Source organism: Nicotiana tomentosiformis, chromosome 12 (genome assembly GCF_000390325.3).
Source record: "Nicotiana tomentosiformis chromosome 12, ASM39032v3, whole genome shotgun sequence".
Lineage (NCBI taxonomy): Eukaryota > Viridiplantae > Streptophyta > Magnoliopsida > Solanales > Solanaceae > Nicotiana > Nicotiana tomentosiformis.
The window spans coordinates 96111094-96183182 of NC_090823.1; the positions used below are offsets into that span (position 1 = coordinate 96111094).

Sequence of the window (72089 nt, forward strand, 5' to 3'; positions counted from 1 at the left end):
CACTCATCATGCTCAATCACTCGACATGCTCGGTCACTCAGTACTGTATATGGCCAACCCAGCTCAGGGAAGATCCATCTCAAATATATATGTATCAACTCACAAGATCCATCCCCAAATATAAATGATTCGGGCAAGATACATCCCTCAATATAAATCAACTGCGCTCACTGGGGTGTGTACAGACTCCGGAGGGGCTCCTTCAGCCCAAGCGCTATAATAAGCCAGATCCAGGCATAAATCAATAAAAATATAGTACAGTGTACAACCCGATCCCATAATATCACTCATAAACAGTCCCTCGGCCTCACTCAGTCATCAAACTCTTCAGTCTCTCGGGCTCACAATGTCATGAAACTAGCCCAAAAATGATGATATGATGTATCAATAAATAGCAACAAAGATTGAGATATGATATGCAATGAACAAATATGATTGAGTACGAAACTTCAATTTAAACATATAATTCAACAACAGAAATGACCTCAATGGGTCCCAATAATACCAACATATGCCTAAGTATGGTTTCTAGCATAAATTACAGCTCAGGTATTCTAGAACATAGAGTACAGTGAAAATATCCAGAGAAGATAGCTACACAGTTCAATGGAATCGACTAAATCACAATTCACACGGTGCACGCCCAAACGCCCGTCACCTAAACATCATCACATAACACGCAATTCGGGGTTTCATACCCTCAGCACTAAGTTTAGAAGTGTTACTTACGTCGAACAAGCTAATACCAATACCAAGCAAGCTAAACGATGCTCCAAACATGCCATCTCGCGCATACCGACCTATGAACGGCTCGAAACTAGCCAAAAGTAACTCAAATACATCAAATACTGCCAAAGGAAACAAACTCAATCGATAAAGGTCGAATCTTTAATCAAAGCCCAAAAATCATCCCAAAAGTCCAACCCGGGCCTGCACCTCGAAACCAGACAAAACTCACAAAATCCGACAACCCATTCAATTACGAGTCCAACCATACTAATTTCACTCAAATCCGACTTCGAATCGGTGTTCAAAATCCAAAAATTCACTTTATGAAACTTTAGTCAAAAACCCCCAATTTCTCTTTAAAATTCATCAACCAATTGCCAAAAATGAAGATAGATTCATATGAAATAAAATCAAAACCAAGTGTAGAATACTTATCTCAATCATTGTGATGAAAATTACTTCAAAAGTCGCCGCAATCCGAGTCCCACATCTCAAAATATGAATAAAATTACCAAACCCTCGATAGTATAGTTTCTGCCCAGCACTGTTCGCAAATGCGAACCAATAGTCGCACCTGCGACCTCTGCTTCTGCGGTAAATGCCTCGCACATGCGAGAAATCACTCAAGACCAGCCGATCGCACCTGCGGAAGTTCTTCGCTTCTGCGCACACGCAGGTGCGACAACCACGTACGCTTATGCGCCACACGCCGCTTCTGCGGCTCAAAATCTCGCATTTGCGCGCACGCATATGCGTTATTAAAATCCGCCTTTGCGGTCTTCCACACCCAGCTTTCACCTCGCTTCTACGACCAATTGTCCGCTACTGCGAACTCGCTTCCGCATATGCGGAAGTACCAGAACCAGCATACCTTCAGCAATGCAACATGAAACGAAAATGACCCGAACCTCGTCCGAAACTCACTCGGGCCACTTGGGATCCCGTCCAAATATGCCAACAAGTCCAATAACATAAATACGAACCTACTCGAGGCCTCAAATCACGCATAACAACATCGAAATGACGAATCGCACCTCGAACAAAAAATTAATGAACTTTGAGCTTTCAACTTCTAAAACTTGCGCCGAAACATATCGAATCAACTCGGAATGAACTCAAATTTTACACACAAGTCACAAATGACATAATGAAACTATTCAAATTTCCGGAACCACAATCAGAATCCGATATTCACAAAGTCAACTCTCGGTCAAACTTATGAATTTTTCAAACCTTTAAATTTCCAATGTTTTTGCCAATTTGTGGCGAAACCTTCTAGAAACATCCAAATGCAAATCCGGGCATACGCCTGAGTCCTAAATCACCATCTAGACCTAACGAAACCATCAAAACTCCTATTCGAGGTCAAATGCTAAAATGTCAAACTTTGTCAACTCTTCCAACTTAAAGATTAAATCATGAAATTCATTCTTCCGAACCGACTCTGAATAACCTGAAAAATTAAAACCGACGACTCACACAAGTCATAATACATCATACGATGCTGCTCAAGACTTTCAAATAGCTGAACGAAATGCAAATGGTCAAAACGATCGGGCGGGTCGTTACACATTTTCAAGATGAATTTTTTATTTAATTTTATCACATAGTTAGACCTTAGATATGGCAATTTCCTTGTCTTAATTTTCTCTTTCTGCACGCAAATGACTTGGAAAAAGGTGCTTTATCATATTCCCTCTGTTAGACTAGGTAGCAGATATTCTCTTCTGTCACTAGCAAAGTTAACCCACTTCATTTAATACTTTATGTATGTACAAATAGAGTATTTAACAACACAATTAACAAAGAAATTATTGTTTCTAGTAAGAAGTTTACCAACTCTTTTCGTTTTTTTCAATTCAAGATGTACTTAACTTTACTCGACGTAGTCTAATAATTAATTTTCTTAACCACCAATTTTGAACTTGAATATAATTGGATATACCAAACTCCTCTTTCCGATAAGTTACAACTTACAAACTTGACTTTTTCGAATTCTCTCAATAGTAATTGACCGTTCAAGCATGCCGAAAATATATTCATCCCAACACTTAATATTCAATTACTACTATAATTTTTCAATGTTAAACGTACTCCCTCCGGTTTTTATTTTGGTCTAAAATAAATGTCCATTTATATAATCAAGAAGGAATTAATTTTATTTTTTCAAAATTTGCCCTTATTTACATATTTCAATGTATTAATGTAACAATTAATTAAGGTTAATTTAGTGAAATACATCTTTTTTCTCTAGGAATTAGTATTTTCTTAATTAATGAGTGTGACAAAGATAAAATGATCACTTATTATGGACATAAGGGAATAATTGTTTGGGAGAAAAACAAGTCAGAAGCCACAAGCGTGAAATGATTCATTGCAATGGTTATAGGTTAGGTAAATATAAGAGCAAACTTCATTTATAACCATCCTCTATAAACTAATATCAGCCGCTAGCCACAAATTACAATATGTATTTTATAGCCTAAAATCAATTATAACGGTTAACCAATTAAGTAGCTAGTCCATTTAATATCAATTATGACCAAGCTACCGGCCCAATTCCAAGCCCAAACAATCAAAGACCAAACATGCAATCCCAAATATCTCACCATAGAGACAAAAATCAGATTTTTAATCTCCTTCTCTTCCTACCACCCCCTTATCAACCCTCCTCTTCTATGCTAAAGTTCAGCTTGTTTTTTACCATGGGTCTCCTCCAATTTTGAGTAAGTCTTTTGTCTCTCTCGATTTCCCCTTCAAACTCCATGACTTTTTCTTCTCTCTCGTCTACAACGAGATTTGGTCAACACAATAAGCCAAATAATTCGGATATTTTCTGAAACGGATCATGTGAAGCCCCCTCTCTAATCTTTTTCTAGAGATATGCCTATACAAACATCCAATTTCTCTGCTGCATTTTAAAACGGCTCTTTGATCGTTTGGAATTTGAAATCCCGTTCTATCTATAAATACCAGCGTTTAGGAGTTTTGGGGAGTATTTTTTACTTCCATAAAATCTCATTGTTTCTTTTCTGATCATTGCCATTTCCTCTTTGTAATATGTTTCAGAGGGTTGGCTCCCAAGTATCAATTACTCTCCCTATCCTCAGTTGCAACTCGTGCATATCAAACATGAACTGGAGAGTATTTCTTTTGAATATTGGTATATTATATATATATATATATACAAAATAGACTGTCACTATACAATTTATGTACAATAGACTGTCACTATACAAAATATATATAAAAATAGGCTATCATTATACAAAAAAGATACTAAATAGACTGTCACTATACAAAATAACTGTCACTATACAAAAATATAATAAATAGACTGTCACTATACAATTTATATACAATAAACTATCACTATACAAAATATATACAAAATAGACTGTCACTATACAAAATACATACTAAATAGATTGTCACTATACAAAATAATATACAAAATAGACTGTCACTATACAACAAATATACAAAATAGACTATAACTATACAAAAAAAATACAAAATAGACATTTCAGGCTATTAGATGTAATATGTTTGGGTCGGAGGGCCATTTTGTGTCAATGGGCAAAAACATGGACAATTAAAATTTTGATGGGTTATAGAGGGTAGTTTTCTCTAAATATAATGTTAAGACCCGCTTTGTCATATAAATGAAAGATAGGTACTCCCTCCGGTCCATAATAAATGACACTTTGACTTTTTATTTTGGTCCAAAATAAGTGTCCCTTTACATAATCAAGAAGAAATTAATTTTATTTTTCCAAAGTTTGTCCTTATTTACATCATCTACCGGAATCGTCTAAACACTGATCTAAAGTCGTTTACTAAAAAGGTTGATCGTGGTCAACTCTAGCCTCTTTTAAACTAAAAAATTATATTTTCTTCAAAATTGTATGTAAAGACTTTTCGAAAAATGACACGGACCAAGCACGCAAATCAATAAATATCAAATAAAGTTATAGGAGGTTTCGGAACACTGAAATTAAAGCTAGTATTCAAAACGACTGGTCAGGTTGTTATATACGTATACCCCTAGTATAAACCATATGTTATATAATAGTATAGTTTATGGTATGACGAATACTTTACTCTCCTAAAGAAAGAAGAAGACCAATACATATAATAAATCACCTTGCAATTAAGCTGACATTTTGTTGGAAAAATTGATTATGGAGAATAAGAATTAGCTTGAGGTGTGTCAAGGACACTGTCATTAAGGATATTTCGTCCACACAGTGATAAATAAAATTAGGCGTATCCCCTAGGATTCAACAAGTTTTTCTAGTTATTAAACTGGGAACAGAACTAGTAGACAACTCAAGAAAGAAACCCATCATATAAGAGGAAAAGATGATTCAAAAAGTTGTGTCAGAAAATTGTGTCTTTAGCTCTCCAAAGACCATATTTATACAGGTATTGCTCCAGCGTCTAGTTTGACTCTATTAATTATAAAATAACTTACTAAATAATAAGTAGATATAATTAATATTTCAAAATGAAAAGATTTTTCAAAGCAGACATTACTTTTTGAGATATCACTAATTTTCCAATACATTTTACGTGCTTTTCCATTTGCTTAAGACGGAAAATTTCTTCTTTGTGGCTGCAGGCAGTGGCTGAGTCACCTTTATCCCAAGGGTGTTAATTAACACTCCTCGATTAAACAATTCTATTGTATAGTTAAGTAATTTTTTAATATATATATATATATATATATATATATATATATATATATATATATATATTATATTTAAACTTATTTGATTTATATTTATTTTTTTATATTTTGACTTCACTTAATAAAAATGCGTGTTTAGCTAACAACGGTAGAGGTGAAAAGTATGGTGGGTGCGAGGGTGGGGCACATAAAGAGAGAAAAAGGGGAAACAAACATAGTATAAAACAAAGAGTTCACAGTCAAAGCACAAAGATCCTTTGTGGGGAGAACCTTTCCTCCTTTTTCTACTTCCCCCACTAAGCCACTTGAAAACTTCATGCAACATTTTTCTTATAAAGATACAAAACAAAAGAGTCTAAAGAAAGCAAAACAGTAAGCAAGAAACATAGTATAAGACAAAATTTTATTGTTACAAATCTCCTTTCTTTCTTTCCACCCCCTAACTTTTTTTTCATCTCTTATCCTTAGATTTATATATATATTTTGTATGAATGAATTAAATGTGGTTCTAGTGGAGAAGAAGATGATATATCCATCCAAATAACGCCTATATGATTGAGATATATATACTTGACCTTAACCAAGCAGCCAAAATTATTCTGTTCTTTTAACATGGTCTTAACAAGGACCACTTATTAGTACACGTGTGTGGTCCTATTGCCTAAGTCCTAACCCCAAACCGAAAGCAGTAGCAAACGAACAGAGAAAATAGATCAATTTTTATTATTTTACTGGTCCAAAGAACTTATTTATTGCAGAGAATTGATCTAATTTAGAGCTATTAATATTTATATCTGTTCGATCATATTTCTTTAACTCGGTGTTGTTGCTCTAGATTATTTTTGGTCTTTGTTTATACCAACAATTAATTCACACTTAACTGTTTTACTTTTAAAACTGTACATAATACGTGTTGTGTTCCACAACCTTTTGGAAAACAAAATCACGTGTTTAAAAGCATAAATGTTTGAACCCAACAAACCTTTAAGGAGTACGAGAATCAAATTGACTAATTTTCGGTATCAATTCAAACATAAATTCTTTATAAACCGAATAATCTAAACCGAACATTTTGAAGTAATATAAACCTACCAAGTTCCTTCCATCAATTAACAAGTTCATTTTCTTACGTCTTTCTGTTTGTTATGCAATTTTCATCTGAATTGTAAAGCAAGAGTCGTAAGGAAAGAACTTTGAACAGAGAAAGAGCAGATTTTTATGATATCAATGTAATGAAAACGATCTAGGGTTATGGGCTATCTAACAATCCTATTGTATTCTTCAATTGAATTGACCGACTAATTTATCTAGCTTATTGGTTGACAGGGTTAATATTGCTCATAAGAATCTGTCGAGTTCTTACTCGCCTATTCAAGCTAACCTAACGCCTATATGTCTATGGAGTTAGAATCAACAAGAACGCATTTATAATTCCTGTAAATCAACCAAGCAAGGCAATTAGGTATATGTCTATCCTAACTACGAATCCGTCCCCCGATGCCCGAGTTCAAGAACTTGCCCTACTCAATCCTATATGCAATATAGAATTCCCACTTTCGAGTTCAATTCTAGATTCGTAGATAATATTCAATTGGTGATCAAGCAATTAAATAATTAAGTGCAAGATTGAATAAATAAACTAATATGATAAATCAAGAAGTCAAAATCAATATCCGAATAACAATAGTCATAAAAGAACCACAACCCTAGAACGTGAAGTTTAGCTCCATATAGACATGGTAGCCAAACAACAAATCATATAAAGAAACATAAAAATTACTAAGTTTGGTGGGAGAAAGATGGAACTTGATGAATTCCGGCCTCCACAGCTTTGTCGTGGCCTTTTTTTTCCCTTCCCAATATGTTAGATAACCTAAAAGAGGCGTTTTTAGCTTATATATTGCGTACAAAATTCGTGGCCCAAAGCTCTCCTATTCCTAGTCCAAATCGGCTTCAGAGATTGATGCTAAGGTGGATGCGACGCATCCACCTTGTCCTCCATTTCAATTTTTGCCTGCGAAGGTAGCCTTCTCTTCTACTTCCCAGTTTCGCACGCGATGGCGAACGCTATGGCCCAACTTCACTGCTAAGGTTGCATGCAGGATGATGTTTTCCTAGGTTGGATGCGACGCATCCAACCCTTCTTCCTCTGGCTAAACCACCTTTTCTTCATATTTTGCACTCCGAACACCTTAAATCATCACACATAACTTAATTAGTCATCAAACCAATAATTACACCATGTTGGGCGTTTTAAAGATTAAATAACATCAAGAAGTGGTTAAAACATGGGTAAAGTAACATCAACACATATCGAAATATGCCAAACATCAAGGATTATCTCTCTCTTGGTGTCAACGAAGTTCCATCTGCTGTCCAGGCTAGTGGAACTCGCCAATTATCTGAAGCCGCTGGCTTCAGAGCAAGATATGAAGAAAATACACTCTCTTTCGGGGGAGTGTATGATAAATAATACCATGCACAATGCAGCAGCGATATTGTACTTGTTCGTTTTATTGCGTGTTTCTTTTTGTCAATTAAAATAGGATTTCTGACTTAGATTTTTTGTTTTATAGGCCAACTTCCTCCCTTACGAGGGCCTTCAGAGATTGATCCTTGACAAAGAAGGACTTGCGTTAGATCAGGATCATTTGTTAGCAGAGAGGAACCAATTCACCGCGTGCCTACCAGTATTAGAAGTGAAAGCTGTTGAGGCGAGTGATCTTAAGGCCCGGCTACAGCTTAGCGAGCAGGAGGTATTGGCACTTATTCAAAAAGCTTCTCAATTAAGTGTTCAATTCCAAGAAGCTAAGGCTAAGTGGTCTGAAGTTCAAGATGTCGTGCTTGCTGCTGCCGAGCGCAAGTTTGCCTCCATTGAGTGAGTAAATAATTTGGAGGCAAATTTGAACTCCAAAGCTGAAGAGGCTGCTACTGCTGAGGAAAAGCGGACATGGAGGGAGAATAGATATAAGAAGATCATGGATCAAAATAAGGTTCATATAAACACGATCCACGATCTCGATCTTAGCCTTAGCCCCATGAGATTCGAGCGAGATAGCCTTTTGACCGAGGTTGATCGTCTTAAATCAACACTTCAGCACCATGAGGACTCCCTCATCATCGAAAAACACACTCTATGTATCATATTAGTATGTCATTTGTGTCATTACATGTCTCTATTTGTCCTTCATGGCTACATACCTGCCCACACTGACTTGAAACCTCACTAATCTTCTTTAAATAAATTAGACTTAACTTGTTAACTTTAAGGAGACCCTTTGTTGCTACTACTTAATGTAACAAACTATTTTGTTCTCAGTGGGATTAGTTTGAAGTTAAAACTCTTAAAAGAAGTTAATATGTCATTAATTTTAATGTTACGAAAGGATGATGGTGTCAGATTATACTAAGTACTTTTAGGAGCCATAATTGGGTTTATGAACCTGTTAATATCCTTAAAAGTTCTAATTGCAGTTGGTTAATTTGTGATCATGTTAATCTTCCTAGAAGTACTATTCTAGGATAAAATCTGTGATCCCGTTAATGCTTCAGAAATTCTGATTGTAGTTTGGTATATGTGATAGTACCAGTGGAAGTTCTAATTGTGGTTACTAGTTTAAACCTCTGTCGATACTTCTTGAATGTTCTATTTGAAGTTATCAATTTGTGCCTCTTAATTAAGGGTTATTAATCTGTATTTTTGAAGCTGCTAACTTGAATTTGTATTGCCACTCCTTAAAGAATATCAGTTGTAGTAATTAACCTATAGTGTTGTTAACATTCCTCAAGAATCTTAATTATAATTGTTAATCTGTCTTCTCCTGATTTCCTTTAGTAGCTAATTGAAGTTGTTGGTCTATATCTTTGTTGACCCCTTTTTAAGAGTTTCAATTGGAGCTGTTAACCTATGTGTGTACTAGAGAACAAGGACTAAGTTAAAACTTATCCTTGATTAGTTTAAACTTGTACGCACTTTTGGTTGGGGTCCGGGGTGACCCGAGCGCATTTCGGTTTGTTGTGTGCAAAATTATGAAAGTAAGTTTTAACTTGAAAATCTTGAGTTTTGATGATAAATTCTTGTTGTTTGATGTTATTTTGGTGATTTAAGTGAGCGAGCAAGTTTGTAGGATGTTATTACGCTTGTGTGTATATTTGGTTTGGAACCCGAGGGGCTTGAGTGAGTTTTGAAAGTGTTTCAGAAGAGTTTGGGACAGTTGATGCATAGTTGTTGCTAGTGTCAACTTGCAGATCTCGCAAATATGAGAATACTGCACGCAAATAAATTGCGGGCCTCGCTTTTGCGAGTGGCTGCTCGCATCTGCGAAGGGAGCTGGGGAATGAGCACTTCGTAAATGCGAAGTTTTATTCGCAAATGCGGACTGTGGGAGCTCCGCAAATGCGATGTATCTCTCGCATTTGCAACAACTAGGAAGGTTGGCCAACTTTGAAAATGCGAAGCTTTATTTGCAAAAGCGCATGAGAGGGCTATCGCAAATGCGAATATTTTGTCGCAAATGCGACTTTTTGGAGGCCTGATGCACTGTCGCTTTTGCGATCAGTGTATCGCAAATGCGGACTTCTCAATTGCGAATAAGTGCGATACATGCAGCTGGATAAAAGAGGAAAAAGTCGGGACTTAGCTCATTTTACATCATTTTTCAACCCTAAACTCCATAAAGGCAATTTTTGAAGAGGATTTTCTTCTCAAATTTATTGGTAAACATCTTTAACTAGTTTTGAATCAATTTCAACTACTTTTCATGAGTTTTTAACATCAAATCTATGAATTTTAAAATAGAAATTGGGGGTTTTGGGTAGAATTTAGAAATTTTGAAAAATAGAGATTTAGACCTCAAATTGAGGTTGAATTTCGAAATAAATTGCATACCGGGTCTCAGGGATGATTGAGTAATCAGATTTTGGCCTGAGTCTCGGGTTTGGACCAAGCAAGCTCAGGGTTGACTTTTATTGACTATTGAGATTTTGGCTAAGATTGAACCTTTATTGATTGGGGATGTTTTCTTTAGCATTATTTGACTTCGTTAGATGATAATTTAATAGGTTTTGATCGTTTTAAGGATTGTTTCTATGGAAGACGGTATTGGATTGTGGAAATTATCCCGAAATAAGGTAAGTGTCTTGCCTAACTTTGATGGGGGAATTTTTTCTATTAATTGATATTGTTCTACATGCGGGGATGATGCATATATGAGATGACGAGCGTGTATTCATGTGCTAGGGTTAATCATGTTTGGGGGTAGATTAACGATTATTTATGCCTCGTTAGAATATGTGGTATTCTTGCTTCATGTTTCTAAATTAATATGAATATGAAGTTTAATGCTAGAAATCATGATTTACTTTACTAAAACTTGATTAAAATTTGACAAACTTTTGTGAAACTATTGATGTGCTGAATTCGGTCATCACTATACCTAATCATAAATACATCGCTACGACCGTTATTCTTGAGATACTTGGATTCCATACTTGAGTTGAAGATCACTTCTGAGATTCGTTAAGATACTTGAACTATAAGGTTCTTGAGGTTTATTGAATTGTTATTGGCTTGAAACCTGTGATTGATGTTCATTTGGAGTATTTGCTTAATCACTCTCATTGATGTTATTCATGCTTCCTACCTTGCTCGTTATTGATATACATATACTTGGTGAGGAAGAGTATAAATCACGAACGATGATGTCGTGCCATTTCATATACATTATCATGAGATGAAAAGAGTAAAGCACGAAGGGTGATACCGTGCCATTTTATATACATTATCATGTGAGGGCGAGAAAAAAAAATATGAATGGTGATGCCGTGCTATTATTTTTATATTATCATGTGTTCATGGCACGAAGGGTGTTTCCATGCAGGCGAGGACGAGAGACATGCATTATATTGTGATATCTTTTCCTTGCGTATACATTTATGCCTTTCTCTTAAGTTGTTAGTATTGTTGCACCTATATTTTCTATATGACGTATCGTTGTTGTTCTATCTTTGTCCTCTACCTCAATTGTTGTGATATTATCCATGCCTTCTAATTGTATAGTTTATAAAAATCATATTTTCTTCTTGTTTGTTATATCTACATCTATGCCATTTTTTATTTATTGCACTTTCGTATAAGCCTTGGTTATTTATCCATGCCTCATATTCGTCTAGCTTACAAAGATCATGCTTTCCTTCTTGGTTGTTATATTTACTTCTATGCTATTTCTCATTTGTTACATTTTCGTATAAGCCTTCTATCATATTAGTTAGTGAAATTTATGTTCTCCTATCTTAATTGCTATTATTACTTCTATGCTTCCCACCTAGTATGTTACTGTTATCCATATGCACTTCCTTGTTCGTTACTGCTACCTGTGCACTTTTCACTTTGTCGTAATTGTTATTGGCATTTCTTTCACTTGGTTGTATTGTTATACTTATGCTTGGTAAGGATAAGATGAATGCACGAAGGGTGTTGTTGTGCCATTTGATTTGACATACATTCACGTATCTGGTGAGGATGGGATAAATGCACGGAGGGTGTTGCCGTTCCATTTGATTTGATATACATTCACGTATCTGGTGAGGATGGGATAAATACACGAAGGGTGTTGCCATGCCATTTGATTTGATATCTTGAGTACATTCCTCATACTATAAAAGTTCGCGAATTTACTATTTTTTTTTGAGGTTTATCGCTTTAAGAAAAGGATTTGGTTGTGACATTGATGAAACTGACCATAATTTCTTCTAGTAATCATTTACTACTTCACATATTTGTTCTTGTACTTTTTGTTGTTATGTTCTAGTATTGTTTCTATTGCATTCAACTGCACATGTTATATCAATGAGTATCTTTTACTAAAAAACCTCGTCACTACTTCACCGAGGTTAGTTAAGATACTTACTGGGTACATGGGGTCGATTGTACTCATACTACACTTTTGCACCTTGCGTGCAGATCTCGAAGTTACATAGCCGTGAAAGTTGGAGCCTGGCATTGGAGGCATATCAACATTCCAAACAAAGTTTGTTTGCGGTAGTTTAGAATTTATATTTTTGTTTATGTAAATTTCAAACAGATGATGTATCTTTTCTCAAACCGAATTTGTAATCTTATTCATAGTCGTTCGTGACTTGTACTACCGGTCCTTGAAAAGTTATATAGAATTCAGTTATTTATTTCTTGTTATGAATAATCTATCATTTTTGCTTACCTTGTTGTATGTTTAGCTAACCTAACATTAGGGTTAGGTGCCATCACGACTAGGCAGATTTAGGATGGTGACAAATAGGTCAGGTTGGTTCGGAGTTTTCAATTACCAAATAAAAATAATAGTGTCGGATTTTTAAATCTATAAACCAAACTAACAAAAGTCAGATTTTTCAATCTCGGGTTTTTTGATTTTTTTGGGGTTTGATGGTAGATTAGAAACCTGTATTTTAGCCATATTTTGTACTCTAACTACTGCACTTTACGTGTGTTTGAGCTTAACTGATAGTGAATTGTACTTATTATGTGTTTTATGCCTTGCAGGAAGTGATTCCGAGTTAAAACAATAATTTGGAGCTAAATCGAACAATTTGGAGCTTTGAAGTATGAGTAAAATCCCAAAGAATTAAATCGGGATCGCGTTCGGAGGTCGAGGACCAAGTTGAGATATCAAAAGTGCACAAAAAATTTACTCTAAGAAAATTACACTACCGCGTCGCATGGGGCGCGATGCGGCAGTGCAAATCTGCCTGATAGACGATTGGCAAGGCCTCTGAAAATCCTCAAACGTGCCGCATGGTGTGACGCGAGGCGCGCCGCACCTATACAAAATTATTAGAGTTATTTTTTGTTTCGGTATGGAAAGGGTAGTTACGTCCGGACCCGCTTATACACGGTATAAATACATCAAAAATACGATTTTGAAGGGACTTTTGACCTGCGAAAGATCTGAGAAGCAACTAAGGCAAGGAGACACAAGAATTCATCAAGATTTTAACCAACAATTGGTGCAATACCGGAGTTTGTATCGAATCATTAGCATTGATGTTTTCTATGTTTTAAACCCTAATTGAGACGATTTTTTTTATTGCTATGGAGTAATTTTCCTTAGGGTGTTGATGGATATGATGTACAGATAAATTGATAGGGATTCGATTCTTGACAATTGTTTGAATTAATTGATGGAGTTTTAAATTATATTGTGAAGTTATTTATTATTTTGCTTAATCGAAAGAAGAGTTTTATAGTGAATTTTTTTACATCTTATGCGCTAGTTTAAATTCGTGATTCAACTAGGTAATCGAAAGAGCCATTTGAATAATTTATCGAACTAGAAAATAGAAAAATATTCATGAGAAGTTACCTTTTAAATTATAACCATTATTTTATTCGTTACAATTGTTCACCGTGGTTCAATTGGATTAATTACTGAAATTAATGTTTAATCGAAAGAGGAACATTAACTTCAAGTATAATCTGATTATATATTGAATTCGTAAGAATCAATAGTATTATAGAGTAAACTAATTCATGAATTGGATCCAGAGTCAGTTGTCTTGCACTTGTCTAGTCAATTACCCTTATTTCTCTCACTGATATCTCTTTATTGCTCAATTGTTGTCTTTCGTGATTAATTGGTAATTGCTTAATTTTAGTAGTTAATCGTAGTTGATAATCATTCAATAAAGTGTTAATTTTCCTCGATAGTAATTAAGGAAAGATTATTCGAATACTGTTTAAATTCAATCTCTGTGGAGATGATAATTTAACTATATTATATTTGACTAGCTAGCAATAATTTTGTATTGTGTTTTGCGCTCGTCAAATTTTGGCGTCGTTGCCGGGGATAGGCAATCAATAGTGTTCAAAATAATTTTTGGTACTAATTCAGGAACTAATTTTACTTTGTTGTATTCACGTTTTCTCACTTGTGTGCAGGATACAGGCCTAACTTCCTTGCTGTATGACTCGATCTTCTTCAAAGGAAGTAATACCTTATGAATCGGAGTTGGAGAAACACATGCGATAACTGAGAAAAGAAAGAGGATCCACCGAAAAACTCTTGGGGCAACCTTCAACCCAAGAATACATGGCAAAGAACGGTGATGATGGAGTGGACTTAGCTGCAAGAGAGGCAGCACAACATAGAGAACAAGCTGTGCGGTTAGCAACTGAAGTAGCCCTTAGAGCTGTTGATGAGATTGTCGAAGAGGATGAGGGTCGAAGATTCAATCTAAATCGACCCCTAGTTGAAGATTTTTGTGTTGTGTTTTGCGCTCGTCAAATTTTGGTGCCGTTGCCGGGGATTGACAATCAATAGTGTTCAAAATAATTTTTGGTACTAATTCAGGAACTAATTTTACTTGGTTGTATTCACGGTTTCTTACTTGTGTGCAGGATACAGGCCTAACTTCCTTGGTGTATGACTCGATCTTCTTCAAAGGAAGTAATACCCTACGAATCGGAGTTGGAGAAACACATGTGACAACTGAGAAAAGAAAGAGGGTTCACCGAAAAACTTTTAGGGCAACCTTCAATCCAAGAATATATGGCAAAGAACGGTGATGATGGAGTGGACTTACTGCAAGAGATGCACCACAACATAGAGAATAAGCTGCATGGTTAGCAATTGAAGCAACCCTTAGAGCTGTTGATGAGACTGTCGAAGAGGACGGGGGTCAAAGATTTAATCTAAATCGACCCCTGGTTAAATACCACTTTGAAACTATGGCCCCCAAGCCTAGGAGATCATTAGGTGATTATGTCAGACCAGTCTACAATCAGGGACAGTCAGGTATCAGACCTCCACCCATAGCAACAAATAATTTTGAGTTGAAGAAAGGCTTGCTTCAAACCATCCAGAACAACTATGTCTTTTGAGGGAAGGCGAATAAAGATCTGAACACTAACTTGATGGACTTTGAAAAAATCATGAACACCTTTCAGTACAATGGAGTGTCCAAAGATGCAGTCTACTTAAGGGCATTTCTCTTTTCACTAAAGCATGACGCGAAGCACATGCTTCGAAGCTTACCAACTGGATCGATCAGGACATAAGAAGATATGAAGAAAACGTTTCTTGACAAGTACTTCTCAGCTGCAAAAATAGGAAAATTCAGAAGGGAAATCCACAACTTATGCTAGAAGGACACTGAATTGATGATTTGATAGATTAGTTTTGTCAAATATTTACATAATTTTATGACATTATATTTATAAATATTAATTTATTTTATCAAACATACATTCCATGATATTCTTACAAAAGGTATGTTTTAGTTTTTATAGTTAATTAAACTAAAAATTATTAATTTGAAAACTATATATCAATTATTTTTTCATTATTAATTATAAATGTCATGACCCAAATCGAAGGGCCGCGACGGGCACTCGGTGCTTTACTCAATCGAGTACCAACGTAACATATATTTTTTTATCACACCATCATAGGTAAATGGGCCAGAAGGGCCATCATGGGATAACTGGAATAAAACATATGGGAATACTAGACATAGGGCGACCCAACATGATATAATAACTTATACATGTGACATACGAGCCTATGTTTTGAGTGTACAAATGATCATGTGTCGCGATTGACGTGTGTTAGAAGAATTATCACAAGAATCTGCTCAGGTATGCTAAGGCTATCCCTTCTTTCTTTTTGGCATGATCCATATAATACAAACAAAACAAGTAAACGCACAACTTTCATAAATGGCTCTATTGATAGAAGTACTACGAGTACCTATGTTCTTGATTCCCCATATGTTATATTATTATATTATTTATTTATGGGTCTTAGAAAAATACGTAAGTTGATAAAGTTTATCCGAGAGATCTTATTGACTTACTTCATTATGTGTTGCATTCATTTATACATGTACATTGACCCATGACCTGATGGAGTTATATACACATATATTATATGTATATGGGATATGAAAAAAGGTTATAACGTTATATACGTACCACCACCTGATTAGTTGGTATACGTTGATGATTTCTCCCACTGAGGCCGAGATGATATGATGGGATGCCCTCGGAGGCTTGATGATGTTATGTACGCATATACCCATGCATGATATGACATTTATACGCACATGCATGACATTATAAATATTTCAGGATTCACAAAGTTATTTAGGCTTACAAGCGAATTCCTTTACTCCATATTTCTTTTATGTTTTCTATGTATTGATTTTCATGCCTTACATACTCGGTACATTATTCATACTGACGCCCCTATTTCTTGGGGCCTGCGTTTCATGCCCGTAGGTGCAGGTAGACAGGTTGAAGGTTCCCCTTCTTAGGATCCTTACTTAGCGAGAGTGGTTTGCTCCATTTGATCCAGAGCTGGTTTCGGATTTTGGTACGATATGTTTGTATACATATATGGATATGACGGGCCCCAGTCCCGTCCTTTATACAGTTGTACACTCTATTAGAGGTCTGTAGACAGTCATGTATAGTCGAATAGTATGTGGCCTTGTCGGCTCGCCCTATCGTATTCCGTATATATGTACATATGTCTTTTGGGCACATTTTCTCGCGTATGTTATTCACACAATTCAGTAGTTTACTACCAGACGTTATGCATTTTCTACAGTTATTTCATGTTTTATCTTAGACGTATGCTTAGGGGTGTTCGACAGGTAGGCTCGGGCACTCGTCATGGCTCATCGGTTTAGGTCGTGATAAAAGTCAGGTGCCCGTCACGGCCCTTCGATTTGGGTCGTGACAATAAATATATGATTACTAATTAGTGTATATCAAAGAAAAAATATGCATCTTAAATACTAAATCTAATATTATTTATACTTATAAAAAAAGTATTTATAGTCATATACTTACTATATTAACTTTTAAGTTTTGATAATTACTTTATTTAAAATTTAGTCTAACTGTGTAATTACACTCGTGCAACCAAACCGTATGCTTGTAATTACTTTATGATAAACAAACATGTCCTCGTAATTTCTATCCTAGTAATTACATCAATTCCCATTACCGGGTGACTTTCCAAATAGACCCTTAGTATTGAATGAAATTTATTTTTTTGTTAGTATTAGTATTGATTTTATTTTATTTGGACTTTATTTAAGTTACTAATACTTATGGGCTATAAAACGTATTGGACCATTCAAAAATTTGAAGTCCAAACTTGAAATAATACGTTAAAAGAGAAAATATGAATTTTTTTTAAAATTATTTATAAATTATATTACGATAAATATTTTTATGTATAAAATATTTTAAAATTTGTATACATTTAATATCGGGTTGGTTTGGTTTCGGTTTAACTTTTTTTAGTTAGAATCAAACCAAACCAATTATGACTATGATATTTTTTCACCAAAGTCATATAACTTTGTTTTCTCACACAAAAATCATAAAACTTTCACTAACTCATACAAAAATCATAGTGGTCAAAAAATAAATTTTTCGGTAGTATTTTCTTATTTTACGTTTTTTTATTTTTTATTTTCAATCTAATAAATAATTATCCAATTAAAATAGGAGAAATATGAGTATATTTTTAGTTGTTCCCAAAAATAATAGCCTATAAAATATATTTTTATATATATATATGTATATTATATACATATAATACACACATTATATATATATATATATATATATATATATATATATATATATATATATATATATTGGCTAGCAAATATAATTAGTTTCGGCCGGTCGATTAATTTTATACTTTTCTCTTAAAATAGGAATGACCCAACTCAGCCTGACCCAATACCCATATACGTAAGTTAAAATAATACTAAAAGTGAATTCTTCCCCCATAAGAAACTTAGTTCGGAATGAAAAATAAGGAAATAAAAGGTATAATTAGAGAGCACTTGAAATAAAAATGCTATCGATTTGAATAAAAATCTTGAAAATAAAAATAAAAGATAGAAGTATCATGTTTTGAAGGATTTACTATTCATCCCTATTTTAATTGGATTATTATTTATTGGACTGAAAATAAGAAAATAAATAACCACAAAATTAAAAACTACTACTGAAAAATTATATTTTCCAATCACTATAATTTTTGTGTGAGTTAGTAAAAGTTTTATGATTTTTGTGTGAGAAAATATAGTTATATGACTTTGGTGAAAAAAAATCATAGTTATATGATTTTTATGTGAGAAAACAAAGTTATATGACTTTAGTAAAAAAAAGTCATAGTTATATGACCATTTGTGAAATTTACCTGTCTTTTTTTCAACACCAAACCAAATCAAACCAAACCATAATCGGATTTTGTTTTCCGATTTAACTCGAATTATCGATTTGGTACGATTTATCGGTTTTCCTGTACACTCCTAGTTTATACTACTATAGTTTTTGCCGTTTATTCTACTATATCTATGTTACATGCATCTTCTGTTTACCTTGACGTATCTATTTGGTGTGTACTTCGTACAAATTTTTCAAAATAGACTAGAAAATAACAAAGATTGACATATTCATAGTGGTACATCTTCTACTTATGTCATAGAGGAAAATAAACTAGTTTAGATATACCATTTCAATTTTCATAGGCATAATATTCTGGGAGCAATCTCAGAGATTGTGATTGTACAAAAGAAAAGCAATTCAAGATCCTTAGCGAATATAATATAATGTGTCAATCTTCCAGGGGCCAAACCCCCAGCTTCATTAATGGATGGCTGGCACCACAAATTAAAGACTTTTCATAGTGTGCTATTAAATTCTTAAAGGTATTCCAAACTAAAAGACGAAAGGGTGAGACCAAAAACAAAACAGCTGTTCATTGATACTTCCACATTAAGATCTTGACACAATCAGATAAATAGAGACTTTGTAGTCTTTGGCTCTAATGGATTAAACCAAACAAATTCAAGAAAACTCTCGTTTGGAATATTTTCATTTCAGCCCAGCACCCACAAGATGAAAATCTGGTCCCGATATTGACCAATTGAAAGAGAAGTATCATGTCACCTTAGTAGCAAGGTGATTCATTATAAGTATTGGTTTATCCTACTATTAACTACAGTTTCTTTTCTATTTTTTCTTTTTTCTTAATGATGGTAGTGTCTTATGCACACTTTGATTATTCCACCGAGCACTATATTGTTGCATCACTGCAATTTAAATGAATTTATTATTTATATATATTTTGCACCGACAATATGTAGGTTAAGTTCGCTTACAATAACAGAGAGTTCTCCATATCAAATATGATACGGTAACCCCGCAAAATAAAGCAGTAACATGCCATAACCGGTTAAACTGCATTGACAATATAAAAGATTCTTTACACTCTCCTTAAACTCTTTAAATTTATGCACCTGTCCTTATATTATTTTTGATGAAGTAAGATAATATCATTGAAATGGCATCAGGAGGATGCCAAATTACAAGAACAGAAATTATATTAGCTCCGGTACAAAAGACAAGAAACACTGTAAGCTCCAGTACAAGAGTACCTATGCTATAACTAGGGAGCTAACAAAATCCAAAAAAATGTCTACGCTATTAACAAGGGAAAGAAAGTTCCAACTGAACAAACTAACTAAACATCTAGCTTTTAGGGAATGTGTTGGAGTTGATATTTCATCAAAACATCTGCCATTTCTTTCCTTCCAAACAATCCAAAATATGACTGCTGAGATCATTCTCCATATTCTTTTGATGACTTTGTCAACTCTCCAAAAAATCTAGCCAATATAGGCTTCCTTGATGGTGTGAGGCATGATCCAAGTTATACCGAAAATAGATAGGAAGAAGTTCCAAATATCAGCAGTGACTAGGCAATGAAAAAACATATGATTAACACTTTCTGATTTCTGTTGGCACATATAACATCTGTTGACTAAAGTAATGCTTCTTCTACTAAGATTGTCCTGTGTTAAAACAACTCCATTGAGGGCAGTCCATGTGAGGCATGCTACTTTGAGTGGCATTCTGGTCCTCCAGACATGTTTCCAGGGCCAATCCTCTAGTATTCTTTTCTGTGAGCAGATAAGGCTATAACCCTCTTTGATTGTGTACTTTTCTTCTTTTGAATTCCCTCAGATGATTCTGTCATGTTGTTGATCTTCCGTGATGAAATCTCCTAATGTGGCTAGGAGAGCAAGTAAGTCATTGATTTCCCAAGCCTGAAGATTTCTTCTAAACACTGGATTCCAAATGTTGTTCTCTCTGTTTTGAGCAATATTTGAGTCCTGATTGCAGGCTATTAGGTATAGACCTGGGTATAAATCCTTTAGTGTTGTATTACCAAGCCATATGTCTTTCCAGAATTTTACATGAACACCACTACCAACTTTGAATGATGTATTTTGAAAGAAATCATTTTGAAAGCTGCTGATGTGTTTCCATAAACCCACTCCATGAGGTGCTGAACTTTTCTTGGGGCTCCAATGATTCTGAATTCCATATTTGGCGTCAATGATCTCCTTAGTAACCTGCTTCAGTTTGTCCATACCTCCATAGTCATTTCATTAGCATACATTTGTTGTGAAGCCTAAGATTCCTGATACCCAATCCCCCATAAGACTTTGGTTGAGTTATTTTGGGCCACCTAACAAGTGAAAATTTGTGAGCCTCACTGTTTCCTTCCCATAAAAACCTTCTTCTTAGACGGTCTAGTTGTTTCAGGACTGAGCTTGGCATAGGAAACAGAGACATGTAATAAGATGGTATGTTGTCAAGGACACTATTGATCAGTGTGAGTCTGCCCCCCATCGAGAGATATTGCATTTGCCAGGTTGCTAGTCTTCTTTTAACTTTTTCAATGACTTCATTCCAAATTCTAGTGGATTTGAATTTGGCTCCCAAGGGGAGTCCTAGATAAGTTGTGGGGAAGGAGCCAGTTTTGCAGCTAAATTTTTCAGCTAAATTCTCCAAATTTTGAACCTCATTCACTGGATAAATAATGCTTTTAAGCATATTGATGTGTATCCCGGACAATACTTCAAAAATAAGTAAGATGGGGTTGAGATTGATTACTTGTGACCTTTTGCACCACAGAAGATCAATGTGTCATCTGCATATAGCAGGTGGGATACAGTGACTGAATTTGCAGGATTTCTCCCCACCTGAAAACCTTGTATCCATTGAAGCTCCTTTGCCCTTCCTAGACTATGTGAGAGACCCTCCATTGTCAATAAAAAGAGAAAATGAGAGAGTGGATCTCCTTGTCTGAGGCCTTTTTGAGGAGAAAAGAAACCTATAGGACTTCTGTTAACAAACACAGAATACTTCACAGTTGATATGCAGAATTTTATCCACCTTATCCACCTATCTCTAAATCCCATCTTCTTTAAGATGTTGGTGAGATATTCCCAACTCAGTTGATCAAAAGCTTTTTCAATTTCTAATTTGCACAGCAAACATGTTTCACCACTTTTGATTCTCCAATCCAAGACCTCATTGGAAATCAGGGAGGTATCTGTGATCTGCCTATTTTTTATAAATGCACTTTGTTGGCTAGAGATCAACTTGGCAATGACCTTTTTTAATATTTCAGCCAAAAATTTTGCAGCTATCTTGTAAACACTCCCTATTAAACTGATAGGTATATAGTCCCTTAGTTCTATTGCTCCTTTCTTTTTGGGGATAAGAGCAATAAATGTAGTATTGCAGGATTTGACCATATGACAACTATGATAGAAGTGATTGAGAGCCTCCATGATATATGTTTTAATAAAGTCCCATGCCTTTTGAAAGAAGGCCATAGTGAACCCATCGGGGCATGGTGCTTTATCAGGAGCACAAGACTTTAAGGCTGCTAAGACTTCTGATTCCTCAAAAGATGATTCTAGATCAACACATTCATCTGCAGATAATGAGGGTAACCCCTCAAACTCTGTTGTAGGTCTCCACGGTTCCCTTTCCCTGTACAAAACCTGATAATAATCTAGTATTTCCTGTTTGATCTACTCCTTATCTTCAACTTAATTTTCTCCCACTTTGATCCTATCAATGCAATTGTTCCTCCTTTGAGAATTAGCAATTTTTTGAAATTACTTCGTGTTTCTGTCTCCCTCTTTTAGCCATAAGAATCTGGATTTTTGTCTCCAAGAGACTTCTTCAGCTAGTGCAATCTGTTGAAGTTCCAATTTGAGATTGAAGGTCCTCAACTTTTCCTCTGGAGAATGTATCCTATGTTCAGCCACTTGATCTAAGAGTCTTAACTCATCAATTGCCTTCTTTCTTTTGTCTTCCAACTTGCCATGCACCTTTCTATTCTAGGTTGTTATGTCCTTCTTTAAGGATCTCAAATTTTGGATGAGAATATAGTTTGGGGAGCTAATTATTGTATAGGATTGCCACCATTCCTTTATCATGTCCATAAATCCTTCAGTTTGTAGCCACATATTTTCAAACTTGAAGTAGGATGGTGTCGGTTCCCAGTCTCCACTTTCCAGGAGGATTGGTTTGTGGTCTAAAATTACCTTGGGCATTGCTAGCTATTTCACTGCTTTAAATGAATCACCCGATTCTGTTGAATGCAAAAATCTGTCAATTCTGGACGCTTGTGTAAAGTTCTCCCCTCTTGACCATGTGTATTGTGCTCCATTAAGAGGAGGATCAATCAAGCCCAGCTCCAATATAAAATTTGAGAAGTCGATCATTGCTTTAGATCTTCTGGAGAAATTAAGTATTTCACTTTCATATCTGCGTGTATTGAAATCTCCGCTGATTACCCATTGGTCTGACCATAAACCACTGATTGCTGCCAATTTATGCCAAAATTCCTTCCTTTCTGGGTTGGTATGAGGGCCATAGACTCCTCTGTAAGCCCATTTGAAATCTTCAGTTAAACTCTCAAATCTGCAGGTTATTGAGAAATCTCCTGATTGAGTATCAACACAATGCCACAACCTTCTATCCCACATAATAATGACCCCCATTTATTTCCCCAAGCCTTGAGTTCAACCCATGATACCCATTTGTTGCCCCTTATTTGCATGGACAGAGAATTGTTCCAATCCTTAATTTTAGTTTCCTAAATACAAAGGATGTCTACTCTCCATTTACGAATCAGAGACTCCAAAGTACTTCTTTTATTCTTATCATTTAGTCCCTGCACATTCCAACTTAGGATTTTGACCTTCATGCAGAATGAGATTGGTGAGACCTTCCCCTAACCTTTCTGTCACTGCCTTCTTGAAAACCCCAAGCCAGTTTCTTAAGTTCTGCTTCCCCTTTATTCTTCCCATTTCTAGGGCTTGCTACTGCCTTAGCCTGTTGTTGTTGAAGCAGTAGTTGAGCCTTTCTTATCTCCTTCATCCTTAAAATGATATCCAAAATGTCATGTTCGAACCCTGCCGCATTTACACCAAAAGCTTTGCAAGCTTTTACCAATGCAATTTTGGAACACCTTGATGTTTCGACCTCTGTTGGTTTGTCCATCACTTGCATGGTAAGATCTAGTCGATCATGTCATGGGAGAGAGAGAAAGTCATTGAAAGACTGAATAGAGAAGTCTGATTCCGAGTCACTTACCTTAGCTGATTATGAGAGTAAAAATAATTGCGAAGTGGGTGGCTCAACTTCATCTTCTGATCGAATTGGGTGTGAGATGTTTCACCTATTTCTTCTTTGTTCATGTGAGTGAAAGCTTAGATCTCCTAAGACAGAGGGTCGAAATAATTTTTAATCTCTGTCATATGACCTTTTAGAAGACATGGGTCATTATTATTCCTTAGCACCTTCCATGTATTACAGTTGTTGGGCCTTTTAAAATGTTTCTTCAGCTTTGGCACACTTGAATAGTACCCATTATAAAAGCCCAATGTTTTGGCTTTATGGGTCTTAATATTTGTAGTAGTTGTAACTGAACCTTTTAATTTTGCAACTGGCCCCTTCACATGTAAAATCCCAGGCTGATTTTTAAAGTTGGAGTTGGTCCCTACATTAGACATATCCTTGCTGACCTGCACAAGATTCGAGACCTCAGAGCCCACATGGTTCTCTGTTACCTTTTTTGTTGGCCTCACTGTTACAGAGGGTAATGTGTTTGGACTGCTGGGTATTGGAGTTGGTTGGTTCTCCGCTATTATCGAGATTTCAAATCTCAAACCTCCCCAATCTGTTCTAACATTCTCCGGAAGTAGCTTGCCGGAGTTCCTGATGCAAATTCGAGCCCAGAAAAAATGCTTTATGCTCTTTGTATCTGCATCTACTCCAACATAGCCGCCGCACTGATCTCCAATTTGTTTGAAGATTTTGGATGTCCAAGCATGGATGGGGATTCCGAAAGTTTTCACCCATATAACTTCTGGGAGGCTATCAACAGAAATAGTTTCATAACACGGCGTCCACCATTGTAAATGTAGATGTCGACCTCTCCAGAACCAATTCCCTGCACTGATTATAACAACCTCTTGTCTTGATGGGAACTCGAATAGGAAACGATTGTGGTCTATGGGGGTAACTTTAAGTCCTGCACTGATTTTCCATCTGCCAAGGAACTAATTCTGAATGGTTTCTATGCTTGGGCTATTGCTGAATGGGTCGTTGAAAGTTCCAATGAGACATCTAGAGAGTAGGTGTGTAACTTCTTCAACCTTCGAAGATGGTGGGATCAGAATGTCTGGCCAGCTCTCAATCTTTGCAGCTTCGAAATAGATGCTAAGTAATGGAGATGGTGGTCGTATAGGTCCATTACTGTTGTGGCTTCCTACAAATTGGAGGATTTTTTCAGCAATATCAACCTAACCACTATTATAATCTGCTTCTGGAATAATCACCGCTGATTTTCTTCTTCCTTGCCACACTTCTATTCTTATAAATCTGCCATAGATATTGTAATTCTGATAGACTCTGTGAAGATATTGTTGTTGTTTCCTCCCCTATTTTCTGTAAAGATCTCCTCTCCCCCTTGATGCTTGCTTCAAAGCGTCACATACCCATCGTAAATTATTCTCGTCGATGCTAATTTTGCTTGTGAAATGACTGCTTCTTTCGATGAGTGAATACCACCTAATCTGAGCATCCCCGATGTTGATGAGTTCAAAAGCTTTTTCCCCTGAAATGAAAAAAGTTTGTTCCCCCATAGAAAAATCCAATATTGCCTGAAGCAGGCCTTACCAGAAAAATTTTCAAAAGGAGAGAAAGAAAGGGCACATTTCCCAAACCAGCTATGATAGGTGGTAGGCAACATAAAGCTGAGACTTGAATATATTGCCATTAGAGGTATTCCAAACTAGAAGAGACAAATAGGGCGAAACAAAGGCAAATTAAAAGGCTGTACATTGATACTTATACATTAAGAGGATGAGACAATGAGAAATAGAGACTTTCTATCATCAGCTCAAAAGGTCAGAAACAAAGAACTTCAAAGAAAACTATGTTTTTGATAATATAGTTTAGTTAATTAACGATACAAGAATGAATTGAATAATATGGTGATCAACAAAGTTTCTCCTGGTGGAGAGTACATAAAAACATGAACCTAAACAATCCTAATAGAACTTCCTAACTAGTAATGTTACAGAGGAAAATGGTTCACTCGCCTGTTATTTTTATACCCGAGGAAGATATCAGTATACAATTGATTTGATCAGAGAGTAATCAATTTTCTCTAATATGCTATTCTATACTCTCATATTACCATAAGCCCTCACACTTCTAAAAGGGAGTAACAACAACAACAATAACTCAGTATAATCCCACTAGTGAGGACTGAGGAGGTACGCGGACCTTACCCCAACCCTGGGATAGAGAGGTAGTTTCCGATAGACCCTCGGCTCCCTCCCTCCAAGAACTCCCCACCTTGCTCTTGAGGTGACTCGAACTCACAACCTCTTAGTTGAAAGTGGAGGGTGCTCACCACTAGAGCAACCCACTCTTGTCAAGAATACCATAAACTATGTTTTTGAAACATACTCCAAATGTGAACATTTTTAGACATTGGTCCAACCATGTACTAAGCAGTTCTCACTCGTCTTTTGTCCTAAAGGGAGGCAAACCAGAAACATAGATGCTTGTTTCCAAATTTCACTGAAGCAATATGCTTCTTTTTTTACAACTGAAAAGAAGGAATATTGGGTCAGTGACGCGGTACCTCCATCTTTTGAAGCGATTGTTAGTAATTGCACTTTTAGTTAACTAGTCGCTTGCACTACTATATCTTCCATATGCAAAAAGTTAAAAAAGAGGCTCAAAATATGTCATGGAGAAAGAGTGTTTAGAATGTATATAAAAAGCGAGGCACTGGCTTTCTGAAGGTCTCTTTCCTTCCATGGCTTCTTTCTTCTCTTGACAGCTAGAGCAAATGAAAGGACCGCAAATTAAATTTCTTGTTTTCTAGGAACTAGCATGTATTGAAAAGCCTTCTCCGGGTTTATCTCCGCTTGACAGACGACACATGTGGTTAACTTAAACATATTACAGACTGGATGTTCCGTGTTTAACATGCGATCATCGGGAAAAAGAAGTATCAATCCATAATTGTGCCGCCATATTACCTGAAATAGATATTCTGCTTGCAATGAATGTAAGGGAATCGCGTCACAAGTTTTATAATGTGAAGTACTACTTAGCATGACACATGTCTGTCTGAAAAAGATGCATATCCTTCCTCAAATAGTTCTTCCACCATATCTGCTTCACAATAATCTTTCTCGATATTAGAAGATGAATCAGAAGTTTTTTTTGCGAAACATAGACTTACCCTGACTTTTTGGGTGGTGGGGGAGGAATTGGTTTTTCTGGGGGCTGTATGTCAATCACAATATAAGTCGTATCATCTCGAATGCCTTTTGGCTGAATGGCTTCCTGCATATTGGAAAGCAAAGGTAAAACTAGATAATAAGCAATTAAGTTAAGGAAATAACTTCATAACAACCAACTTAGACATCGACTAATGTCATACTTTTAACAATTTTAGAAGCTGCAGTATCAGCAGGCATTCCGCAACAACATTCAACAACCATTTCTGCAGACAAAGCATCCCAGACACCATCACTTGCTATTACAAGTCCTCCTCCAGCTGATGATAACTGTTGGAACAAAAATAATATTTGTATACGGTCGAAATAGATTTCGGCTTTTGTACGATTGATCGAATATTGGAGTGTGTGATAAGCATCTTATTCGAATTACCAAAAGATACGAGAGAGGTGCTCACCATGATTTTTGGCCTCCCATCGGCCCTTTGACAAGTCACGCCATGAGCGCTCGGCATATAAGTAGGTCGAAACCAGATCACATACCCAGCTCTTGAGACCGGGCACTGCGCCGGGCATCCAGGGAACCGCTGCATCACAAAAGGGGAATATTGGTGAGAAAATAAATGAAGGAACAAAATAATAGGAGATAACAATAAAATTACACTCACGCTTCAAGTTCCATTCCTCGGGAAAATGCATCTTTTCGGTGGGGATCAGGTCCGAAATCCTCACTCGAACGAACCGGCCCATCCAGTCTCGATCCTTATCCTCGTCTATACTCGAGAACAAAGCCTTGGTAGCTCGACGTTGGAGTTTTATTAACCCTCCTCGAAAAAGACGAGGACGGTATAATCGAACAAGATGATCGAGGGTGAAAGGCATCCCCTTGATTTTACTCACAAAATATTGGATCAAAATAACGATCCGCCAAAAGGAAGGATATATCTGGCCTAGGATTATTAGGTATTTACGACAAAAATCTATGATAACAGGATCGAGGGGACCTAATGTGAAAGGGTAAGTATACACCCTTAAAAACCCTTTCACGTGAGTAGTAATATCCTCTTCGGGATACGACACTACCACCTCTTTGTTCTCCCAGTTACAATCTTTTTTTATCCGCTCGATGTGCTCCCAAGTTATCGAACAAATATATCTTGATACGGGCTCACATCGGCCAGGAAGCGGTGAACCTTTATCGAGTTTGAAATCAGAGGTAAGAACACATGCCGCCGGAACACACTCCTCAGGACGAGGATCCACCGGTGTTTTATCGGTGGCGGATTGGGAAGAAAAAGCTTGTTCTTTTGGGGGGACGGTTTTGGATGTCTTCACCATTTTGGATTTAAAGAAGGTGAGGAAGATTTGGTAATTTGGAAGAAAACTTTTACAAAGAGAAATCACTAATTTGTGAATAAACTCAGAAAATACGAAAAAGAAATTGGAAAATTTGGAAGACTGAAGATGTAAAAGTGATAAATGATAAAAGGAAGGGTTAGTTATAGGTTTATGCAATGGCGGTTCAGTATCAGCGGTGGCCGACCACTGTCTGACATGCATTAAATACCTTGAAAGACTAAATCGATGGGACAACTATCACATGCGTCATGGTCGAGCCCGATGTAAACGTTAGCTTATAGTCCGATCGAGCCGTTGAAAAATTATATCGTTTCGTACCACATTCTTCCTAAGAAACGAGGGGACTATCTGTATACAATCGAAATAGATTTCATCCTTCGTACAATTGATCGAGTTCGAAACATAATCGATCAAAGCGAGACTTTGAGACGGGTTCCGAAGATGGCACAAACAAGCTTCGAGTCTGAGGGGTCGATCAATGTCGAACTCGATATTGTTATCGAGCCCGAATCCAAATCGAACTATGATACAAAGTAAAGTTATGGAGCTTTTGATCCAGAGACCGACTAACATTGACCCCGAATCAATTCAAGGGTCCGAGTCAGAATCGAACTCAAGCCAAGATCGAGAGCTCGAGTTAAGACCGAAAACTCGAGTTAATATCGAGCTCATAGACAAGAACCGTTGCAATCCTACTAGAGGAAAAATATTTGGCAGGAATTATGGAAAAACTGATTTATCATGGGTCTCCCACTATGTATTTTTAATTATATCTAAAGTAATATCCCTCTACTATAAAGGGCATGGTTATCATTTCTGTAAAGGAGAGTTTTTTGCTTACATTGTCATTCGAGCACCATATTCTCTTATAGTGAAAAGTTGTTCTTCCAAGCTTCTAAAATTGATTCCACTTGTTTAGTCCTAAAATTCATCTTCTTGGCAACACCACGTATCCTTAGAACTACGTACAAATTCAACTCTATCCGTTTTTCAGGTAAACAGTTTGGCATCCACCGTGGGGCTAAGGATAACAGTGGTTATTTGATACGAATCTGCAAAAATTCACCGTTGTGTTTTGCGCTTGTTTTCAAAAATATCTTGGATTTCAGATTAGCAACAACTAACTACCAGTCAAATGGCCATACCAATCGACAACGAAGTCGGTCTTCAAGATGAGAACAATAATTTGACACCTAGTACCGAAAGACCACTTGTCAATGCCGTTGGATCTCGAATCAGAGCACCAATAGATATCAATTCGCATGTGGCCATTGAGGCGAACCTACATTCTGAACCCGAAAATAACATTCATGGTGACACTCGATTTGCAGCTCGAGATGCCCCTAACGTCGAGGAAAACTGCGTCATCTTGCGTATGATTTTCGAAATGTTGCAAGCTCAATAGACAGCAATAGCTCAGTTGCAGAGCCAAACCCAGCTACAAAGCAGGCCAAAGACCAATCTGCATCGAGAAATCACCCACAGAACGGAGCCAACCATAGTGAAGTCAAATGAGCAAGAATCGAGGACTACTCCTGAAATTGCTAAATTGCTCGAGGAACTCACAAAGCGAGTCGAAGCCAACGATAAAAAAGTAGAAACATATAACTCCCCCAAAAACCAATACCCAAAAAATTCCGTATGCCCGAATTTCCCAAATATAATGGAACGATCGATCCCAACGAGCACGCCACTTCTTACACATGTGCCATCAAGGGCAATGATTTAGAAGACGATAAAATCGAATCTTTGTTGTTAAAAACATTCGGAGAGACCCTCTCGAAGGGAGCAATGATTTGGTATCACAACCTACCACCAAATTTCATCGACTTATTCGCCATGTTAGTAGATTCTTTTGTGAAAGCACGTGCCGGCGCCATAAAATTCGCAACAAGGAAATCGGACCTCTTCAAGGTAAGACAAAAGGATAATGAGATGCTGAGGGAGTTCGTATCTCGTTTTCAAATGGAACGAATGGATCTGCCACCAGTCATAGACGATTGGGCTGTTCAGGCTTTCACCCAAGGTTTGAACGAACGAAGTTCGACGGCTTCATGGCAGTTAAAGCATAACCTGATCGAATACCCAGCCATCACATGGGCCGATGTGCACAATCAGTACCAATTAAAAATTAGGGTCGAAGATGATCAATTGGGGCCTAAACCCGATGTTCGAAGTGATATTAATCGAGAACAAGGTACGATCGGGGCTCGATACCGACCGTACAACGGAAACCGCAGAATCAGTGAATCGAGACATAACCCCGGGCAAAATAACAAAAGAATTAATCAAGGTCAAGGGTCCCGGGGGATGATGAACAGAACTAGGTTCGATAGGCTTGCCGGATCTAAGGAAGCGCCTCGATTATCGGAATATAACTTCAGCATTGATGCATCCGCCATCGTATCGGCTATCGAACGCATCAAAGACACTAAATAGGGTAGACCCATGCAGACCGATCCTGCCCAGAGGAATCCCAATCAAATGTGCGAATATCACGGCTCCCATGGCCACAGAACGGAAGATTGCAGGCAACTAAGAGAGAAAGTAGCCCGGTTATTCAACAAAGGGCACCTTCGAGAATTTTTAAGCGATAGGGTGAAGAACCATTTTAAAAACAGTAATTTCGGCAAGCAAAACGAACAAGAAGAACCATAGTACGTCATTCACATGATCATCGGTGGCGCCTATACCCCTCAGGGACCGGTGCTTAAATGCACTAAGACATCGATTATGAGAGAAAACGACCTCGAACTCAAGATTACACACCCATAGGAACTTTGTCCTTCAATGATGAAGATGCAGAAGGAGTCATACAACCCCATAACAATGCACTGGTAATATCCGTACTCATGAATAAAACTAAAGTTAAGCGTGTGTTGATTGATCTAGGTAGCTCGGCCAACATCATCAGATTGAAGGTCGTAGAACAACTCGGCCTGCAGGACCAGATTGTACCCGAAACGCTGGTTCTAAACGGATTCAATATGGCATGTGAAACCACCAAAGGCAAGATAATTCTACCGATAAATGTGACCGGGACCATCCAGGAAATGAAGTTCCTCGTGATCGAAGGCGACATGAGATACAACGCCCTTTTCGGAAGGCCATGGATCCACAACATGAGAGCTGTACCTTCGACCCTACACCAGGTCTTTAAATTCCCAACATCAAGAGGAGTCAAAGCAGTGTACGGGGAACAACCAGCTGCAAGAGAAATGTTCGCCGTCAAGGAAGTGAAACCAATATCCTCGCCTTCGCTAGTAAAGGGGTCGGGTCAGAAGGGGAACGAGATACCAAATAGCAATCACAAACATCGTCTTTGACCCAACGAGATAACCGTAAGATCGAAGAAGATGATGATCAGATGATCCCCCGATCCTTTGCGGTTCCCGATGATTCTGATGCTACCAAATCAACGATTGAGGAATTGAAGCAAACCACACTAATCGAGCATTGGCCTGAACGGAAGGTATACCTAGGTTTATCTATCTGGAGCATTGGACCGTACGGCCATCAAGTCTCAAATTTTAGCACACTTCGTGGCCGATTTCACACCAACCCTCGTACCCGAAGTCGAAAAAGAACTCTTATTGAAATCGGGGACGTCATCGGGGGTATGGACCCTTTTTACGGACGAGGCTTCGAACGTGAAGGGGTCCGGGATAGACATAGTTTTAAAGCCACCCACAGGTAACACTATTAGGCAATCTATCAAAACTACCAGGTTGACTAACAACGAGGCGGAGTATGAGGCCATGATTGCAGGTCTCTAGCTAGCTAAAAGCCTGGGAGCAGAAGTCATTGAAGCCAAGTGTGACTCTTTGCTAGTGGTAAATCAAGTAAACAAAACCTTCGAAGTTCGAGAAGATAGAATGCAAAGGTATTTGGACAAAATAGATGTCAATTTACACCATTTCAAATAATGGACTTTACAACATATTCCACGAGAGCAAACAGTGAGGCTGATGCACTTGCGAATTTGGGATCATCGGTCGAGGAAGGTAAGTTGAGCTCGGGGAATGTCGTTCAAATCTCGAGATCTGTGATCGAAGATGGTCATGCCGAGATATATTCTACAAGCTTAACCTGGGATTGGAGAAATAAGTATATTGAATACTTAAAGAATGAAAAACTCCCATCAGACCCTATAGGTTCAAGGGCCCTACGAACCAAAGCTGCTCGATTCACTTTAGCTTCAGATGGAACGCTATATCGAAGGGCATACTAATTACATCCTACGTGAGGTGCACTAGGGCACTTGTGGGAATCACTCCGGTGCCTATTCATTAGTCTGAAAAATAATCAAGGTAGTATATTATTGGATCGATATGGGCAAAGATGCAAAAGAGTTGTTCGAAAATGTGACAAATGTAAAAGGTTTGCACCAATGATCCATCAACCCGGAGAGCAACTTCACTCAGTCCTATCCCCATGGCCATTCATGAAATGGGGAATGGATATCGTCGGCCCTCTACCATCGACACCGGGTAAAGCTAAATTCATTTTATTTATGACTGACTATTTTTCTAAATTGGTTGAAGCATAGGCGTTCGAGAAAGTAAGAGAGAAATAGGTCATAGACTTTATCTGGGATCATATCGTATGTCGATTCGGGTATACCCGCCGAAATAGTGTGTGACAATGGGAAACAATTTATCGGCAGCAAAGTGATGAAATTCTTCAAAGACCACAAAATAATAAGGATATTATCAACACCGTATCACCCCAGTAGGAACGGACAAACTGAATCAACGAACAAAACTATCATTCAAAACCTAAAGAAGAGGCTGAACTACGCTAAAGGAAAATAGAGAGAAATCCTACCCGAAGTCCTTTGGGCATATCGAACAATATCAAAATCTAGTACGGGGGCAACTCCGTTCTTATTAGTATATGGCTCCGAAGCCTTGATACTAATCGAAGTCGGCGAAACCAGTGCCAGATCTCGGTATTCGATAGAAGAATCAAATAACGAGGCTATGAACAGTAGCCTCGAATTATCAGACGAAAAACGAGAAGCTGCTCTCGTCCAATTGGCCGCCCAAAAGCAACGAATAGAAAGATACTATAATCGAAGAACCAAGCTTCGCCATTTTAAACTCGGGAACTTAGTGCTAAGGAAAGTCACCCTCAATACCCGAAATCCAAACAAAGGAAAACTAGAATCGAACTGGGAAGGACCATATAAGGTACTCGAAAACATCGAAAAGGGATCATACAAGCTAGACATTATAAACGTCAAACAACTATCAAGCAATTGGAATGTGTCGCATCTAAAACGATACTACTGATAAGGTACGACCCTCCCATATTCGTTTACATTTCAAAACTAACCCTTACAGAAGTCCGATCAAGAGCTAAGATGGTTCCTTCAATACGAAGCCATAGGTCTGAAAGCACGCGTTGCACTCTTTTTCCCTTAGACCGGTTTTATCCCAAATAGGTTTTTCGGCAAGGGTTTTAATGAGGCAACCAATGATCGTGTTGTACTTGGAAATAATTCGACAGTATCTGAGGCCTCTTTACAATCGACCTCGAATACTGGGGGGCATTAACCCTCAAATATATCAAGTTCTGATGCAAGAAGGTTATTTCGCAACAACGGGGTTCCAATAGGAAAAGTTGTAAGAGCCAAATGGTCAAAACAAACCATGCTCATGTAGTTGGCCCGAGACCTGACGCAAAACATGAATGCATGTATAATGACTTGCAAAGAAAGTTCTCCTCTTTACCGATATCTTATATCCAAGAAATATTCCTCTATTTTGAGATTTATTATGCAAACAAAATTAAGATAAATCTCCGAGTCCGAGTAAGCACTCGCTTGACTCTTACGCCTACGGGCTACATTATTTCGAGTTCGAATCATTCACTCGACTACTAAGCCTACGGGCTACTTTTATTTTGAGTCCGAGCAAGCACTCACTCGACTCTTATGCCTACGGGCTACATTATTTCGAGTTTGAATCATTCACTTGACTACTAAGCCTACGGCCTACTTTTATTTCGAGTCCGAGCAAGCACTCATTCGACCATTACGCCTATGGGCTATATTATTTTGAGTTCAAATCATTCACTCGACTACTAAGCCTACAGCCTACGTTTATTTCGAGTCCGAGCAAGCACTCACTCGACCATTACGCCTACGGGCTACATTATTTCGAGTTTGAATCATTCACTCGACTACTAAGCCTACGTGTTACTTTTATTTCGAGTCCGAGCAAGAACTCACTCGACCATTACGCCTACAAGCTACATTATTTCGAGTTATCATTCACTCGACTACTAAGCCTATGGGTTACTTTTATTTCGAGTCTGAGCAAGCACTCACTCAACCATTATGCCTACGGGCTACATTATTTCGAGTTCGAATCATTCACTCGACTACTAAGCCTACAGGCTACTTGTATTTCGAGTCCGAGCAAGCACTCACTCGACCATTACGCCTACGGGCTACATTATTTTGAGTTCGAATCATTCACTCGACTACTAAGCCTACGAGATACTTTTATTTCGAGTTCGAGCAAGCACTCACTTGACCATTACGCCTATGGGTTGCATTATTTCGAGTTCGAATCATTCACTCGACTGCTAAGCCTACGGGCCACTCTTATTTCGAGTTCGAGCAAGCACTCACTAGACCATTACGCCTATAGGCCGTATTACTTCGAGTTCGAAACATTCACCCGACTACTAAGCCTACGGGCCACTTTTATTTCGAGTTCGATCAAGCACTCACTCGACCATTACGCCTACGAGCTATATTTCCTCGAGCTCAAATCACTGACTCAACTAATAAGCCTAAGGGCTACATCACTTCAAGTTTGAGTAAGCCAGTGTTCGGACAATCACTCAACTCGACCACTAAGTATATGAGCTACCTTATACCAAAGTTTGAGTAAGCGCTCTCTCGGTATAGAGGCTACGAAGTCCAAATTTGATTAAATTGCTTAAGTCCTTGTGAAAATATTCATAAGGTGTGAATAAAATCTTCACAAGACAAGAAACAAAATAGAAGCTAGTCGGCAAAAAAGGGATATTTTTATATAAAATTATTTACATGATTGATTACAACGTAAAAATTAAGGACTAAGCTTCCTGGTTATCCCCAGGAGAGGTCTCTTCTCTATCGGGCTCCCCCCATTCTCGGATCTACTCTTACTCCCATCGTCATCATCATTGTCATCATCATCATCATCGGAAATCAAGGTTTCAGCATCAGCTTCGAGTTCTTTGGACCTTTTTATCTCTTCAGCGAGGTCAAAACCTCGAGCATGGATCTCCTCGACGGTCTCCCTCTGAGATCGGAACTTAGCAAGTTCAGCGGCCCAATGTGCTCGAGTATCGGCGGTCTTGGCTGCCTCTCTTGCTTGGACCTGGGCAACATCAGCATCGGCCCGATAGACGGCCATGAGTGCATCCACATCGACCTTTGCCTTTTTGGCGTTAGATTCGGCCCTGGAAAGTACAGAGGCCAACCGAGCCTCGAGCTCCTCTATTCTTCTTGCTTGAACCGAGCTTTTCTCCTTTATTTTTTGAAGTTGGTTTTCGGCCGATGATAATTGGGCTCGAGCAATTTCTTTATCTGCAGCAAAGCGGTCCATTCCTTCTTTCCACTTCAAAGACTGCTATTATCACATCGACTTCTTCACGAAGTTTTCCGATCATCTCGATTTTCTGCTGCAGCAGTGAGACCGAAACATTAGCCATCGTTCCGGTATTAAGCCTATAGGCTTTTAAAAGCATTATTACCTGCTCGGATAGATCGATCTGATCTTGGTGAGCCCTGGCCAAATCAGCTTGGAGGTCTTTTATTTCCTCTCCCCTTTGGCCCAAAAGGAGTTTTAAGGAGTTCCTCTCTTTCGTAACCCGTTGAAGCTCGGCCACGTATCAACGCAGCATGGTTCGGGATCGAGAACACGATTCTCGATGAACTGCCGCGGCCTACAAAGAAAGAAGAAACGAAGTCAGAAAAAGCAAACTTAAAGGTAACGCCATATGATTTAAGGCCTACCTGATTCAAAGCTTGCTGCACTCCGTGAAAAAGATCCGATGCGTCACTTGTACCGGCAGTGTCTTCGACACCGATAAATAAGTCACGAAAAGGATCCTCTCCATAATGAGGCCTATCTAATTCGAGGGCCCCCAAATCTTGGGCTTCCTTAATTGCACCTGCGGAAAAAGCAGGGAAGGTGGGCGAGCCTTCGATTTCTACTGCCCCAAATGAGTCATATGGGGAATTCTCTTCTGTTCGAAAAGATTCGGGAAGAGTCCCTTCAGACATATCCCCCACCCATTGGCTTCGATGAGAAATATCTTTGATCTCCAGTAGCTCGGGACTCTGCCCGAATCTCTCTCCGATATATCCTCAGTTCGAGGCAGAGCCTTGTGAACCACCATCGATACAACTGCCTGTGGAACGTCGATAGTCTTCTTTGTTCGGGCCGCCAGTGCAGACCCATCGTTCTCTTCTTCTTCTTCATCCCTCAGACACAGAACTGATTCTACGGTCAAAAGAGTGGCATTCTTGTTCGGCTTACGAGCCGTCCTCTTCTTCGGTTTTTGATCTTTAAGGACGGGGGCTTTTTTCCTCTTATTATCTTTCACCGGCTTTGGGACAGAGGCCGAAGCCTCTTCTTCGACGGATGAGGGCCTCAATTCCACATCTTTGCCCACACCTGCATACGGAAAATTTTATTGGAGTGTGTGATAAGCATCTTATTCGAATTACCAAAAGATACGAGAGAGGTGCTCACCGTGATTTTTGGCCTCCCATCGACCCTTTGACAAGTCACGCCATGAGCGCTCGGCATATAAGTAGGTCAAAACTAGATCGCGTACCCAGCTCTTGAGACCGGGCACTGCGCCGGGCATCTAGGGAACCGCTGCATCACAAAAGGGGAATATTGGTGAGAAAATAAATGAAGGAACAAAATAATAGGAGATAACAATAGAATTACACTCACGCTTCAAGTTCCATTACTCGGGAAAATGCATCTTTTTGGTGGGGACCAGGTCCAAAATCCTCACTCGAACAAACCGGCCCATCCAGTCTCGATCCTTATCCTCGTCTATACTCGAGAACAAAGCCTTGGTAGCTCGACGTTGGAGTTTTATTAACCCTCCTCGAAAAAGACGAGGACGGTATAATCGAACAAGATGATCGAGGGTGAAAGGCATCCCCTTGATTTTACTCACAAAATATCGGATCAAAATAACGATCCGCCAAAAGGAAGGATGTATCTGGCCTAGGGTTATTAGGTATTTACGACAAAAATCTATGATAACAGGGTCGAGGGGACCTAATGTGAAAGGGTAAGTATACACCCTTAAAAACCCTTTCACGTGAGTAGTAATATCCTCTTCGGGAGACGACACTACCACCTCTTTGTTCTCCCAGTTACAATCTTTTTTTATCCGCTCGATGTGCTCCCGAGTTATCGAACAAATATATCTCGATACGGGCTCACATCGGCCAGGAACCGGTGAACCTTTATCGAGTTTGAAATCAGAGGTAAGAACACACGCCGCCGGAACACACTCCTCAGGACGAGGATCCACCGGTGTTTTATCGGTGGCGGATTGGGAAGAAAAAGCTTTTTCTTTTAGGGGGACGGTTTTGGATGTCTTCACCATTTTGGATTTAAAGAAGGTGAGGAAGATTTGGTAATTTGGAAGAAAACTTTTACAAAGAGAAATCACTAATTTGTGAATAAACTCAGAGAATATGAAAAAGAAATTGGGAAATTTGGAAGACTGAAGATGTAAAAGTGATAAATGATAAAAGGAAGGGTTAGTTATAGGTTTATGCAATGGCGGTTCAGTATCAGCGGTGGCCGACCACTGTCTGACATGCATTAAATACCTTGAAAGACTAAATCGATGAGACAACTATCACGTGCGTCATGGTCGAGCCCGATGTAAACGTTAGCTTATAATCCGATCGAGCCGTTGAAAAATCATATCGTTTCTTACCACATTCTTCCTAAGAAACGAGGGGACTATCTGTATACAATCGAAATAGATTTCGTCCTTCGTACAATTGATCGAGTTCAAAAGATAATCGATCGAAGGAGACTTCGAGACGGGTCCCGAAGATGGCACAAACAAGCTTCGAGTCCGAGGGGCCGATCAATGTCGAGCTCGATATTGTTTTCAAGTCCGAATCCAAATCGAACTATGATACAAAGTAAAGTTATCGAGCTTGTGATCTAGAGACCGACCAACATTGACCCCGAATCAATTCAAGGGTCCGAGTCAGAATCAAGCTCAAGTCAAGATCGAGAGCTTGAGTCAAGACCGAAAACTCGAGTCAATATCGAGCTCATAGACAAGACCGTTGCAATCCCACTAAAGGAAAGAATCTTGGTAGGAATTGTGGAAAAGATGATTTATCATGGGTCTCCCACTATGTATTTTTAATTATATCTAAAGTAAGATCTACTATAAAGGGCATGGTTATCATTTCTGTAAGGGAGAGTTTTTTGCTTACATTGTAATTCGAGCACCATATTCTCCTATAGTGAAAAGTTGTTCTTCCAAGCTTCTAAAATTGATTCCACTTGTTTAGTGCTAAAATTCATCTTCTTGGCAACCTTATCTATTTTGCATTCTTTGTAATCCCTACTTGATATTTCTATTTATCCTTACCTTTTGTATTAAGTTGCACCACGTATCCTTAGAACTACGTACAAATTCAAGTCTATCCGTTTTTCGGATAAACAATATTAAAAGAAAGCTTGTGTTGCATTGAAACATTGAAAAATTCAGAGCCATTTAGAGGCTTTCATTCAAAGAAAAGAATTTCTTCACAATATTAGGAGATTTCAGAGGCTCTGGGAAGCCAGTAAGTCATTCTTTTAATTAAATATGTTTACAAATATTACCTAAAATTTTACTTGGTTGGTATTCAGCAATCATTAGATGAACAATTCCAGCTCCCTCTTCTCTCACTGTGAGTAATTGAAAATGAAAAGCATGACTAGACTATCACTCTAATGAAAAGCATGACATGACTAGACCCAATTTATGTGTCATATTAATTTTTTTTTTATCCTAAAAAAAAAATGTTATACTTCCTTATTTAGAAACAATTTAATTTTGAATTTTTCCTTTTACCTTTAATGACATAATTTATAACCACATAAATTTCTATGACTTGTTTTACACCACAAACATTAAAAATCTTTTTTTCTTCTTAAACTCCACTGTCATAAATTGGGGCGGATGGATGGAGTATAACTTCAATACAGAGGTTCAAAAAGATTTAGGGATAAATTGGATTTAGGAACTAGTATCCTTCCTAGCAACATCTGCACCTGTCATGACTAGATGGAATGCCTTTATTATTATTGCATTTCGTCCAATAGGAATTAAAAGCTAAGGATTGCCAAAATCAATAAGTCAAGGAAAAGAGTAGAGGAATCATGACAAGACTCCACCTCAACATGAAAGCAGAATCAACAAGGAGCCAAGATTTCTAACTTTCACTTGATTTAGAGTAAAAGTTCAAGCTTAAAATTGTACTTTCATCTTATAAAGTTTGATGTTGCCATAACTATAAAATAGCGGGTGAGAAGTGGAACCTCCCTAACTGAATGCCTGAAGTTCCCAAGCTGCATATCAATTGTTGCAGATACACAAAACATATGAACATAGGTAGTGGAATCACCAACCGATGCAACTGTTACAACCCATCCTTCAATTATGACAAATGTGACTGTTGTCCCAGAAGTTTGTGCTGCAAGATTAACACAAATATATGTAAGAATATTACAGTATGCTAGACAAGATTCCACTACCTATGAAACATGAAGATTGTACCAATAAAAGTGCGACTAAATGAAAGAAAGAAGTGTCATAAGCTATCAAACAGCTGAATGAAGGCGTATATAACATGCTTCGGAGCATTATGAATGCATAGAAAACAGATGCCAAAGAAACAGAACAAGTACACAATGCCCGACCTAATCATTGAACTATACAATGTACTCTATCGTTAAATCATATACATTATCGAGGAAATTTTGTTAGGACTTTTGACGGCATACTAATATTAGCTTCCTTTGATGGGACAATGTTCCATGTTAACAAAGTTCAAGCAATTTTGCAACACAACAAGGACATCAAAATTGCTATTGCACTCTGGATAGTGCAGTTATTGACCCATTTTTCTACATTTCCAATTGCCATATCATGTTTGAAGATAAGAACATAGAAACATAGAAACTACAAATACCTCTTTCTTGAAAATCTTTATCTGTTTTGACCAATCCTGCAACCAAAGCCCTGGGCAATGCTGCAACCCATTCATCTCTGTTAAGCTCTGGGGGAATAACACTCAAGACATTCTGCAAGAGATTCTCTTTAGCATATATAACGGCAGCTGTCCCATTGGGCCCATCAAATAACTGCAAAAGATGTGAAAACACCACTTACATCAGCAATTACATAAGCAAGAAAAAGGGTAAGTGGGAATGTGGATTCAACAGTTTGTCATGAAAGTAATTTCCAGATTAAACATACAAAGTTTTCTGAAGAGTTGGTCAAATAAAAATTGTTTCTCTAATACTCACAAAAGTGTTCCTCAAATGATTTAACCAAACGTAAACGATGTCTTCTTATCTCCTCTCATCGCATAAAGAATATAAGCAAAAAGGTTGTTACACTGACATCAACAGCCAAAGAAGTCACTCTATCCTTGCCGATAATCCAAAAATAAAAATAAAATACACAGAAACAACAGAAAAAAGAGAAAAAGGACTTCTCCCTCTTGAGGTGACTAGTTTTCTCTAGCTTATCCATCAAAGAAGAGAGAGTAAAAGAAAATTAAAGGGAAAATACATTAGATGCACCAATTACTTGTCCGGAAAAATAAGTTTCCACTTAACCTTTACGGACGTCATAATAACTCCCTATCCTTGTCCAAAGTGAATTTAATAGCACCCTAAAAATACATCACCAAGCTTGTAGAGGGTTGTGTTCTACACGCTTCGCCATGTGTCAATTTATAATTTTTTTAGTTTTTCAATTATTTTTCATTTTCTAATTCTTTTTTAGTCCCATCCCACGTGTCGCTGTCTTTTTTGAATATATGGTGGTCTCTGGCGGAGCTATCACCATTTTCGTCTCCAAACCCAACTTAAAGACTATTTTACCACTTAAAGACCACCAAACCCAACTTTAAAAAATTCGTAACATAATAGATTTCAATTATCTTAACATTTTCTTCTTGCAGAAGCTTTATGAGCAATTAAGATAAATAATTTCCGTCATGATCCTTCAAGCTCCATTGTGTAAATGAAAGAATTAGTTATACCGGAATCACAAATACCCAAATGAAGGGCCCGAATTAGAAGTAGTTTAATGAGCAACGACGACCTAGATCAGTTCAATTGAGGATATAAGCTAGCTAGGATAGAGAGAAAGGGCATAACATAATTCAGATAAATTTCTCTTTCTTCCTTCTCGATTCATCTGAACCTCGTGTTCCCTTCTCTCTTCTTCTTCTAAATTCTGATCCAACCCTCTCTTTTCTGTAGGTTTCCAGTCCCATGGAAAGTTACTAGTTTCTATTTCCTTTTTAGTAGAATTAGTTTGTAATTCAATTATTAATTTTCCATTTATATAAATAGAAAATCATCCCAAAATAATTGTTCTTCAATTAGTTTATTAAAATTCTTAACTCGATAATCAGAACTTGAAAATTAGTATCAGAGCCTCGATTCTGCGACCACAATATTGAGCAATGGCAGAGGGTACTAGATTGAAACTTATGGATGACAGGCTAGCTAAGCATGATGAAATATTAGAGGGCTTAACTAATGGACAACAAGCTCTGGGTGAAACTCAACTGGGTATTCAAGGAACACTGGAGCTGATACTCGAACGACTGGATAACATGGAGAGAAGGCTTGATCGAGAACAGGAGGCAGGTCGAGGTGATGAGATCTTACCCATGCCAGAAACGAGAAAAATCAGACCACAAGATGGAAACTTTCGAGTTTCGAAGGTTAGGATCCAAATGTATGGATTAGAAAATATGAAAGGTATTTTAATTTGTATAGAGTACCTGATAATCAAAAGGTGGAAGGAGCTGCACTTTATTTGAATAGTGGTGCTGAGATTTGTATAACTCCTTAGTATTGAGTAAATGAGTAGTTACTTGGGCCAAATTTAAACTTGAAATATACAATAGATTTGGGGATTTAGACATGGATGATGTAGTGGAGGAATTTAACAAGCTCTCACAACTGGGAAGTGTGGATGAGTTTTTGAGTAGGTTCGAAGATTTGAAAGCTCAAATGATAATGAGAAATCCTGCTCTAAATGAAGACCACTTCCTATCGAGTTTTGTTGGTGCTCTCAAGGAGGAAATCAGATTCTCTGTTAAACTGTTTAAGCCATGAACTCTTAGCTTTGCTATTCAACAAGCAAGGATACAAGAGAAAGCCATTGAGGCAGCCCAGAAGAAGCAGAAACAGTTGTACAAGAGCAGTGCAATTTCTGGCAGTTTAGGAGTAACTAGAAATGCAGCAGCAACCAGTTTCAAGCCAACTACCTTCAAACTCAGTCCTGAAGTGTATGAATATAGGAAGAATGATAACTAATGCTCTAAATATGGCCTTGGGCATGAATGCAAAACCAAGCAACTCTAATGCATAATAGGTGAAAGTGAATCAACATCCTTAGAGTTAGCATCTGAACATGAGTTTATTGAAGGTGATATCGAGGCTAATGTTTTATACATCAATGCCACATAGGGGGGAGGGGGAGATAATTTGTGTGGTATCTAATTTTCGCGTGTACTGACTACAGAAGGACCTGGTTCTTCTAAGTGTTCCTTAACCTACTATTGCTAAAATAGTAAATGCGAAAAGTAAAGAACACAAGTATTTTTACGTGAAAAATACCCAACTCAAAAGGTAAAAAAATTACGACCTACTACTCAGTAGGATTTTTCCCCAATACTTCACTAAATCAATGAGCCAAAACAGCATTTACAAAACTTTTTATAAACCTAAGGATTAACTCTAATCCCGTTGTGGAAACCAGCCTCTAAATGTTACGACAACTTCAAGTTAACTCTAACTTGAATACCCAGAGTACCTATTACAATTGCCTCTAGATAAAGCTGAAAGGTACGAATTAACAACCACCTACTACAATTGAACTAGAATAAAAGACAGCCACTTGGAACTGGTTCTTCTATCTGGTTCATGTAGCTTCAGGTTCGCACACTTGAATTACAAGAATTATTTGTAAAATGCCTTGCTATTTTGTCTCAACTCATGTTTAACTTCTGCTTTTGTGCGTAACCGTAAAATGAGAACATCTTGCAATATATAGAGTTAGTAGAATGGGAAATAACTAGAGTTCTAATGCTACTCTTCCTTGGTGGAAGAGTTCTAGTTATCCTCAACTTCTAACTCCTCCCTTATCTTGGATAGTGTTCTCTTTGAGTAAGGAGTCCTTCTCCTTATCAATTATGCAACCTTTTTGATCAGGAGATATCAGATATAATAAGTTAAGCTTATCTCCTTCACGTGCATTCCTCATGCTCAAATCTGCCAGTGTTTGTGTACACAGGAGATGGACATGGTTCATGCCTGAGCTTCCTTTGTCAATCTTCAAAACAAAACTTCACTTGGGCCAACAAATTTCCCCTTTTTGATGATGACAAACTCTGTGCTTTTCATAAGTTTAGGCCCTGTTTTGACTCAGCTCAACATCAACACAATGTTAGAACATTTTACCTTTTTATCACTTATCATCAAGGACCAAGTTCATTAGGTTATAAACATCACTTTTCAAAGTATAAGCACAACCTTTTTTCCCCTTTGGCATCATCGAAAAGTTGCATAAATATGGAAGATAACCATATTTTAAAAAATTACTCATGGCCACTGGGGCTACTTCAAATGGAATCATGGATTAATCATCATATATCAATCTAAGGATATTATCCATCTAAGAAATAGAAACAAACATTTAGAGCAAAAAACAATGAATTTAAGTGATTGATAAGATCCTACCACAAAATATAAGAAGAAATAAAAATATTTGATAATGAGCAAAAGAAGCAAAAAATCCCAAACTGGGTGACTGGTTGATCTACACTAGGCTAGGAGGCTTAAGGTTAGGAAGGACCAGGTTCTTGGTTTTTGGCTTGGAGTAGTTGCAGCATATCCTAAAGAATGACATCATTCTTCTCTTTTTCCTTTGCCAGCTCAATTCTGAGAGCATTTCTCTTAGTCTCCACTTCTGCCAACCTCTTCTTCAGCCTATTAATCTCAGCATCCTTAGCCCCACTTTCTTGCACCAAGGCTCGCACTTTGCATTCACTGGTACCTTTTTGGATGAACCAGGTTCTTTAGGAGTGGTTTGGACTTCATAGTCACAAGCAGTCAGAGTATTTCCCCCAAAATAATCCTTGTTTGTACCAACCTCTCATTTCCTGATGGGTAACTTTAAGTGCACAAGTACAACCGTGAGAAGTATGCCATAGGGTATGTCATGAGTCTTGGTACCATTTAGAACCCTGTCAAGAAGCTAGATTATAAACCTAGGCCAGTTGATTTGCCTCCCACTATCCAAACATTCCATAAGGTCCAGGTCCATGAATGTGGCAATGTGCCTCCTTTACTGCCTAGGCAACACATATTTGTTTACAAATTCGAACAACACTTTGTGGGGTGGCTTCATCTCACTTTTGTAAATAGTATCGGGCTCAAGTTCCTTTTCATTGTCACCAAATTTCCTAGTAATGGCAAGGGCAGTAGGGAGATTCTCTAGACTTGGTCTATCTCATCAATTTCAACAGCCTCAACAGGCTCACTCACCTTCTTCTTTCCCTTAGCAACAACTTTTCTTTTACTTTCTTCGAAGGCTTTCTCCAGTTCAGCCTCACTTAGCTTCTTCTAACTTATTGTGGCTCTTCCTCTTGTGGGAGGAATTTTAACATGGATAGAAGAGGCAGTCTTCCTTTTCATGTTTGCCCTAGCAGTGCCAGGGGTGTTAGCTCCTGAACTTCTTTTCTTCTTTGGATTATAACTTGCAGTCATCCTTTTCAGTAGGTCTGCGAGAGTTTCCTGTTCAGATGGAACAGGTTCATCTATATTTTTCCCAAGCTGAACCAGCCCCTCAGTAGCTTCTCCAGACCTACTTCCCCTAGTTTTTCTCACACCCTCCTCTATTGTAGCACATTCCTCACCCCAAACAACCATTGCACCTGATTCTTTAGTTAGACTAATAGGAATGGGTGAAGAACCAACCACTCATTTTCCCTTTCCCCTCACAGTACTCCGAGCACCCTCACTCTCTTTTTCTTTTCCTTTTTTATTTTTACTACCAACCCTTCCAGACTCAGTAGTTTTAACACCTGCCATAGATCCTACCAGCACAAACATATTCTACAAATTCTTAGCAACCTCAGAAATAGTTTCAGGAGTAACTTTAGGGCCATATGATACCTATTCAGTCTAAGAAGAAACCGTTTATTCCCCCTCAGTAGAAGATTTAAATGAGTCTTCAGATTTTTAAGGTTCCTGGACCTGGCTATCCTTCAATTATTTATCTAATTTCTTAGATAATGCGCTCCCAGCCACAGTCTTGCGAGCAAGCATCTTAGTTCTTCCTTTCTTAGACATAGGTATGGTTGAATGTGTGATAGATGGTGTGGGTGTGATTTCCTTGGGTGGGGATGAAGGCTTTTCAAAAGGGTTTGTCATTTCTGAGTTTGGGAACTTTAAAAAACGAGTTTGTGTGATAGTAGAAGAGGGGAGAAGTTTGAGAGAATTTGGACGACTTGAAAGTTTAGAAGTGGAGAAATAAATTACTCCTAATCAATATAAAGTGGAGGAGTTCACTTGACTAACAATAGCTTTTGCATAAGTCTAATCAAACTGCAAGTCAGTTTGAAAAGACGTTCAAGACTATCCCTAGAATCAAGGCACTTAATGCGGTTAGGACTCCTCTTGAACGGAACTGGTTTATTTGTAACAGATAAGTCCAAAAAGGATTTTGGATTAGATGGGACTCTTCTTTCAATCATGATCCAAATATAGTTATTTCAAATTATGTTGAGTGTAGAATATATACCAAGTAATCTTGATGAACCAGGTTCTTCACTAAAAAATCTCTTGTGTAAGTCTAAATTTTCCAAGAAAATAGAGATAATATCATTAGAGATTAATGAGTCATTTTAGCACATGGCACAAGAGTATACTATTGAAAGTATGAGACTGAGCAAAATCTAATCTAACTATATATAAAATTTACAGATTTTCTAACCAAATTGTTTTTCCATCAAATTCTTTTTTCATTTTTTTTTCTATTGTGAAATTTTGACCTGGTCTTTATAGGTGATCTTAATCATCCCTAATTCTAACATGTTCCTTTCAAAGTGATCTCTACTTAGAGATTTTATAAAGATGTCAGTTATTTGCTTGTCAGTAGTACAAAATTTCACAGTGATCAAACCTTTTTCATAGTTGTCCCTCAAAAAGTGATGCCTAACATCTATGTGCTTAGTTCTTTTGTGATGAACCGGGTTCTTGGTCATACTAATTGCACTAGTGTTATCACAAAAGATGGGGATACAACCAACATCAATTCCAAAGTCCATTAATTGCTGTTTGATCCACAACAATTGAGCACAACATGAAGCAACAACAACATACTCAGCTTCAGTAGTAGATAAGGCCACAGAATTTTGCTTTTTGGTGGCCCAAGACATAAGACATGAGCCAAGAAAGTGTGCCATACCTGAGGTGCTCTTTCTATCCACAAGAAAAGCTATATAATTAGCACCAGCATATCCCACTAGATTGAAATTACTACCTTTTGAAAACCATCGACACAAGTCAGTGGTGCCTTTTAGGTATCTCAAAATCTTCTTGACAACAGTCAAATGAGACTCCTTTGGATTCACTTGAAATCTTGCACAAAGGCCTACACTAAAAATAATATCAGGTCTGCTAGCAGTGAGATACAATAATGAGTCAATCATTCCCCTATACAACTTCTGATCAACAGATGAACCAAGTTCATCTATATCCAACTTTGTAGTTGTTGCAATAAGAGTGTCAATTTCTTTGGAATCTTCCATTCTAAACCTTTTAAGCAACTCTTTTACATACTTCTGCTAATGGATCATAGTTCCATTTGAATTTTATTTAATTTGTAAGCCTAAAAAGAAATCTAGCTCACCCATCATGCTCATTTCAAATTTACTCCCCATTAGTTTAGCAAATTCTTTACTTAACTTATTAGTAGTTGCTCCAAAGATTATATCATCAACATATATCTGAACTACCAAGAGATCTTTACCTTTTTCTTTCAAGAACAAAGTATTGTCAATTTTACCTCTCTTATAGTCATGCTCAAGCAAAACTTTTGATAGTATTTCATACCATGCTCTTGGAGCATGCTTGAGCCCATATAGTGCGTTGTCAAGCTTGTACATATGATCAGGACATTCCTTGATTTCAAAGCCCGGAGGTTGCTTGACAAACACTTCTTCTTTTAGATAGCCATTGAGGAAGGCACTCTTGATATCCATATGGTGAAGAGTGAATTTCATGTAAGCAGCAAAAGCTATGAGGAGTCTTATTTCTTCCAACCTTGCAATTGGAGCAAAGGTTTCATCATAGTTTATGCCCCCCTCTTGGCTATATCCTTGAACCACCAATCTTGCCTTGTTCCTTGTAACTGTTCCATCTTCATCAAGTTTGTTTTTGAAGACCCATTTTGTGCCAATTACTGATCTGTCCTTGGTTCTTGGTACCAGATGCCAAACTTGACTCCTTTCAAATTTGTTGAGTTCATCTTGCATTGCATTTACCCAGTCTGCATCCTGCAAAGCCTCAACAATATTTTTAGGTTTAATAAGAGATAAGAAAGTATCAAAAATACAAAGATTCTTTAATGAAGATCTGATTTTGATTCCAGAGGCTGGATCAGTAATTATGTTCTCAATGGGATGAGAACTCTGATACTTGTAAGATTTCACAACCAGCTGGTTTCCCCTTGATGTTCCTTCAATGTTTTGTTGCTGAGGAACAGGTTCATGGACAGGTTCCCTTGAGGTTTGAGTATCATTTCCTCTTTGTTCTATTCCCTCTGTCATGTTGCCCTGAGTGGAAGGATCGGTTCCTTCCTCTAGTGCAGCTTCAGTCTGGGCTACGATTTCATTTGAGTTTCTTACCAGCATAATTGCTTCTTCATCATGTTCCCGTCTCTCAGAAAGAATGTTAATTTCATCAAAAACCACATGAACATTTTCTTCTACACACATAGTTCTTTTGTTATAGACCTTATAAGCTTTACTATATGAAGAATATCCCAAGAATACTCCCTCATCACTTCTGGGATCAAACTTACCTAGGGAGTCTTTACCATTATTGTGCACAAAGCTCTTGCATCCAAATGCCCTAAGATGGGATATGTTTGGTTTTTTCCCTTTAAGTAACTCATGGGGAGTCTTCTCTACAAGAGGTCTAGTCATACACCTATTTATGATATAGCATGCAGTGTTTACAGCTTCTACCCAGAAGCTGTGGGGCAGTTTACTAAAAAGAAGCACAGTCCTAGCCATATCTTCAAGTGTCCTATTCTTTCTTTCAATTACTTTATTTTGTTGTGGAGTCCTAGGAGCAGAGAAATTATGATCTATGCCATGCTCATCACAAAATTCAGCAAATTTAGCATTCTCAAATTCAGTGACATGATCAGACCTAATTGATGCAAGTTGATTGCCTAGTTGTTTCTGAGTTTTTCTAACAAAATAGGTAAACATGTCAAATTTTTCATCTTTAGATATTAAAAACAATGTCCAAGTAAACCTAGAATAATCATCAACAAGCACCATCACATATCTTTTGCCACATCTGCTTAATGTTCTCATTGGACCACAAAGATCCATATGGACCAGTTCCATCGTCCTGGTGGTGCTTATCATTTTCTTGTATTTAAAAGAGGATCTTACCTGCTTTCCTCTTGCATAAGCCTCACAAACTTTATCTTCCTTGAACTTGATGTTAGACAGCCCTATCACTAGGTCCCTGAAGACTAATTTATTGAGTTGACTTAGACTGGCATGTCCAAGTCTCTTGTCCGGGGGGGGACATTATCCAATACACAGTGAGTTCATTTTCTGAAAGTATGGATAGATCTACAATATATATATTGTTCACTCTTTTTACCTGCAAAACAATCTTGTTAGTGGTAAGATTAATCATAAAATATTTGGTAGAGGTAAATGCTACCATGTTACCTCTATCACATAATTGTGATACACTTATTAGACTGTACTTTAGTCCATCTATGAAGTAGACATTCTCAATAGAGTGAGAATCAGTCTTACCTACCTTTCCAATCCCATTGATCTCACCTTTCTTCCCATTTCCAAAGGAGACATTACCTCCTTTGAGGTCCTCAAGTGAAAGGAACTGGTTCTTGCTTCATGTCATATGCTTTGAGCAACCACTATCCATGTATCATATTTGGCTGCTCCCCTTTACTTGGACCTGTAAAAGGAAATCAGAGGTTAGTCTTAGGAACCCAAACTAGTTTGGGTCCCTTTCTATAGTCAAAAGGATGAATCAAATTCTTTTTAGCCCAACTTGGTAGCCTATTTTTCCTTTGAACAAATTCTTTGTTCTTTTGACTTGCCTTTTCTTTTGCAGTGCATTCACTTTTATAGTGACCTGTTTTACCACAGTGTGTGCAAATCATATTCTCAGGAAGTGTGAGGTACTTGCTTTTAGGATCCCATTTAGGTGCCAGGTTCCCAAAGCCAAGTCCTCTTCTGTTGCTACTATGATGTTCCTGTAGCCAAGAAAGTGCATTGGAGGACATGTTCCATTTACAAGTTCTGTCTAGCTCATGCTTGACCTTGCTTAAATCCTCCTTTAGAATTCTTACCTCCTTATCCCTTTTATACAGCTCATCTTTCATTTTACCTACGTTTTCTTCTAAAGTGAGTTGTGTGTGATCAACTATCCTTTTACTTGTTCCTAATTTCAGTTTTAGATATTCAGATCTAAGCTCTAGGATAGTTGATTCAAGTGCATGAACTTGGTTCTTCAACCCAACATTTTACTTACAGTTTCACTAACCCTAAGTTCCAGATTTTTGCACTTAGCCTTCAAAATCACACATTCTTTAGACAACTGTTCCTTTTCATTGTTTACATCCTCAGATTCATCAATCAGTTCTAGAAGTAACTCAAACAACCTTTCTTTAGACAATAATTTAATTTTGTCTTTGAGATGAAATACTCTTACCTCAGTTTCTTCATCAAATTCTCCAATGGCCATAAGTGCTTGTTTATCCCCATCATCATCATCTGAGCTTTCTCCCCAAGCAGCGACCATAGCTTTGGTTGATCCTTTGTTGTTGCTTTTCTTGGGTTGAACCTTTTCCTTCTTCCTGTTCCTTCGTCCAGGTCTTTCCTTCTTCCACTCAATTTCCCATTGGGGATAGTTTTTGATGTGGTAATCGGTTTTTCCACACTTGTAGCATCCATCATTGGTTTGCTTCTCAGAAACTTTTGATTTACTATAGCTTCCACTTCTTGAAGGACCCTTTCCTCTCCTCAAGTACTTCTTGAAGTCCTTGGTGATCATAGCCACTTCATCATCTTCTAGATTAGAACCTTCAGTGATTCTGAGTGCCAGGCTCATTTCCTTCTTAGGTACATCCATTTTCATGGTTTGTCTCCTAAGTTTTTAAGCAGTGAGATTTCCAATTAACTCATCCAATGGGAGAGTGGCAATATTCTTTGATTCCTGAATGGCAGTGATTTTTTTCTCCCAAGTAACAGGCAGAACCCTTGTCAAAATCTTCTCAACTCTATCTTCTTTAGGAATAATCCTTTCAAGATACTTTAGTTCATTTGTCAATGTAGTGAACCTTGTGTACATCTCTTGAATGGTTTCCCCTTTATTCATGGTAAAGTTCTCGTATTGAGAATACAGTAGAGTTCCTCTAGACCTCTTCACTTGAGGTATTCCTTCATAGGCCACTTATAAAGTGTCCTAGATTTCCTTAGCAGTGGAACAACTTTGGATTCTACTGTACTCATCTGGACCGAGTCCACAAACAAGCAATTTATTGGCTTTAGCATTCTTCTCCCATTTCCTCCAGTCCTCACAAGTGGAGTCAGCTTTTGTCTTTGGCACCTCTACTCCTTCGGCATTTATCTTCATGGTATCCAGTGGGCCATCTGTGACAATATCCCATAGCTCATAGTCTTCTCCTATGATATGATCTCCCATCCTGTTTTTTCACCAAGAGTAATACTGGCCATTGAAAAGTGGTGGCCTAGCAGTGGATTGCCCTTCCCAGTTTTCAGGTGGTGCACTCATCTTGATCTTCTCCTAAGGTGTTAGCCTCTTTAAGGATAACTTTCTCTGATACCATTTGATGTTTTATACGTCAATGCCACACAAGAAGGAGGGGGGTGATTTGTGTGGTGTCTAATTTTCGCGTGTACTCGCTACAAAAGGACCTGGTTCTTCTAAGTGCTCCTTAACCTACTGTTGACGAAATAGTAAATACGGAAAGTAAAGAACACAAGTATTTTTACGTGAAAAATACCCGGCTCAAAAGTTAAAAAACCATAACCAACTACTCAGTAGGATTTTTTCCCAACACTTCACTAAATCAATGAGCCAAAATAACATTTACAAAACTTTTTGTAAACCTAAGGATTAACTCTAATCTCGTTGTGGCAACCAGCCTCTAACTGTTGCGACAACTTCAAGTTAACTCTAACTTGAATACTCAGAGTACGTATTACAATTGCCTCTAGATAAAACTGAAAGGTACGAATTGAAAACCACCAACTATAATTGAACTAGAATAAAAGACAGACACTTGGAACTGGTTCTTCTAGCTGGTTCATGTAGCTTCAGGTTCGCACACTTGAATCATACAAGAATTACTTGCAAAATACCTTGCTATTTTGCTCTCAACTCACGTTTAACTTCTGCTTTTGTGCGTAACCGTAGAATGAGAACATCCTGCAATATATACAGTTAGTAGAATGGGAAATAACTAGAGTTTTAATGCTATTCTTCCTTGGTGGAAGAGTTCTAGTTATCCTCAACTTATAACTCTTCCCTTATCTTGGATAGTGTTCTCTTTGAGTAAGGAGTCCTTCTCCTTATCAATTATGTAACATTTTCGATCAGGAGATATCAGATATAGCAAGTTAAGATTATCTCCTTCACGTGCATTCCTCATGCTCGAATCTGTTCGTGTCTGTGTACACTGGGGATGGACCTGGTTCATGCCTGAGCTTCCTTTGTCAATCTTCAAAACAAAACTTCACTTGGGCCAACAAAGGCTGAGTTACAAGAAGCCATTTTTTGAATGCATTATCTGGTAACACTGTTGGAGTAAATATTATATTAGTTAGTGGAATTATCAAGAATAGAAACTTGAGTATGCTAGTTGACTCTGGTAGCACCCATAGTTTCATGGATGAGCAGACAGTGAAAGAAACTAGATATCATCCAGTGTACTCTACTCCAATTAGAGTGACTGTTGCGGATGGCAGTTATATGTACTGTAGTTCTACTTGTCCAGAGTTCACTTGGTAGATGAGTGGTAAAACCTTCAAGAAGGACTTAAGGATCATCAAGTTGGGAGCATGTAACATAATGCTGGGCAATGACTGGATGAAGAAGCTTAACGCCGCTATATTTGACCATGAGAAGAAAATTGTTACCATTAGGAAGAAGGCAAATAGAGTGGTCTTACATACCATTCCTGAAAGGGGAAGACTTAGTATGATAAATGGAAGCACCATGGGCAAAATATTGAGGAAAGGAAAGGTGATGATGGCACATTTGTTCTACTCAAGGTGGAATATAATCAGGAGTAAGTAGTGGTGGACTATGTTATGTAAGAGTTGTTGGCCAAATATGAAAAAGTGTTTGCGGAGCCTACAACACTACCCCCCACTAGACAATTAGACCATGCTATTCCTTTGAAGACTGGGGCCTCACCAATAAGTTTAAGGCCATACATGTACAACTTCTTCCAGAAAGAAGAACTAGAGAAACAAGTTAAGGATATGATGAGCCATGCGATTATACAGCCTAGCCAATCTCCTTTTTCTTCTTTAGCCTTATTAGTAAATAAAAAGGATGGAACATGGAAATTTTGTGTAGACTACACGGGATTGAATAAAATTACAATTAAAGACAAATATCCAATTCTTATAGTGGATGATTTGCTAGATGAGCTACAAGGGTTTGTGATTTTTTCAAAAAATTAATCTGAGAGCTGGATATCACCAGATCAGAATGAGACCAACTGATATGCATAAGACAGCAATCAGGACCCACCAAGGCCATTACGAGTTCAGAGTGATGCCCTTTGGGCTCACCAATGCATATGCTACATTTCAAGCTTTGATGAACCAGGTATTTCAGGCCCATCTTAGGAAGTTTGTTTTGGTTTTCTTTGATGAGATACTGATCTATAGCAAGTCACTAAACGAACATATCAGTCACTTGGTTACTGTTTTTGAGATATTGAAGGACCACTCGTTGTTTGCCAAAAGGTCTAAGTGTTCTTTTGGACAACCAATGGTATAATATCTTGGCCATGTGATAACTGCTACATGAGTCTCTACTGATCCAGAGAAGATTCAGGCAATGATGGAACTGGTGTTAGAGCTCTGAGAGATTTCCTTGGGCTCACTGGGTATTATAGAAAATATGTCCAGAACTATGGCATCATCTGTAGGCCCTTGACTGATTTGCTCAGGAAGGATACATTCAAATGGAGTGAAGAAGCTGAGACAACATTGGAGACCTTAAAGGCGGCTATGACTAATACACATGTACTTGCATTACCTGATTATAGTAAGGAATTTTATTGTAGAGAAAGATGAAAGTCACTCAGGGATAAGGGCTGTATTGATGTAGAAGGGTCGACCTATAGCCTATTTCAGCAAGGTATTGGCTCCAAGACACAGAGGTAGATCAATTTATGAAAAGAAATACATGCCATTACTCAATGTCATTGACAAATGGAGGCATTATCTACAGTATAGGCATTTCATAGCGAGGACTGATCACCACAGCCTCAAGTACTTGTTAGAACAGAAGGTTACCACTGCAATTCAACAAAAAGGCTTGACGAAGTTACTTGGACTAGACTATGAAGTCCAGTACAGGAAGCGAGCAGACAACCGAGTTGCATATGCATTATACCAGAAGTATGAGTTTATAGAAGAAGTGGGTGCGAACCATCCAACAACTACTCTACAGGCCATTAGAACTACAGTGCCAAGATGGATGTTAGACATCAACAGTAGCTATGAAGAAGGTGCCCAAATAGCTGAACACATTGCTGAGCTATCGATAGCTCCTGTTGGACCTCACCTATACCATTATTCAACTGACATCCTCAGAAGAAAAGAAAAAATATATGTTGGAGCTTCTGGTGGTAGTTATTGACTACCTTCCATGATTCACCTTTAGGTGGGCACTCTTGCCAGCTGGGAACCTTCAAAAGATGATCTCAAGTGTTCTATTAGCCTCTCATGAAATAGATGATTATTCAACATGTAGCTGCTTGTGATGTTTGTCAAAGGAACAAAGATGAGATTGTTCCTTACCCAGGCCTCCTTCAACCACTCCCCATACCTGATCAATCTTAGAGACACATAAGCATAGACTTCATCGAAGGATTACCCGAGTCCAAGGGTAAAGATGTTATCTTGGTAGTTATCGACAGAAGATCCAAATTTTCTCATTTCATGGTATTGACACATCCCTATACAACCCTAATTGTTGTTAACAAATTCTTTAAGAGGATTCACACTCTGCATGGCCTACCCGAGTCCATAGTCACTGACAGAGATATGATATTTCTCAGCAACCTTTAACAAGCTCTTTTCAGACTATTGGGTACTCAACTAAGTTTTAGTACGGAATATCACCCTTAGAGTGATGGCCAGACAGAAAGGGTGAATAAATGTATTCAAAATTACTTGAGGTGTATGCCCCCTCACAGACAAGTCCAATGGAAGCAATGGTTACCACTACCTGAGTGGTGGTATAATTCTAACTTCCATACCAGCTTGCAGTGTACCCTATTTGAAGCCTTATATGACTACTGTCCTCCTCAACTTTCTCTAGGACCCTTGGTTCACAAAACTGTTCCCGCTGCTAATGACTTGGTTATGAGAAGACAACAGATGTAACAACTTTTACAAGATAATTTGAGCAAGGATCAAGAGAGAATGAAACTTTATGAAGATGCTAGGTGGACTAAAAGGAATTTCAGGTGGGAGAAATGGTTTATTTGAAGTTGCAACCGTACATGCAAGTATCATTGGCTTTAAGGAAAAATTTGAAGCTCAGTTCCAAGTTCTATGGTCCTTATAACGTGATTGCGAAGATAGCACAAGTGGCATATAGTCTTGAGCTTCCTGCTGATTCTAAGGTCCATCGAGTTTTTCATGTTTCTTTGTTGAAAAAGAAGGTGGGCACTGGTGTGGTCGTGCAGACTTTGTTGCTTATGACTGGTGAAGATGGACAATTTCTAGCCAGGCCTGTTCATATATTGCAAAGACAGATGATGAAACAAGGTAATACAATTGTTATCAAGGTCCTTGTTTAGTGGTCTAATTTGGCGCCAGAGGATGCAACTTGGGAAGACTATTAGTTTCTCAAATCCAAGTTCCCTGATTTTGATGCCCATCTTTGAGGACAAGGTTTTTTTTAAGAGGAGGTGTATGTCATGATCCTTCAAGCTCCATCGTGTAAATGAAAGAATTAGTTATACCAGAATTACAAATACCCAAAGGAAGGTCCCAGATTAGAAGTAGTTTAATGAGCAGCGATGGCCCATATCAGTTCAATTGAGGATATAAGCCAGCTAGGATAGAGAGAAAGGGCATAATAGAATTCGGGTAAATTTCTCTTTCTTCCTTCTCGATTCATCTGAACCTCATGTTCCCTTCTCTCTTCTTCTTCTAAATTCTGATCCAACCTTCTCGTTTCTACAAGTTTCTGGTCCCATGGAGAGTTACTAGTTTCTATTTCCTTTATTAGTAGAATTAGTTTGTAATTCAGTTGTCAATATTTCATTTATATAAACAGAAATTTGTCCCAAAATAATTGTTCTTCAATTAGTTTATTAAAATTCTCAACGCGATAATCAGAACTTGAAAATTTTCTTCACTTTCCTTTCCCCGTTAAAGTTCTTTACCTGATATATCTAAGGATGCTGCTGATTTTTTGAGAAAATTGAGATTTTTTCTAGCCTAAAAAGAAGAAGTTTGGGCTTCACAACAAATATGGAGAGGAAAGAGTAACCACAAAAACTCTTTAGCTGAAATATTGGTCGGAATAACTCTCCGACGAGTTGTCCGATATATACACTAAATATGGCTAGAATAAAACTCTTCAACGGTAATTTTATTTGATCACTTGAGATGAACGATGAAAATGGGGTTGGGAAAATATTAAAGACGTGTTAGACGTGGCGGGTAAAGGAGGAGAGGAGATGGGGTGATCTAGCAAAATGTCCAATAAAAATATACCAAATTTATATTTTTAGTATGTGATTAATCTTCTTTACTTGCTTCTATTCGAGTTTGGGAGAGTGAAAACAACTTCTTTGCCGCATCACCTTTTATGGTGGTATTAAATTCACTTTAGATAAGGATAGAGAGGTGTCGACCTATAAAGATTAAGTGTGAAACTGATTTTTTCGAACAAGTACGGAGTGATTTTCTCAAAATAAAAACATCCTAAAAGATTGTCCAAAGCTGGCACCATGAGCAATTAGTTTTTTCAACACAAACTTATTTGGTTACACCATATCAGATACAGAAAATTCATATAACCGACTCCAACTACTAATATAAAATGCATAAAAATAAGAAATGTTGAGACATACTCCAAAAACACAATAAGTGGTCACTCCATCTCCCAAAACTCGTTGGCATTCAGTCTTTACAAACGTAAAGTCCTCTCCTTTCTTGCTTTGATTAAACTGACTATGAAAAATCTCTGTCTTCTCATTGGCCAATTCACGCTTCAGCAACACTGATAATTGGACCGTTTGATGTTCAGTACCTTTTGATAACATTTGTTAAGTCCCCCTCTCAAATCAGATAAAGATTGAATCTTTATTCCTTGTAATACAAAATGTAGCTTCCCAAATCACTCCTCCATTGGTTGTTAATCCATTAAATCCAACAATGTCCTAAACACACCAAAAAAAAAAAACGAATAACCAACTTAATACCTCCATAATCCAGGCTAAGATTTAGTGATAGTAAAAAACAAGAAATGCACACCCCTAGATTAAAGACTCAGAACCCTTTTGGGCTGAATAATCTTTGATTGGGCTGACATTACAGTCATCAAGAATGCAAAAACTCCATTTTTTTCCTGAGAAAGAGAAAAAGGTCAATTTTTAAGTACGTATATGGTGATTTTGGGCTTATTTTCCTCCTCTATATGTCCCTTTTTTATCTATTTTTTGAGGAGAAAATATAGTAATTTGGTGGGGTTATTTTGTGAGTGACAATACATACACATGTGCTGACATGGTCGAAAAAGCATCGTACTAAGTTTGGAGTTCGGCGTTACCTAAATGTTGACATTATATGAGTTGTTAATCGGAGTCCTGAACCAAAGTATTAGTTTTTTGGACTCAAATCACAAAAATAGGTGAAAATAATAATTGATGACCATTATATGTATAGCGTATGAATACATATGCTATATCTGTTAATTGACTGACCCAGAATAATTGGTGGGTACAGCGCATAACATAATTATACTACATGTATAGCGCATTTAATAAATGCGTTATACCCTCCAATTATTGTACTACTTGCACAGATGTTTTGCTTATTTAAGGAGCTTCATTCTTTCTTCAAAAATTCATTCCGAAAAATTCAATCTTCTGCATCCTTTTTTTTCGTTACTCATTCCGAAATATTTGCTTACTTAACTTTTTATGCATTTGGCCATAATGTTTGAAGAGTGAAAAATTAGGGTTGCATTATTTTGGTGGGTGAGGTTGTCGTGGAGAATAACTCAGTACACTATAGTTGTTCTCCACAGTGTATTGTTAAGTTACCACTTACATTGGAGTACGATAGATTGGTATCGTTGATAAGTAAAAGAATGAGTGTGAGCAAACGTTCGGTTAATATTAATTTAACCGGAAGATATCCATATTCTCTTACTCTGCAAGGGGTTGCTTGTTATGCTAAGTTTAACATCGAAGACAATGAAACTCTGAAAGATTTTTTGAGGACACCAGATGAACACCGGGAACTTCTTGTGATAAAAATACTGAAAATATATGTCAAGTCTGAAGACGTCTGCAATATTGAGGTTCCGCAAAATAGGGATAACCCTCAATCATCTGGTGGTGTTTTTAGAGTAGTTTTATCCGAACAGGTTCCGTTTGAAAGAGTCTGACCAGATCTAAACTTATCTCCATGGACGAATGAGAAGCGAGGACATAATTTCTTCCCAAGTTTACATAATTCACACGTCGAGTGGTATATTTCAATTTTCCTTTTCTTAGTATATTTTTTATGTATCATATTCGTGCTAACACTCATATATTTCAAAGGGGGTACCGGCCAAATATGAATTTTATAATTTATTAACCAACCAACAGTTGGAATATGCCAAATTTTGCTAGTTTGGAGCATGCTGGTCCATCTGTGAGTCATCAGTTACTCGATAATGTGCATCATGGGCTATCAACAGATTATGAATTGTATGTTAAGAGATAAAATTAATATATAATGTTGGGATGACTTGGAGAAACTCATTATTTTATTGGTTGTGTAGTGAAAACGAGCAACATGAAGGTCATGTGCTTACTCAGTTGCTCGAAGGCGATATATTTAATTAGGATCTGGCAGATACATAGAGTCCGAAAGATGATAGTGATTATGACAACAATGTTGATGAGCTTGGAGATGATACACCCTTCCCTGATAAGGGCGATGATGATGAGGAAATGCGCTTTGCTGATGAGAATGAGAATGAACAACCTGATTTGACAAGGGAACATGATGCCACCAATGAGCATACTCCATATATGCAGACTCCACCTTCTGTTAGACGCAGAGTGTACGAGTCCCATGTGACATTTCATTCAAGGGAGATTCCCTACTGTCACGCCCTGAGCCTGGGCCTGGACGTAACACGGCACCCGGTGCCTGACGACATGCGACCGAGCAAACCAACTGGCTGGATGAATCAACATGTGATATTATAACATATTGAATGCGGAAGATAAGCTAACACGTGCTGATATACTGAAAGTATGAATGATATAAATCAAGTGCGGAAATACTAATGAAATTCTAAAACATATTTGTAGCAAACATTGCATAACATGAAAAGCCTACGACTTTGTCTAACTGTTACTCTAGTCTATGAAGCCTCTAATGAAGTACTGAAAACACTGACAGCCTATAAATACTGAAAGACTATAAAGTAATAGTAATGTCTTGAAAGAACTGGGCTCACCAAATAGCTTGTACGAGATTCCTAGCTCTCTGAATCGTCAACATGTAAATCGTTACATGCATCATGAGATGCAGACCCCGTGCGAAAGGGACGTCCGTACATTTGAATTGCACTGGTATGTAAAGTAACTGAAAGAAAGAACTGTAAATGCTGAAACTGAAACTAAAACTAAATTGATAACTGATAACTGAAGTGATAACTAATATCTAATAACTGCTGAAACTGAAACTGAAATGATAACTGATAACTGAAATCTAAAATGATAACTGATAACCGAGCAGAACAAAGGAAGTAAGGATATGAATACTCCCTCTTCTGAATGTTGAACCACCTGTTTAGCTCAATAAATAAACTGCGGCCTCATGCCCAATATATATGTGCACAAACTGCGACCTCGGGCCCAAGTATACGTATACATAACTGCGGCCTCAGGCCCAAATATGTATAAAGCATAAACTGCGGCCTCAGGCTCAAAGATGCATAAAACATTAACTGTGGCCTCAGTCCCAAGATGCATAAAGTATAAACTGCGGCCTCAGGCCCAAGTACAGAGGTTCAACATTCAGGAATTTAAAATCAGGAACTGAGAATCATACTACAATACATGATACTGAAATACTGAATCATATTGAGTTACAAGATACTGAAATACTGAATAGAACTAAACTGAGACATGTATTCATGAACTGATTATGAGAACTTATGCTTCGACAGTTTATGACATGCTGGTAATCTAGAATGAGACTCATGAAAATTAAACACAAGTCTATTCTGATTACGCACTGAGCTCATAACGTTCGGAATGAAAGTCATGAACGAATTACGAAGGTAGAGAATAGAAGTTCTACAACTATTCAAGGAACTGAGACATAACTACTTTCTGAGGCAATTCATAATATTCATAAAGAATGAGATGTAGGGAGAATCATAAGCATTCCCAAATGTAGAGAGTTAGCCTCACATATCTTAACTTTCTGCTCTTGAGCGTAATAAAACATTTGCCGACCCTTACAACTTTAATCTATATCAATACAAGTCAAACGGATTCCAAATTAGCAACAATACACATGTTTTGGTCACTTAGGCATTTTATCAAATACTTGGTGGGTATAAAGCTTCATAGCCCTCATTAATGGTGTTTCTACACCCAAAAACCCATTCTTTCTCCTAGATAAATTCTAAAATCTCAAATTTCTTATAATCAATATCATTCTTCTTCACCCATAAGATAAACAACACCCTTAACTAATAATCAATAATCAGTAACCCAAACATATAATTATTCATGTTTTTCTATCAAACCCATCAACTCATATCTCATGAACATAGAGTCTATAATCATTAATCCAATTCTATAATCAATTAGAGGGTGACGCCATTACCTTTTTGAAGTTCAATCATCTTGAATTCGAGTTCTAGGGTTTCTTTTCTCAACCATGATGTCCCAATCGAATATCTAATGATTTGGAGGGTTTACCCATGTTAATAAGGTGTTGGGGAATTGAAATCAACTTAGAATCATCATTATAACTTACCTTGGATGAGGAGAGACCTTGGAGGAAGTTAGGTTCTTGAGAGCTTCCCTTTCTAGAGCAAGTTTTCATGTTTTGGGGTATGGGGGACGAAGTAGGGATTTTAAAATGGCTTCCCGGATGCGTCCCCGAGCAGCTGAAGGCCCAACCGTGCACCTGAACGCACAGTAGGGCAATAGCACTTCCACACGTACGCGGCCGCGCACGGGACCATCCGGGCGTGCACCTGGGCGCGCATATTGCTTCATGTTTTGTGGTTTTCAAAATTCCTTACATAATTTCATAAAATCCTTCCAGAAGACAGACCTTTTGTAAACTTAGTCGATTTTATAAAATCTTATGCACCTCACTCTCCGTCTTGATTCTAAAACAACTATTTTCACCCATACTCATCCCGATAAAACTTCACATGTCTAAAATATATCACATTAATACTCATTTAACGCGTCCATACCTCGTCCGAATTTACAGAGTGTTACACCTACCTTGATCAGTTTCCAAGTATTCCGAATATGGATGCCCTCACAAGGGATCTTGATGGCATTCAGACAACAATGTGGGATGAATCTAGACCAACGATACTGTCAAAGAATATGCTTTTTGCCGATAAAGCGTGCCTTAGCCGGACGATGTGAATTTACAGCATAAAAGAGTGTTGTGAGCTGGAGGTTCATGAGTCATCTCCGCAAATATATAAGGTTATTTGTCATAGATGGTTTCAAGGTTTTATATGAATACTGCATGCAAGAAAGTTGAAAACAAATATGTGGACTATAGGGAAATATATTGGCTGTGATATGGACAAATTCAATGGGAATCATTTTAACTTGAATGTTGACTTGATTTCTCTTGTCTTGATTCCACACATTGAATCATCCATAAGATACAATATTAAAGAGTGTATAACATCTGTCCACAAGGTATATGGATGTACCATTACCAAAAAAGGTATTTCTCGGGCGTAAACGTGCATTTGAAATTGTTTATGGTAATTGGAATAAGTCATTTGCCGCTCTACCCAGGTACATGGCTGCTTTGTAATACTTTAACCCCGGGACTGTTGTTGAATGGAAGCTTGAACGGAGTCTGGGAATACCAGAATTCATATTCAGATACATGTTTTGGGCACTTAAACCAGACATTTATGGTTTTGTGCATTGTCGTCCGGTAATCTCCATAGACAATACTCATGTATATGGTAAGTATGATATTAAGATAATGAATGTCGTTGCAGTAGATGCTAATGGAATCATATTTCCCCTCGCATTTTCTATTTGTGCCAATGAAAGCCAAGAGACTTGAACATGATTTTTGAACCACTTGAAGGAGCATGTTGTCAGAAAACGTTCAGGCATTTGTCTAATTTCTGATCAGCATGGCGGGATTTTAAGTTCTGTATAGACTTTGGATGCATGGAAGGAACCGTATACCTACCACCGTTACTGTGTTAGGAACTTGAAGGCCAACTTCCAGCGGGCTCATCCGAACAAGAGCTTACATGATTTAATATGGATGGCTGCAACTAATCATCAGGAGTGCAAATTCAGTAGGCAATTAGAATTGATTAGGCAGGAAGACCCAGGAGCTTATCATTGGTTGATGCAACATGCACTTAATAAGTGGACTTTGCATAAGGATGGTGGCAGAAGATGGGAAATTTTGACTACAAACGTGTTAGAGTCTTTCAACGGGTTGTTGAGGTCTGCCCAAGGATTGCCTGTCACTACTATGGTGCGAATGCCATTCAAGTAGATGGCAGAAAGGTTTGTTGAAAGATCCCGACGTGCATAGTCCTTTTTGGAAATGAGTGTTCAATTTATGCCACAACCGATGAAACAATTTGAGAAATATAGGAAGCAAGCACAGTGACATACATATTTGCAGTATTGCAATGAGTGAAATATTTTTGAAGTTCGCACTGGTCTGCATCAAAATCGCGGTAATAATATCTACACTATCAATGAATCCAGAAGATTATGTTCATGTGGGAAATGGTCGATCTATCACTTGCCATGCTCACATGCCATGAAGTGCTTTCAACATGCTGATTTTGCGGCGACAAGGTACGTTGATAAAAAATATAGTGTTGCTACATACGTAAACACCTATAGTGGCCACTTTCAACCAGTGGGTGCTGATCATTATTAGCTGCCAGAACCATTTAAAATGGTGTGTAACAAGGATTATGTATGTCGCCAGCAAGTGCAAAAATGAACGCGGATACGGAACCAAATGGATGTTGGTGATACCGTTTATGCGCGTAAATGTGGTATATATTTCCAAACAGGACATGATCGTCGTAGATGTCCTTCAGTTGGTTTGGAAAGTATTGGTAATTCAGTTCTCGGTGGTAGTTCATCCAATGTGCCTAATTTTTAAGGATAAACTTAGTGATTTACTGTAGTAATTTTGTTGTACTAAATGTCTGTAATGATGTTGTTTGCAATATTTATGAAATAAAATTAAGTTTTCAGTAGTCTTAAATCTAATTTACATTTAGCATTGTAGATTCAATACAACAATTAAAAATAACTTAAAGAAATAAATAATGATTTTCATTCGCCATTATCGTCGCTGTCTGGCACTATTTCATTGTCATTGTCTTCATTTTCTTCATCAACATCTTGTACGCATCCGGCCGGACCGATGGCATCATAATCTAGGCCCCAGTTGACACATATTTCTTGTATTTTATCGCTATCATCAATAAGATCACTTGCTTGATTTCTACAACAATATGAGACTCCTACGTCCAACGTCTGCGATAGAAAGTTAGGTAGTCCCTCCCACTCGACAACTGTTGGAAATACATGATAATCAATGTCTCTATGCAATTTTTTATTTTCTAATAAATCCCAAGACTGATCCTCCATTCCTTGCAGGTAGTTAAGATCATCCAGTGTATGATGAACGTCTAGTGCTTTTCCATCTCTAAAATCTCCTTCATCAAATACCGAATCACTTCTAGTTCATCTTTATGTGTGTTTGTTTAGAATGTTGCAGACAATGCTTGTGGTACAACTAACCCATGCCAATATCATAGTACTTCATAATCACACCTTTTAGAGTAAAGGGGAACCCATTATAGTTTTTCACCCCAAATTCGCATACCTTCAGACTTTGTAGAATGCACTTCCCCCTCAATAATGTGCGCAACTTTGAGATCAGTATGTATATTCATAGGCTTATTTCCAAGAAACGTAGAACACCATACCACTTGTCATCCACCAAATCAGTATAGCAACCTAGAATGGTTTTTTCAAGGTAGGGATCGATTGTATATTGACGTGTTCCATGTGGATCTGTTGAACTACCTTTACCTTTTTGTCTCTTCTTAAACCACTTATTAAATATTACTTGTATTTTTGTAATGTTGAAATGGTTTTTGAATACTGGAATGTTGGTTCAACATAAAAAGAAATAAACTGTATGAACTTGTACGCTAAACATAGCGCATCAACAATATGCGTTATGTATATTGTCATGTCGACTTGAAAAAGCTGTCGATCTGAAAAAGATGCACGGACATGTACCGTAAAGAATCATTAGTACCCAAAACATAACTCATCAATAATATGCGTTATGTGTATTGTCATGTCGACCCGAAAAAGTTGCACCGGCTTGAACCGTAAAGAGTAGCACGCGAAACATAACGCATCAATAATATGCGTTATGTGTATAGTCATGTCGACCTGAAAAAGCTGCACGGACTTGTACCGTATAGTCATTCGTAATGATTTATTTGTTAACTTTTATATTTTACACAAAAAATCGGCAGCGTCTCTTTTGTATTGCCAACTAATTATTTTATGACTCATATCTAATATTTGATTGTTATCTAATGATACATTTAATAAACACTTAATAATTGATTAACATTTGATCCATAATTGAGTACTCTAAGTGGGTTAGTTAATGAGGGCACATAGTTTTTATTCTAGACTAAAGAATCCTAAAGAGTTCTAAAGACACACTACTCTAAATGGTCATAAACAACATCAACTAATATACACTAAAATTTATTATCAGTTTTACTAGGCTAAACGATACTACATAACAATAAAAGGCACAACATAACACTAAAGAGTCAACAATAAAGTCACATATTATTATATGTACAACACTAAAGTCACATATAACACTAATTATTCAACAAAAGAATAATATACAATTTTCATAATTGTTTGCACATAAATAAACTATTCCGGATAAAAAAATATATGTATCAAAAAACGATCACAAAAAGCATACAACACAATAAAAATAACTAATTAGTCAATTATATACATGAGTTATACTACAAAATTAATTCGAAATACCTCTTTTTTGAATTTTTTGAATTGAGAAAAATTAAAGATTTGACCACCGAAACGGGCAATAAAAGAGCCCCACTACACGCCAATACCTTGGATCGGGTGTCAGCTCGCTAAAATAATGAGGGGACATGATTTTTGGGGACAGGTGGGCTCCAACGGAGCTTTAAGCTTTAAAAATGGGGGGGGGGGGGGGGGGGATTTTTTGTCTTCTATCCCGAAGAAGAAGACTGGCTGTTTTTAATACAGGTATAACACATCTAATATATGCGTTATACTTGTACTTTAACCGCCTTTTGAAAATCATGTATAGCACTTAACGGACAAACGTGTCGTTAAGGTATAGCGCATGAAATTCATGCGCTATACATAAAATGATGACTAGTTATTTTTTATTTCATGCGCTATACATAAAATGGTGACTAGTTATTTTTTATTTCATGCGTTATACATAAAATGATCACTAGTTATTTTTTCATCTATTTTTGTGCTTTGGGTTCAAAAAAATAATAATTTGATTCCGGACTCCTGTTAATTGACTTATCCTGACCCAAAAAAAAAAGTTGTGAACAACATCAATTCCCTGGATGGTCAGTTAAGCATTGGGAATTATTCAATAAAGTCACTTATGTTTATTTTAGGACAAGAAAGTTACTGAATTATATTTTTGCCTCTCAGAAAATGAAAATCACTCGAAAATCCGTTAGTCTCAACGGATATATTAACTTAGTGTAAATATCTATTTTATTATTATTATAAGACCCATTTAACTCAGAGAACAGCAGAGTTACAATTAGAAAACTCATTAACAAACGAATTTTGAAAGAAACAACGCATTACCATCAACTTAGGAGAAACTTTGGAGTAATTAATTCAAGAACTTAACGGATGAGCTGAAAAATACTTATTTTAGTAATCATAAGATCTCCAAATGTAAGTTTCTAATCTTTCTGTTTTTGGAAGACCAAATCGAACATTATATTCCCAACGACCCTTGAACTCTGATATACGCCTATATTCTCTTCATGATCTCGTTGGGAAAATAAAATTTACAAAGTGGAGAGGAAATCTGATACTTCCATTTTTTTTTGAGATTGTGCAATGATTGAACTGAACAACGATTTTAAACCTTCCAATTGTTTCTTAGTAAACGCTTTATAAAGAGAGATATCATATGGGTTGATTTAATTAATTTATAACTATAGAGTATAGTAGTATAGAGTGTTACCCATTTATGCTCTTCCGAGAGTTTTTTTTAACTAATTAATACATCCGGTGAGATTAAAGGGATTTCTGTTGGTTTTGATTTTTAGAGTAATAAAGACATAGTTAAATGACTTTCTAGTCCTAAAATAAATAAAAATGACCTTCTTGAGTAATTTCCAATACTTGGATGACCTTGTTGTAGACAATAAATTTGCGTCAAAAAAACAATCGAGACTGAAAAATATTGCAACAATCATAATATTTGATTTTAAATAATATGAGTGTACAATCTCTATAAATCCTCTAATTCTTCTTTCTAATTGTAAATAAATTCAATGGCCTTCGAGCTTGATCCTGAATATGTAGTTGTTGCCACGAACGATGATCTTGTTCTTGAGCTTGATTGCTTGAACTTGATTTGTTCTTCGTTCTTGAGCTTGAACTTGATTGCTTGAACTTGAACTTGATTGCTTGAACTTGAAACTTGTGAAGGAATTTACAGTGTTTGATCCACGAGCTCTTTCTTGCTTCTTGTTATAACTTCTTGTGTATTTTCTGGGTTATGAAGACCCCTATTTATAGTTGTGGGAGGGAAGAGTTATGATAAGAACAAACTCTTTCTGATCAATCAAATTGAAGCGTGACAAGGTCGCATTTGATTGGTCAGAACATGTCACTTGCACATGTGGCACGATTTCATTGGCCTTTTAATGTGACTTGGCATGCATTGTTATTTTGACACGTGGCATGATCCTATTGGCTCTTCCTCTTGACTTGGTGTGCCACGTCATATGAGACGTGGCACCGAACTGGGCATCTAGGAAGATGACATCTTGGGTTTAATGAAGTGGGCTCATCACTTTAGCCCAATTAAATGGGCTAGCATAATGGATTAAAACTTATTTATTTAATCCATATATATTGGACTTGTAATCCAATTATATTTGCCCAATAAATTTATTTGAACTAATATATCTTGAATTTAAAAATATAGTCTAAATAATTTTATGAATTTAAATCCAATAAAATTTAGATGCCTACAAATGCCCCTCTATTTCAAGACTTATCTAGGTGTAAATGTGTCCAACTTAAAAGATGAGGCTTGAAGTACCATTTTTCGCTAACTCCAATTTAAACTTTCCAATCCCTTTTTGTTTGGAAAGTTTATTTATGAAATGGGTAACATCTCAAATAAAGAGAAAATCAAAGAACGGCACGCTCAATTGCCCCATTTGTGATTATTGCCAAGGAAAATTCCTTGTATTGCTTTGATGTAGCACACGTGAGTCAAACAAATAGTACACTGCATTAGAACTTTTAAGGAGAAAGACTCCAAATTAAGGTAACTTTTCACGGTATCTCACAATTTGAATTCTATTTGGAGTAGAAAGTGCACGGTATCTCACAATTCGAATTCTGTTTGAAGTAGAAAGCGTTCGACCGCCTTACACCCGATCCCACATCGAACCCATATGTTCTATAATGCCTTTTGAAAACTATATAAATACAGTATACTCTTTATTCTATTAGCATCACTTTCCGTATTTTCAAACCACTTGGAGTTTACTTTTGACGACTTGGAAGCATTGACGCGAAGGTAATTTCTTCTTATTTTCTTGTGCTTTTCTTCCTTTACTGTTATTTTTGTAAGTCAAACAAGAAAGATATATGTTCTTGTTTAACGAGATGATCCACGCATGAAGAAGGGTGTTTTAGGGTGTGAAGGGATGAGTACTTATCTTGGTCCGCATATCGGAGAGATTACTTTTAAGATGACCTAACTATCGGAGAGATTACTCTCAATGTGGCTCGACTATCAGAGAGATTATTTTCAATGTGGCTCGACTATCTGAGAGATTACTCTCAAAATGACCCGACTATCGGAGAGATTACTGTCAATGTGGCCCGACTATCGGAGAGATCACTCTCAATGTGGCTCGGCTATTGGAGAGATTACTCTCAAAATGACCCGACTATCGGAGAGATTACTCTTAATGTGCCCCGATTATCGGAGAGATTACTCTCAATGTGCCCCGACTATCGGAGAGATTACTCTCAATGTGGCTCGACTATCGGAGAGATTACTCTCAATGTGGCTCGACTATTGGAGAGATTACTCTCAAAATGACCTGACTATCGGAGAGATTACTCTCAATGTGCCTCGACTATCAGAGAGATTACTCTCAATGTGCCTCGACTATCGGAGAGATTACTCTCAATGTGCCTTGAATATCGGAGAGATTACTCTCAATGCGCCCTGACTATCAGAGAGATTACTCTCAATGTGGCTCGACTATCAGACAAATTACTCTCAGTGTGGCTCGACTATCGGAGAGATTACTTTTAATGTGGCTTGATTATCGGAGAGATTACTCTCAATGTACCCCGACTATCGGAGAGATTACTCTCAATGTGCCCCGACTCTCAACATGGCCTGATTATCAGAGAGATTACTCTCAACGTGACTCGACTATTGGAGAGACTATTGGAGAGATTACTCTCAAAATGACCCGACTATCGGAGAGATTACTCTCAATGTGCCTCGACTATCGGAGAGATTACTCTCAATGTGCCCCGACGATCAGAGAGATTACTCTCAAGAGACTTACATGTCCACCTTAAGATTGAAAAATATAGTTTTCTTTTAAGGACAAACCCACGAAGAAGCCAACTTAAGGTGTAAAGGGCCTTATATGTCCACCTTAAGATTGGAAAGTTATAGTTTCCTTTTAAGGACAAACCCACGAATAGGCCAACTTAAGGTGCAAAGGGACTTATATGTCCACCTTAAGATTGAAAAGTTATAGTTTTCTTTTAAGGATAAACCCACGAAGATGCCAATTTAAGGTGCAAAAGGGACTCACATGTCCACCTTAAGATTGGAAAGTTATAAAGTTTCAACTCGAAGACTTCGTAGACTTGACGACATTGACTTGAATATTTGGAAACTTTGAAGATTTGGCGTACTTTGCAGACTTCAACTTGAAGAGTGGCGAACGTGAATAGTTCAACTTGAGGACCGACAAACTCGAAGATTTCAACTTGAAGACCGACGGACTTGGAGACTTGGAGGGTTTAAACATTTCAAGTTGAAGAGCAACAAACTTGAACACCGGAGGACTTAAAGATTTGGTGAACATGAAGAGATAGTAAATCCCTGAACTTCAGTGCAAATACTTGGTAGCCTCTTAAAAGACTATAATCACCCTATTGAAGACACTGATTTATCATGAAGGATTGCCCCCTCTAAGTCATATGAGATCCAAAGTTCAAAAGAAGAACAAAATTTCAGCCTGATTTTCAAGTGTTGTTTGAATGAATTACTTCAATCATACTTCATTTGGACAACGACTAGGGCACTATGTATCTTTTGAACTTATGCAACTGAACTCAGAATGAAACTCTAAGCTGCCTACGTACTTCGGTGAAGAGGAACAAGTCATACCGTAGTTCTGAATGGGTGATTTATTTTTTCTCATTTTGTTTAATTTTTTTATGTCCTAACTTTTGCCTAGGCCGCCCCTTTCGAGGTTTTCAACCTAGCAGACTTTTTTTAATTATTTTTTTACATCCTAACATTTTCCTAGACCGCCTCTTTCAAGGTTTTCAACCTAGCAGACTCTTTTTTTTTATGTCCTAACTTTTTCCTAGGCCACCTCTTTCGAGGTTTTCAACCTAGCAGACCTTTTTTTGTCGAATAATCCAGCTCATTTGGTGTCATCATCCTGCTCAAGTAGTAAAGGGAGTTTTCTTTCCCTTCACTATTTTCTTGGGCCAACAACGCTCCAACATTCCTTTCTTGTGCTGAAATGTATAGTATCGGCGGCTTTCCAAGTATAGGGGCTGCCAAAACTGGAGGCTTCATCAAGTAGCATTTAATGCTCTCAAAAAGAACATGGTATTACCATGAACGAACTCTCAAAAAGTCGTGTGATGATCTAAGGATTCAACCAAGAGGGGCAAAGAGCCATAGGCGCAATCAGGCTGAGAATCACCATTGAAGATATGAAATCAAGTCTATGGTTGCATGTGATCGATACAAAGACTTCATACAACGTCTTGCTTGGAAGGCCTTGGATACATGAGAATGAAGTGGTTCCATCTACCTACCATCAATATTTGAAATACTACGAAAGTGAAGTCGAAAAGAAGATAATTGTTGTTGACGAGCCATTCACCGAGGCTGAGTCACACTTCGCCGATACAAAGTTCTACTTGAAGAACCGCATTGTAAAGGAGCTAAAAGCTGATGATGTCATGAATGACAAGGATGACGAGTCCACGGCTAAGAGAGCTGAGGTGGTTGCCGACAAAACCAAAGTTGTTGCTGAGAAGGTACACCCCAACCCAAATAAGTCTTATAAAGGGAACATGGTATCTCACGGCAAGAAAGTAACTCCTCCGCTCCAATACGTCCCTAAAAAGAAGAAAGATGAAGGTGAATCATCTAATCTCCAAACTAGCATGTTAAAGGGGTTAACTCTTCCGGTCAAACGATATGCCTACACTTCTAACGAATTAACTCATCTCCTCTTTTACACTTTCATCTTTTAGATTTTACTCCCTCTATCTCAAATTATCTATCATGATTCTCTTGTGCACGCCTCTTAAGAAAATTTAATTAGGATAGAATTTTGACTACTTTACCCATACTCATTTCTTAATATTTAATTTTTCTTCATTGGTATTTGAACAAAGCTATCCCTAATTGAGGTGTTTGTAGTCTTCAAGGATAATTATTACTAAGGGTAAAATAGCAAAAAATCAATTTTCTTAAATTTCTAGAATAACAAATAATTTGAGATAACTATTTTTGGTAATCACGACTTATAATATAATACGAGTTGAGTACAACAATAGATGCTAAAATAGTAACTGCACATGTTTTCTTGATGTGATTTGATAAGTATTTTTTTATCGTTAATTAAAAAGATTTTGATTTGAAGTATTGGTAAAGAGTATTTTCTTTTTCAAATAAGTTGCCGATGTAACTCGGGTCTAACTGAATATCCAACATTGGGTGGGGAAAAAAGTAGATGAAAATTAATTCATTTTATTG

At 37.5% G+C, this 72089-nt stretch overlaps 1 protein-coding gene across 5 annotated transcripts; it reads right to left on the reverse strand.

The window, feature by feature from the left end:
• Positions 1 to 25817: 25817 nt before the first annotated feature.
• Positions 25818 to 57700, reverse strand: LOC104113537 (probable protein phosphatase 2C 12). Of its 5 annotated transcripts, none has more exons than XR_011412906.1 (7): positions 41017 to 41331; positions 40680 to 40851; positions 36456 to 40181; positions 27748 to 36385; positions 27538 to 27666; positions 27283 to 27409; positions 25818 to 27185 (listed from the first exon to the last, which is right to left on the reverse strand). XR_011412906.1 is itself a non-coding variant. In XM_018776781.2 (6 exons), exons 1-3 carry the CDS (start codon positions 57560 to 57562, stop codon positions 39970 to 39972), a joined length of 576 nt encoding a protein of 191 aa, XP_018632297.1. In that variant the 5' UTR covers positions 57563 to 57700; the 3' UTR covers positions 25818 to 27185; positions 27283 to 27409; positions 27538 to 27666; positions 27748 to 39969. The 5 variants fall into 5 exon arrangements, 1 of the variants encoding a protein (XP_018632297.1); XR_011412908.1 differs by having other exon boundaries at positions 25818 to 26875; positions 27082 to 27185; positions 27748 to 40181; XR_011412907.1 differs by having other exon boundaries at positions 25818 to 27011; positions 27082 to 27185; positions 27748 to 40181.
• Between the last annotated feature and the right edge of the window lie 14389 nt (positions 57701 to 72089).

Bases quoted from the DNA above. Each gene is read 5' to 3' on its own strand.
- LOC104113537 (XM_018776781.2), bottom strand. From the start codon at position 57,562: ATGTTATCAAAAGGTACTGAACATCAAACGGTCCAATTATCAGTGTTG. The intron at 40,852-57,370 runs GTATGTCTCAAC...CATCTTTTGCAG, and splicing joins CCACTTATTGTGTTTTTGGA to TTATTTGATGGGCCCAATGG. The intron at 40,182-40,679 runs GTATTTGTAGTT...TTAATCTTGCAG, and splicing joins TAAAGATTTTCAAGAAAGAG to CACAAACTTCTGGGACAACA.